We start from the raw sequence: 71,467 nt of genomic DNA on the forward strand, positions 1-71,467 counted from the left end.
AACTTCTTAAACTTAGTAAAACACAAAAATATAGTAAAATTTCTCCTGAATACAATAAAATTGCAGTACAGATTCTGTTTTTGTCCATGTGCAGTTCATGAGTCCCAAGTCAGTTTCAGTTTTGGGGGTCTTTCTGTTAAGATCACCACAAAGTTGGAGGAATATATTTGGTCTGTGTAATGAATTCATGAGTCCAGTCATTTCACTTCCATGGCTCTGTGTGTGGTTAGCAGTACCTGAAAAGGTCCTTTCCACTTCTCAGCTAGTGGATATCTTTCCAGGTTTTCAGGTAGACTTGATCTCCATGCTTGAAAGATATATTGGTGACTTGATTGGGACTGGTGTTCTAAAGAGCAAGTACCTGTGTAATAATCTCAGGTTTTTCTTTTTTTCTTTAAAGACAAGAGATAATCTGTTAAAGCTTTTTCTCTTACCACATCATCTGGTCAATTTTTCCTGTCAGTTTCACATTATGTGGTGTACCATACAGAATTTAAAATTTTTCTCAAATTTTTTTTACAACCTGGCAGACTCCTTCCAATGTATCAAATCAGTGGTTGAAAAGGGAACTTTTACATATACAGGGTTTTGGTGTGCCCAAATTCTACCTGCAATTGCACTAAATGCATCCCTTAATTCAGTCTTACCATCAGTACTTTCCTGGTCCCAATTATCACTATCCTGATTCTTTCTCAGAGAAACCAACAATTGTACACCTTCTTCTTCACTATCCACTTTCAGAGACCTTTTCTCTATACTAGAAGCAGAACAGCAACAAGATAATTTCTTTTTCTCTTCCATCATCATTAACACATTTGAATTGGACACCAATTACCTGCATTTCTTTCTTGTTTTATGACCATTTCTCAATGAGAAAAATAAATCCACACACAGGATTTCATCCCACTTATCTAATCTTCTGCAAAATAACAGTTGTAGCATGTTATTATAATTTAATGTTCCCATTTCTGGCCACTTTTAATCACCATCCAATTTATATTTTGGCCACCATTGAGTACAGTATTCTTTTAACTACCACTTTATAAGAAGTTCTCCACCAAACTTTTCCCAGTGATTCCAAATACATCCCAATGGAGAACAAGGAGAATGTTTAACTGATTGCCCCATTCCACATTATTACCCAAAAAGAGAAAGATTTTTAACCATGACTTCCTACACTCCACTTGTCACTCTCAAGCACGTATGAGTTTTCCAAAATTCTACTACACAATACCAATTCCACAATATTATATCAACCCCTCTATTTACTTTATACAGTCTCTTTTCATATATTGCATCTTTGTGTCTCTTATCCACTCCTGGATGAGGAGATAGTCCCTGACCAAAAGGCCAATGGGTGCTGGAGTTACAGTGCTACAAGTTACATAGTTCTTCTATTAATTAGTGTTCTACCTTCTGTTGGTCAATAATTCTCTTTCTTCTCATGTTAATCAGTCCATGTGCTCAGTATTTCTTTTTGCTTTTGGTTTGGTGGATTTCTTGGGTCCGATGGTTGCAATCTGCCCTGCCAGAATTACCCATTACCCAGTCTGAGCTGATTGCTGCACGACACTGAGTTGACTTTATTAGTTTCTTTCTTATCTTGGGAGTTCTGCCAAATGCGGGCCTTGCGGCCCATAAATTCTGCATTCTTTGTGTCCATTATCAGTGTGACATCCTTCTTCCCAAGCTTTATTAACCTCCCCCTAGGTCTGAGATCATCAAAACTTGTCCAGCTGTAAATTTTAACATGGCAGTATTAGTGACAAGTAATTTATTTTTCTAATACCTCAGCATCACTGAGAACTTGTTAGTGTGAAATACAAAGCTGTGTTTTATGTCAGGTACATACAGACAATGTGTGTATTTGTGATTGTGATATGTGTGGAAACCAACCATAGGACAATTATAAAGACAAATTCTAATAATAACTGAGGAAAGTAAAGCATGGAAGAAGGCCTTTGAACCTATCTTTTGTTCGCAATTAACCTTAGTTGATTTAGGAGCATTTGAATTAAAGTGTTAAGGATGTTGCTCTTTGCTTGTAGTTAAGCCTTAAAGAGTTTTGTAATAATAAACTTTTGAAGTATAATTTTAGAATATTGCTTGTACCCCTGAAACTATAGCTTTGGAATATATATAAAGGAAACATGCTTATCTTATGCCTTAACAAAACAGACAAAAGCAGCTTGAGAAAGGAAGATGAACATCACCTCAAGGATTTATGGTTTCAACTAAGTAAGCTGGACATCACTGTTATGAGATTTATAGTCCTTGCAATTAAAAGGTGGACCCACATCTGGGGAGCTGGGTTCTACCAGATGGGATTCTTCTTCCTTCTTTCGGAAACTGGACCATCACCATCTGGGGATACTCCTTTCTGGGATACATCCTGAGAAAAACTAAATCACAATAGTGTATAGAATTGTGATGTAAAAATTGGGAATAGAAACTGCTGAGAAAGCTTATGAGTACCCCTATCAATACCTATAAGCCTCAACTATCGGTGTGCAGTTGGAGGGAAAACTTCCCCCACTGTACCCAGCGCTGTACTGCTCATACTTTACCATATTAATTAATAAATTGATTGTTGCTTGAATATTGGCTTAGTCAAGCTTCTTATTTAAAACATTAGTTGTTCTTTGTTTCAATTATTAAGTCTCCTTCCTTTTTGATTAGGAATGCCTTTAAGCTGAAAAAGGGCAGGTTTAGGTAATATATTAGGAAGAAATTCGTTACTGTGGGGGTGGTGAGGCTCTGGCACAGAGAAGCTGTGGATGCTCCATCCCTGGAAGTGTTCAAGGCCAGGCTGGATGGGGCTCGGAGCAGCCTGGTCTAGTGGAAGGTGTCCTTGCTCATGGCAGGACATGGCAGGGATGTAGATGGCCTTTGGAGTCCCTTCCAACCCAAACCATTCTATGATTCTATGTTGATGTAAGTTACACTACAAACACCGTGTGCAGACAACCTGCGGTTCACAGACTTTGGGATTTTTCTTCGTGTAAAAGCATCGTGACCTTTATTAACGAACTAGCAGTGCTTTCTAACCGAGCCGAGCACTCCCAAACCGCCTGGGCCGGGCGATGCCCTCAGGGCCCAGCGCGGGAATCCGAGCCCGCCGCCGGAGCGGGCACACCGTTAATGGCGCCGGCCGCTCCCCCGGAAGCGGCGCCATTTCCGCGGGCGGTTGCCAGGGGGACGCGGCGCCGGCTTGGCCGCGCTGCCGTGAGGGCCGGCCCGGGCGGCTCCCGCGCTCCGCCGCGATGTTCATCTACCTGTGCAAGAAGGTGCTGCTGGGGAGGCGCGGGCGGCGGAGGGCAGGCTGCTCTCGGGCAGGGGGAGCTGCCCTGGGGAGTCCCGGGGATCGGGAGCGCGGAGCCCGCGGGGGCTGAGGGGACCCTCGGGGCTCTCCCGCCGCCCGCGGCCGCTGCGAGGCGGCCGGACACGGTGCGGCACTCCGGGACACGGTGCGGCACTCCCGGAGCGCTGCCCCGCTCTGCCCCGCCGGTTCCCTCGGCCTGGCTTGGGGCTTTTTCCGTGTCCCGCTGCTCCGGCAGCTCCGCAGTGTTTCCCCCGAGAGGCTTTGGACGCGGCTTTTCCGCTGGAGACCGAAGCCCTGTGCACTGTGTGACCCCTGGCACCTGTTTTTGTTGCTCAGCACACCTTTGCAGGTGTCCTGTTATTATTTTTTACTGCATAAGTTCAATTGCTTGAGGGTGGCACAGTTTCTCTAGTGCTTACAGTTCTGTCTTCTCTCTTTTTTTGCATGTACGGGTCTGTTAATAGAAATAAATTTATCTCTTGTGCTATTGTAGATGTCTCTGAGGTGTTCAGGTAGACCATATAAAATAAAACGTGGTTATTGCAACTGTGTAGAGATACAAAATACTTCTTTTTCAGATTGCAATTCCCGGTAATATTCGATTAAAATGTATTTCCTGGAATAAGACCCAAGGTTTCATTGCCTGTGGTGGAGAGGATGGATTACTGAAAGTTATAAAATTAGAAACACAAACAGGTAAATGGGAGGGGTGTGTTAGTTTGTTAGTTTTTGTTTCTTTCTTTTTTTTTATTATTTTTTAAATTTGTATCTTAAGAACAAAACCCACCACACTTAAGCATAACTTCTTCCCCAAGTTACTTGACAATATTGCATACGTTTTAAATCTGTACATAGCTATTATGTATTTCTTCTAACATCAAATTTTTTCATCACTGTCTTACGTATACAGTTTTTCTCTAGCTGGTCTTATTTGGCACACAAATAATTTGTCTACCCATTTTATCTGCTGGAGTTTTCTTCAGTGCTGCTTCCTTTTTTTTTTTTTCAGGGCATATAATTAATTATTTTTGTGTAGGCTCCCTCTTTATTTTGGAACTTACTTTGTTATTTCTTAATTTTATTTGAATGTTTTCTACCATCTTAATTATTTTTCAGAGAAAGCTGTGTATTTTCTTTTAAATAAATATGTTCCAGAGAAAGTAAAATCCATTTTCAAAAATTTGAAACTTTTTTTTCTGAATGTAACGAAATGTGATAACCATATATATTGTTGTGGGGTTTGGGGTTTGTTTTTCTTTGGTTGTTGTTGTTGTTGTTTTGTTTATTTTGTTGCTTTTTTCCCTGAAAAACTGCTAGACCATAAGGCCTGTATCAATTTGGATGACAGATGTGAATGGGAAACAAATGGAACTGAGGGGTGGAAATTTCATCCTGCAGTTACTATGTACTTCTTTTTAAGTGGTTTAGTTTATCTATGTAAATTGTGATTACAGCTTGAGTATTCATAGAAACATGGTAACAGGTATGCTTTGTTAGATTTATTTTCATAGTGAATTTTGTTATTTTTTTAGATGAGGCAAAGATAAAGGGACTAGCAGCTCCTAACAACATTTCTGTGACTCAAACTCTGGAAGGTCATAGTGGTAAGTGTATTTGGGCATTTGGTCTACTTTTAGTTAGAATAGAAATACAAGATTTTGTGAAGCTGATAGAGTAATTTTGGTATAACATTTTATTGCAAATCCAAAATAAAGGCTGTGAGTATTCAGCATGACATGTAACAGCTTGGCTGTATATTTTTACCATGACATCTTGGATAAGGCTGTTTGGGTTTTCTTTTTAATCATGTCTGTGAGATTACATGTTACAGTAGCTTTCCATTTTCTTCTGAAGAAATGAAAATTGGTTCAATAAACTTGATTTCTGTGTTAAATATATGGTAATTTTCCCCTTTATTGACAAATTACAGAATGTGTACATGCATAGACTGCAGTGTACAAAGTTTAGAGAGGTTAGAAAGCAAGCTGGAGAAGTATAATGGGTGAAAGTAAAAACTGAATGCAGCAAAATTAGGGAGGACTTAACTTCTCACATGAGAAATGCTGGATGGTCATCAGCCATGGACAATGGGATATGAAGAGGATGCTAAAATCCTTGCATTATTTGAGGAAGTGGACTTCTTTATGAGGACTTGCAGTTGAAATCTGCCAAGAGTCAGGTTATTTTAAGGGCTTAATTAAATAGGATTGGAACAAATTAATTGGGAGGAATTGATTTAGTGGATACTTTGAATGGATGTCTTCAATTCTGAAATAGATTACTATTACCTTAAAAATCTCTGACAATCAGAATATCTTTGATTGCATCTGTTGATAATGTTCTTGACTGAAACACTAAAAATGGAAAGGATACAGAGAAAATGGGTACCCAGCAGTGAGGGGAGGAAAAAGTGTGATACAATTTGATCTGCAGTATGGAACTGATAAAAGTTCAAATGTGTTTCAAATATTTGTGAGTGGGATCCCATATGAAGCTTGAGGATCTGAAGGATTTGTGTGTAGAGTGCTCTTTTGGGTAATTGTCAGGGAGATTATGTTTTAAAAGTACAGCAATAGTGAGGATCAGACTACTAAGAGGAAGAAAAACCCCAAACTGCCTACAGCTGTAAAATTTTGTCAGTGACACAGAGTGTCAGAGGTGGTCAGAAACTGCAAAACCATGATTTGGGTTTTGGGTGTGGAATCAACAATGAGCAGGATTTGGAGAGGATGTTACTCCAGTGGGTGAATACAGAAGCAAAAAGAGCTCTTGAGCAGAATTTTGAAAGAGGAAATAAGTGACACAGAAAGAAGCCTACAATTAAATCCAAGTCAACAATGTAAATTTCTAAAAAGCTCCAGGTTGATTAAGTTGGATGTTGTATTTTTTATTAACTACTTAAATAATGCCAGTAAAAAGTTTTTTATCACTTTCTAGGTTTTGTGCAGGTTGTGACATGGAATGAACAGTATCAAAAATTGACTACCAGCGATCAAAATGGCCTCATCATTGTGTGGATGATGTACAGAGGTATTCTGCAGGATAAACTAGAGATGGCATAATATTCTGTGTCATGAGAAATATTTTTTTCCCCCTCACTCGTAGTTTTTACTGTTGTTTTTCAGAGTGTTTATTTTGCAGATTGTATAGCTGAAAATAGTTTTAAAATTACTTTCAAGTTTTATTGTAATATTTGTCTGTATTTTTTATAGTGTAGTCACATGACACAAGGCATTTGTCCTGCAGAGCTACCACAGATGAAGATATCGGTACTTAGACATGTGCTTGATAAACTGCTCTAATTTTTTTATCTCTGTTGCTTGGAATACAGCATGAAAAATATATTGTGCAGTGAGCACAAACATGTTAATAGACTACAAGAACTTATCAACACTGCATAAAGCATCAATTAAATACTCTCATAAAACCTATCTTTAGAAATGTTTAAGGTAGTGAACCAATATGACTAACCAGTGTATGACTATAATTATCTTTTATTGCTCTTGACCCTTTCACACACACATATACTGTGGTTCACTGGAATTCATTTAAAAGCCAGCAAACCTCACAGTCAAGGTAACCACTTTCCAACACATGTGGGAAAGAAAAAGAAAATAAAGGGTTTTCCTGTTCTCTTGGGAATTTTAGTTTAATGAAAAATGGAAACAAATAAAATCTTAGCTGTTCTTCTAATTTCAGGAATAAAGAATAAAAGTCTTTCTGGCTGATACATGGTGGCTACTGTCACATAAATAATCTGTTAGTTTTGGAAAATAATCAGTAAATTACTTATTACCTATTCCTAGCAAAGCCAGTTGTTCCTTCTGTTTATGTTTCCTATTTTATTGTCAGTTCTGAAATTCTTGAAGCACAGAGCTCTTTCTGTAGGCCCCTTTTGGACTTTGGCTCCCATTTCTGAGTCCTCATTCATCACGGTCAGCTTTGGGAATGAGCAGCTCCCATGGGAGCACTGGGTTTCACAGTAACTGTGTCTGTGCCTTCTGGGGACACTGTGCTGTAGTCTTGCTAGGCTTTTACTGCAAGGGCAGCTCAGTGATTAGCATGTACCTTGAGTTCTCTACAGGTAACTCAGTTTTTCTTTCACTTCTGATAGGGTCTTGGTATGAAGAGATGATTAACAACAGAAATAAATCAGTGGTTCGAAGTATGAGCTGGAATGCTGATGGCCAGAAGATTTGTATTGTATATGAAGATGGAGCTGTGATTGTTGGATCGGTGGATGGTAAGATTTTAAGCCCTACTAATTGTTGTGCTATCATACAAATTTGTTTAAAGTGTTATATACACAGTGGCTCTGTTTCTCTAGGTAAATATAATTAATAGTTACTTATTAATTGTGGCTTTGACTTCAGCTGTTTTAGTTTTTGCATTGGTAGCTTGCATCCTGTTTTTAATTTTGTGATATATTTATTAAGTGCAGTCATTGTTTTGTTCCAGGCAATCGCATTTGGGGAAAAGACTTGAAAGGCACCCACCTGTGCCACGTGGCCTGGTCCTCCAATAGCAAAATTTTGCTCTTTGGAATGTCAAATGGAGAGATTCACATTTATGACAATCAGGGAAATTTTATTGTAAGTTCATTGTGGTATAATTAAGGATTATAATTATAATATCAAGGTATAATAATAGTTATATATAAGGATTATAATTTACTTCAATAGCCATAAAAGCTCACTTCCTTTTAATTTATTAATGTTTATTTAATTGGTGGATATCAGTACTGAGAACTGGACAACCTTCTGCACAGAGCTTTTATTCAAGAGTTCTGCAGCTTTTTATTATAATTACTTCTTTTTTGGTAGCTAAATGATTATCACATCAACTAATGCCTTTCAGACTTGCAATAGTTACTGAAAATGTAAAAGTAGGACTGGTCAGACTGGTGAAATGAAGTTAAACTCTTTGGGACATCTGAAAATCTTTACTTTCAAAGATGTTTGTGATGATAGGTCAGATTTAATATTTTTTAGCTGTTGTTTTTTTCCTTCTTTCATTATTTGGAGGAACTAATGCTGGCTTAAAGGATATTGACTTCTTACAGTTTCTGCTTCCTAAAGTATTAGCATGCTTTTAGAAAAAGCTATAGTTTATTTTCCTATTGCTCCTATCATTCTTTAGAGAGATCCTGGTAGTGAGTAGAAAAATAAAAGGAAATAGCTGTAGTATATTGCTGAATTCCTGCAACCTAGCTTTATTTATTTAATTATTTATATCTACCTAAAGTATTGGAGTATGACTATAGCAAAATGCTAAGTAAAACAGTGACTTTAAAATCCGTGTATTTGAGACCGTGTTTTTAACTTTCAGATGCTTAATATGGTGAATTTTCTTCTCCTTTCCATTACCTTCCTAAGAAAGTATCTGCTACCCTTCCCATTTTCTTTTCTTTATCCTCCCACTGTATCTTTCTTTCTTTCCGCTGTGTGAGTCATGGTATTTCCAACTGCTACAAATTACTGAAATTCTTTAAATAATTTGCTGTCATTTCCCCCACCATATCAACAATATGCATGGTTGTGCTCTCTCTCCCTCTCCCCCTCTCTCCCATAACTTACCTGGCATTCCTCTTGGAACTGATTCAGGAATTCCCTTATCTTTCAGACAAACCCTTACTTGTGTTACCAGGTGTTCTGGGCTAGTTATTGCAAAACTTCTCTTAATTGGTGTTCTAATTTGGACACTAGTTTTTTCCAATTAATTAATTAATGTTATTCAGTAAACTTTAGTCAAGAAAAAGCAAACAAAAGTTTTTTTGTTTTGTTATTTTTGTTGATGTTGCTGTTGTTGGGTTTTCTTTTGTTGTTTTTTAAATATTGTGCCTATGAATGGTTTGAAATAGTAATTGTTTTTTGCTGTGTTCCAGGGGGTTTCTTGTGTCTAGGTATATGTGTCAGTGGTGGCCTTTTTATGTTGTTGGTTTTCTTTGTTTTTAAGTTACTTTTCAAAGAGAGGAAATGCCAACATTAGGGTACTTCTTTGTAGTTAAAAATATATGTTTTTGTATGTCTGATCTGGCTTTGATTATATAAGGAAGTTTTTCAAACCCATAAAATTCTGAGAACTTCAAATTTTTTTTTGAGACAGGAAAACAATTTTGCTTAGACATCTTGTCTTTTGCAAGTATCAGTAGAGATTTAAATTATTCTTTAAATAACATGTTTTATATGACTTGAATTAACCATTCCTGTGCAGGTGAAAATGAAGCTGAGCTGTTTGGTGAATTTAACTGGAGCCTTCAGCATTGCTGGCATACACTGGTACCATGGTACCCAAGGCTACATTGAACCCAACTGCCCTTGCCTTGCTGTCTGTTATGACAATGGGAGATGCCAGATAATGAGAGATGAGAATGACTACAGTAAGTACAAAATGTAGGGTGCAAGTTACTGAGCTTCCCTTGACCCCAAATGTCTACTTGTGTTAATATTCTTAATGTTTATTCCTTAAAAACTAGATCCTGTTTTGATTGATGCTGGTATCAATGTAGTGTGTATTCAGTGGAACTCCAATGGAAGCATTCTGGCACTGGCAGGCTCCCTCAAAGCAGCTTCTCAAGATAAAGATATCAATGTTGTGCAATTCTACACTCCCTTTGGTGAGGTAAAAATATTTGATGCATAGTGTAAATGTTTGGGTTTTTTTTTCTCTCTAAATTTTTATTATGTTTTGCTACAGGGTCATTACTGGTGGAATTTGGATGCCAAAATGTAGGTGTTTAGTGCTCTTAGGTACCCATCTGGGATATCCACATGGATCTGGAAACAGGACCATGTACCCTTTTAGAACAGCAGCATAGGGGCCGGTGTGAAAATCCCAAGTGCCTCTCAAAACACTAGTGATAGGATAAGTGTGCTGTCTGACTTTGAACACCAGATCCCTGAGATAAGACTATGGAAGATAAGCAGTTTGGAGCTCAGGTGGCAGTCCAGATGTCAACACCTGTGTATCAAATCCAGAAATACTTGTCTTTCTATACTGGCTGTCTAAGAGACCTAGGCATCTCTAGATTAGAAGCTGAAAATACAGCAGTGAATGAGTATTGGTCTTAAATACTTGATATTTGCTCTTTTATATGGAATCAGTAAAACTGGCAAAAAGGCATCTTATACCAGTAAAAGCAATGGCTCAGAAACCTCAAAAAAGCTAATTTTTTTTCTAAACTTCTTCATTTGACTGTTGGGGCCGTTGTTTTGTAAATGGTTTTTGTTCATCCTGGTTTTTTATAGTAGATTAAATGTTTGATAGTTGAGAGACAACTGGTCAATATATTTTTTTTGTGTTTTTGTGCTATTTTTACCTTACCAGGTAATATCCTGTTCCCTCTTGTTGATACACCTGAAAATCAGTGAGTTAGTGTTGTGTATCAGAGTGTAATGAAGTTTGTCCCTTGTTCAGAGGAAGTACTGGCCAGCTCTGAGCTGTGCTGTGACGGGGGGTTAAGATCCAACATCATCTATAGGGGTTGCCTTAATTGAAAGGATTTAATGGAACCAAAGGTTTTGGCAATAATGTTGCATCTCTGGTTGCTGATGTCCTTTGGATTAACTGAAACTGGTGTTCCAGATTTTGTATTTAGTGTTTAAAGTAAATTCTTCAGGTTTTAGAATTGTTTTGTACTTGTTCTGATACTCATAAGATATGGACTTAACTTTTTGGAAGATGGTATTTTCCATGAATAATGTGTGAGCAGTATTTGGACTTGGTATTTGCATCTGATCAAAGGCATGAAATAGGAAAAGGAAAGGAAAGTTAGAACTGAGCATCAATGTTCAAATATTTTTTAAAGCCTAAGATTATTCAAAAACGTACAATAAATAGTAGATAACTGTATCTTTTACTACATACATCTATATTATTTGCAACTAAAATGGTGCCCTTTTAGAAGGATACCCAAAGAAGTGCTCTGTGTGACTAAGGTTATAGCTTTTGAAAACATTATTTTTTTTCTAATTGTTTCCTTCATTCAATTTAAAATTCTTCAGCAAAATAAAAATATTTGAAAAAAGATGGAAAGTGTACCAATTGCCTTTCTTAGATTCTTTTGGAAAGGGGATAGAGAAGAGGAAAGTGTCCATTGCCTCACTGAAAATTGTGTTCCTTTGCAGCTAATTAATTGTGTGCTCTTGACATTGAGTAGAGATATGTTTTTATTTGTTTAAGCTATCAGCTGTAGTTTAGAGTGTTGTATGTGAACTGACTGATACACTGCCAGTGTCAGTGAAACTCCTGAGGCATGTTAGGATCAGTGCTACTGCTGTGTTTTAATTGTGACTGAAATCATAAAGTTGATTCAAATTACCAACCAAAGGGAATAATGTTTATACTGTTATTCTCTATCTACTGTTTATTTCTTCAAGCTTGAACTATCACTGAGTCCTGTTGTTTCTTTCTCTCTGGAGAAATAAAGAACAAATGAAAAAACAAACCAAACCTGAGGTGAAAGATCACATTATGGTGTACACCTTAAATATCTCTCTTTCTTTGCATATGTATTGCAGTTTGAGAATTGTTATGTAAAGAATATGTATAGGGCTTTTTTCAACAACAATCAAAACAGTAATTTATGTATTTTAGAGTGGCTTTCCTGTGATAAATTCAAATCTTTTTCTTTCCTTGTTCTAACCAAGCACTTACGTACACTGAAAGTTCCTGGCAAACAGATCTCTTCCTTGTCCTGGGAGGGAGGTGGACTGAAAATTGCACTGGCTGTTGATCATTACATATATTTTGCAAACATTCGTCCACATTACAAGGTACGTAGTAATGTGAAACTTAATTGTATTAATTAGTTTCCTGTTACTTACTGTCTTTATGATCAGGTTGAAAAAGTAGCTTGCTCTAATATACATACATATATGTTGTGTATATGTATATATATGAAACTAGTGCTTAACTTAAGATTGCAGCTTGATCAACACTACTGACTTGCAGTTTTTGTGGAATGTCAGGGTCTGTCTTGGTGATGCAGTGACTTAGCCATTGCCTTTGCAATCCATTTGGAGTTTCATTGTCACAATAAGAAAACAACTGGGCATGATTCTAAATTTGGTAGGACTTGAGGATGTCATTAGGTAAGGCTGCTGTGTTTTCACTGCTGTTTGGTTAACTAGGTTGGGCTGAGTCATGCGATGGGAATTGTTTGAGCCTTACTTTACTGCCATTTTTTTTAGTGATGAATTATTCATTTGAGCCTGGAAAGTTGAGTAGACACCTGAACAATAGGAGTGAATGCAACCTGATAGATGTACTTCCTGCTTACATTTCAGTTCCCAATATACTTCTTACAAGTGTGTCTCATCTAATTCTAAATAATGTTTTATCTTGTTTACCACCTGAGTTTTTTCATTTGTTGTCTTTTTTTTAGGAGTTAGAATTATTTAATTTAAATTTACAGCTTAACAAAAAATAGCAATTACTGTCCAGTATAGAGTATTGTATACTTTTCACAGCATAGGATATGTTCTTTAATCATCAGTGTGTAGCCACTGTAATTGGAGAGAGTGCAATGTGAGGAACATCCTGCAGCTATATTGAAATGTATTTTGGTCAGGGAGTTGTAAACACAAATCTGCTAGGAAGCATTTTCAAATAGTTTGTTGTAAATATTCTGGAAAAGACTTTGGAAATCTGAGCTGGAAATTAGTCTTGCAGGAAATGCTACCTAATGTTTATTCTGGGAGATGTGCAACAGCTGGTACACAGGCCTGTTGCTTTTTCTTAAACTCATCAGTATCTAGGAGACCATGTGTGTTTCAAGATCTAGCACAGTTTGCAAATTAATAATGCTTTGAAACTTTAGTTTTAGGAACTGCATGTGTAAGCTCATTTTTTTCCATTTTGCACAATTGAAAAGGAAAGAGATATGTTCAAATTAATTTATTTCTGCAGCAAATAAACTTAATATGGTGGTAGTGTACTCTATTTCAATGTTAAATATTTTTATGGTGAATGAGAAATGTTTTCCTTCAATAAATACTTCTGCTGTGTTTTGGTAATATAAGTAACTCCCTTTTAGAGGCTACGTATTCTAAAAGGTGACAGTCATTAAATAGGAGTGATTCAAAGCTGTAATTATCTTAGGCTGGATTGGAATTAATGACCTGGAGATGAAGAGTTAATATCACATTACCAATCTACTGAATAATCTGTTTTCTTCTATTTTTCAATAAGCCATAATAAGAGAAAGGGGGCTTTAAATTAACATGACAGTAAAAACTATGGATTAAGCGGATCTTTTTTTAAACTATTCATAGTTTGCATGGAGTTGTAATACTAGTTTAGAGTCTGTGGGTCTATTCTAGAAGTTCTTCTGTTGTTGCTGTACTTTATCACTTTGGTTTCATTTCCTGAGGTGTGTGAGAGCCTCTCTTGCCAACACTAATAAGCTTTCTCTTCTCCCTCTCTAGTAGATGCTGATGCAGAGAATTCTATTAGGTTTTCTACAATTGCATCATCATCTTTAAGTGTTTTGCTTTATGTCTCATTTGTTTGACAGATTCACCTCCTTCCTAATTTCTGATTCTGTTGTACTAGAAAGGATTTTCATCATTATATTTTGTACTTTAAATCAGTTGAATGCAATGAAATGCATCCTCATGTATGTTCTGTTTCTTTTGCCTTTTTGCCCTTTCTCCTACTTGTTACAGGAATAATTACATTCTTCTGGGAGGAAGGGAGGGGTTTTCTCATGGTACTAATATGGAAGAGGTGATGTGAGTTATTACAGTGCTCCTGTGTAATTGCTTATTTTTGCCTGCTTCTGGAATTGCATTGTTTAAGGTATTTATTGTATTTCTTTGGGAAATGAACTTTAGGTTTCTGAATCAGTAGTCATAAAGCAAGCATTTCCATGGCAAAAAACCATCATCACACTGGGTCCTTCTGAATACCTGCTGAACTATAAAAATATACCTATATACCTGCTGAACAAGGAGGAAACAGGGCAGAGTGAGATCTTGTCACATTTTAAGGTTGATCTTTCAGTTCTGAAGGTGATAGAAAAAGCTTGGTGATGGAAAAGCTTCTATTGCCAGTTTAATATTATTCTAATATCTTACTATGTGAGCTGTGTTCTCATAATTAATCAGGTTGTCACTTGACAGGTAAGAAATATTGAATACTAATTGTGTATATGAAATAAACTCTTTCATGGCTGAAACCCTTCATTATTGAATTCTTGTAGTTTCTGATTGGTTTTACCTACATTGTCTTTCTTGGCAGTGGGGTTACTGTTCCAACACCGTTGTTTACGCCTATACCCGAGCGGACCGCCCAGAGTGCTGTGTAGTCTTTTGGGACACAAAAAACAATGAGAAATATGTGAAATATGTCAAGAGCCTTATTTCCATAACAACTTATGGGGACTTCTGTGTTTTAGCAACTAAAGCAGATGAAAATCAGCCTCAGGTAAAATCTGTCTTAATTTTAATTTTAAATGCTCTGTTCCATATGTCAGTTCTTTACAACTGGAATAAGATGAAATGTAAAAGTCTGAATCTGCCTTAGAGTTGTGTCAGTTGTCATTTGACAGAATCGTGTGAATGGGTTCAGCGAGTCCCAACAAACAGCAAAGTAGCTGATTCAAAGTAACTGCATCTACAGATAACTCCTAGTAGCCATTAGTAACCTAATAAAAACTGTAGCCTTCCAGATGAATGTTTCTTCAGAAATATTTGGAACAGTTCTCCAGAGACAAGGTAAAAGCATGAGAATGGTAATGAATATTTTGTCAGTCAGAAATGGAAAAAATGGGGCAATTTTTTAGGTGATGTGTTACATTTTACTGCAAACTTCTTTGTTTATTAATTTATTTTATGTGTAATCACAATTGATAAATGTATTCTTTGGTTAATGAATGTTCTGTTAGTGTGTTACTGTTACATGATTTTTCCTGTGTAATCATTTCAGAATTATTTTCTGTATCACTTATATATTGCTTACAAAGGAGGAGCAGGAGACAGAGTCGTTTGGTGCCATGGTAAAAATCCCCAAAAGTGCTGTAGTGCTGCTTTGCTTCATTGTGCTATAAATGGTATACTCTCATATGGATTGAAAACATGGGATTGTGGCCATTTGGTGAAGTTGAAGTGCAATAAAATAATTTTTTCTGAATTGTAATTTTAAAGGAGGAAACAAACAGTTGAGAGACAGTGTAACTCTATTGAACATAAATAAGAGATTTAATTTTCTCACCTGAAAATTACAGATAGTAAGGACCTATCATTTGTTTTGAAATGGCTCCATTGTCATTATTAACACTGTGAGTTGCCAGGTTTTAGGAAATGAAGTGCATAGGTTTGTGGGTAGCAGTTATTAGAGTTGTTGTCTGAAAAACTGATTGGGTTTACAAGAGATTTTGGTCATTAGAATTGTGGTTTCACAATGGCAGAATTTAAGCAATAGCTAATGGGAAAAAATGACTATAATTTCAGCAGGACCTATTTAAAGATATTGCAAGTAGATGTGTCAGTAAATTAAGGACTTCATGTTGATATCCATAACAAGGGTGGATAAATCAACCAATGGAAACTTCCTTCCCTGGCACCACTGTGTGTGGGTCATACAGCCTGTCTTGGATACTTTTACTCCACTACTCCTTGACAGGCTCTGATTTGCTGACTTGGAGTCTCAGAAATGACTAGAAAGGACATAAAAAAAAAATTATTGTAGACTGAATGTGGGGATAATTTACCAGAGAAGAGTTAATGTAAACATGATATAAATAAAAAACAGAGTTAAAAAAGCCATGTGTGTTTTCCTACACAGGCAGAGGCAGAACATTTTTTTTTTAAATAGAAATCTGAGAATGCTGGTGAAAAGTTTAACTTATGAACAAAGAAAGAAAAATACTATTTTTGTGAGGTACTTCTTGGTGGCCAAACCAGAAAAAAAAAATTAATTAAAAGAAATCCATGTTCAGCTCTTTTTCTTTGGAAGAATGAAGTTCATACAGTAGATGAAAAGCTAAATTGAGCTGCTCTCATGTGATGAATAAGATGTCAATCTATCAGTTTAAAAGGTTAGCTGTACAGTTACTGTAGTCTGCTACCACAATTACATGGATTGTTCAGGAGGTGAAAGAGCCATGAAAAACTAATTATCTTTCATTTCCAGGAGAGTCAGGGTAACAGCTCATGGGTAATTCACATTTTGGTAGCCCTGTATATTTTACTTATTTTAAGTTTAAAAACTTTACAATAAAAGTTGCTCCTTAACTTCCATACTTCTCATTCAAGGCATTTCCCTATGCAATAACCATTCAGATATTTAATCCTTGATTTAGACCTGAAGAAATAAATACATAAACTACAACAATAAAGCATTATTGTCAAGTGAATTTTTATGTATTTGCATCTTCCTGAATTTAACAGCCCAGTCTCTGAGGTAACTGTGCAATTAAAGCCTTCCTGAGTGAGATTACAAGAAGGGAAAAACTGAAAAAAACCCCTCATCATTTCTGTAGTACCTGTGATACTGCAAGGCAGAGGGAGAGCCTCATTGACAATTCTCCCCAGACTTCCTCTTAGAAGTTCAAGGAGATGGAGATCTGCAAAGCCTAGAACAAAGATCCTAATTTCTGGGAGTTTATTAGATTGTCTTTTGCATGAGCAGCTGATGAGAGCTAAATCCCTGAGTCAGGGCTGTATCATGGCTGTAAATGCTCTCAGTGCAGCCTGTGCCTCGCACAGCAGCAGGGGAGATGCTCCCTGTCTTGCCCATGTGTTGTCTTTGGATTTTGCCTGGTAGATTTGCTCCCATGCATAAAACAGCTGGTTACTTGCCTGTTTTGTGCTTGTTCTTAATTTTAGTGCTAATTGGCAAATAGGTCTCATTTACTCTCCATTGCTCTCATGCTTATGCTGCTGTATATTTGCTGCAGTCATGGTCTCTGTGTTTTCGATGTTTCTGATGACCGTTAAAATGTGTGCTGTGGGTTATGAGATGCACCTCCACAGAAAACTGTGTGCAGCTTCCCGATCTACAAAAAGTGTGGTACTAATGACACTTGCTTTTATTTCCATACAGTATGTGCTGGTTCTCTGCAATTCTATTGGCACACCCTTGGACCCAAAATACATTGATATTGGTAAGCAACTTGCAATAGTCTTATTCTGTAATCTGTGTTGGAATTGACCTGTTAGTTTTCTTTTAATAAAGATAATGGCTTATCAAACAGTAACATTCCGTGTCAAATTGGCTCAACTTAAACTGATTCTTCCTGTTAATGCAAACTATGAATGACATAATTTAAAAAAATTGCTACTTTTCTTTATTTTTTTTTTTTAATGGATATCTTTTGGTACTTCAGATTTTCCTTCATGAACAGTGGTAATTCAACTTCTTTTTAAGTACTTTGAAAAGGGTCCAGTTTTACCAGAGGAAGTGAAATAATTAGATTTGGACTTTCATTTAAAAATAACTTTCTGCTGCTTTCCATATAACTTAAGCATCAATTTCTTGTGTTTCAGTGTTGAAAATATATTTTCCTTATCTTCATCACAATTGTTTTATCTAAGTAGTTTCAGATTGTAAATTAAAAGTCAATATAAAAAATCAGTGGATTATAAGACAAATATGAAAACACTCCCAAATCCTTCCTAGAGCTGAATTCCAGCTTTTCCCTACTGCTTGTTTGCTGCAGATGTGGTAGAGAACATTGCCAAGTAATTGCATGCCACTGTTTTCTGTGATTTTTCCTTGAGAATAAATATCATTGATTATTTTCCCTTTAAACAGATGAGGGAATTGTAGTCAAACTGACTAATTAATCTTTTTTTTTTGACTAATGAATCCACTTTTATTTGTTCTAGTTTTTGTTTTATTTTTGGTTTGTTACCCAAATAGATCTGAATTTGGATTCAGAGTAGACACTGTTTGCAGTTTTCTTTTTGAACCTTGATTCTTTGATTAACTCTCCTGTTTTGATGTAAGGCTAAATAACTTAATTAAATTTATAAAATTATTTATTTGCTTTTGAATGAGAGGGAAGACTCTATTATGACAAGAAACCTCGTGAATTTTTTTTAATGCAAATTGCCTTCCAGAGCTGTTGTTTTATCCTCTCTGCAAAAAGAAACTTCTGGCTAAATTAGTCTCAGTAGAGAAGTTAGTTTTAAGTCATAGTGCTAATACTTGGTGTTAATATTAAAAAACAAACAGCCATTCTCTCTGATAAAATTGATAGGTAAAGTGTCTAGCAAAGTTTTGGTAAGATAGAAATGATGAGGAAAGTAAGGTGAAGTACTATTGAACAAGGAAGTTACAGCAATTCACAGAAGAATATAGGTAGGAAAAAAATCTACCAAGGACTAGAAATAATCAAGATCATAAATGATTGTTTTCCTTTGGTCTAAACAGCTTTATTCTTTATTATATATAAATTAAATTGTAAGTATAATTTTTTAATGTTCAGTTTTTCAGTGATAGCAGGAGGAAATCAGCTTTGAGTCATACATATATTTTGAAATTTGTGCCCTATATTGTAGATTGTAATTAAAATTCAGAGTATGCTCTGATGAATGAGTTTGACTACTTTGTCATATGGAACATTTATGAAATCTTGTTGTAGTTTTAGTCTTGTGATTTCTGTTTCTGTCTCTTTGATGTCCTCTTGCCACCTTTGCAATAGGGGGAGCCATATCAGAATCTGAAAGACTAACATGTCCAGGAGCTTCAATACCAAAAAGTTTATCAAGACTGGAGGAAAAAACATCAATAAGACATCCAAACAATGCTCTCCCCTGCCAAAAAAACCCAAACAACCCAAACCAGAAAACCTAAACCCAAAATAGAATCCCATGAAGTAAGATGATGTGATGGGTGATAGGGGTGTGAGTTGGGTGCCTGTTTTGTCCCTGTCCTATCTCTGCTCCTGATCAGATGTCTACACTGTATGTGCCCATTGGTTTCCTGGATTTACTTGGCAGGCAGGATTGGGGTGGTGGGAGAGGGTTCAGGGACTTAGAGGGAGTAGTTCTTCTCATTTCTGCAGCTGACATCTAAAATAAGTTGGGTGAATCATTGATGAAGGGGGTCTTTTTGCTCTCCACTGGGTATGAAGAAACCCAGGGCAGCCAGCTCATCTCTGTCAGAGATGTCTAAAATTAGGTGAGATGAATCCCACTCACTGTTAAAATTAAATTAGCTTTGCATGTACATGTCTAACTCTGCATTTAAACTCTTTGCTTTGCATTTTTCTAGTGTTCAGTTTATGTGAACTTTCTGAGTCTGTGAGAGTTTAATAATTTTTTTTATTATTATAAACAAAGGTTTCTTTATGATTCTGCCAGTAGGACCCATCTCCTACAGCTGCCTGTACACAAGAAAATAATCTTTTTCAGTAACTGGGAACACTTAAAAAGAAAGTCTATTTAATTGAAAAATGCTGTTGTTTTTCCAACTGTACTTGAATTGTGCTGATTAAATAATTTTTTCCTTTAGCATAACGAAGCTTTCTGCAGTCTGCTGCTGTTCCCTCCAGTACTGGAGGACCAGTTTAGTGCATAAATTTGCTCTTTCCTAGAAGTGAGTTCATTTGTGAAAGTGCTGGCATTATAACGTTCAGCTTCATGGATGGACAAATACCTGAGGTTAGGAATATTTACATTTTTGAGTCCTGAAAAATTTCTGTAGCCTCAATTATAAGCGAGTCTTTCATTACTGTATTACACAGCCAAAGATTCAACCTTTTTTTTTTTTTTAAATATATGCATCCTGTAAGACTCCTTTAAATTTTGCTCTCCAAACTTGCAGAAGGATTGAAGGTAAAAGTGAAAAGCAAATGCCTATGAATGCAACTCTTTTGGAACACATTGTGCTGGCTTCATCATAGTTACTTTCCTCTTTTTGTAATATTTGAAAATGCAACTTTATAGAACAACTAGAAATATTTACAACATAAGGTCAGTTGGTGTGAGAGGTTGACAGCTGTACATAGTCAAGGTTCTATTGTACAGTAAATCATGCTGTTTATCACAGTTGGAGCTTTTTGGCAGTAGGAAGTGTAATTGTTCCAGTTTGACAGCCTGCTGAACTTAAGCAGCTGTCTGGCCTTGCAGAAGTCAATAGAGAGAGAAGACCTTGTAAAACTTTAAGGGCAGAAGACCTTTCTGAAAGTTCTCTAAGATTCTGGTTGATACACGATTTCTAACAAAATCATTGTCCTTTTGTTCTGTTTATAAATGAGGAAAATCAGCATTAATTAAATCAATTATCTGATGAGAGTCATTATTAATAGATTAAGAAATAAGAGTTAAACGTTAAAATGAACTTCTCTCTTACTCAAGATACTTGGATGAGTGTTACTGACTTATGAAAAATGCTATTATCTGTTTCTAAAATTCTTTTTTTCCCTTCTTCTTTCTACTAATACAAATTTTCAGCTAATTTCCTTTTAGTAAACTAATAAATTGTTGCATAAAGTTCTGTCCATAAAAAGTTAGGTAATTTTTGTTTTGAACTCTTGTACTTGTTTCAGACTTCTAAGTGCCATCTTTCAGAGTGGCTTAAATACACTTAGGTTGTTACTTTATTTGATTTTCATAAATGCTGGTGAAAAATGATTTGTAACATTGTAGAATGTCCTCAGCAGAGCAGTTGCTATCTGTGTGCTCCTGCCTTGAGTGTGCGCTCTTCACTACCATGAGTCTAAACTATATTTTTTGACTGGCTGTAATTACTGCAGATTGAACAGGCACTATCTGTGGTTTTTAGCAGACTGCCCCTTGTTGGAGCTCTACTGAACATAAAGTGTTTACTCCTCCTTGAGACTTAGGTGCCTTGCAGGCCTCTTGGGCAAAGCCTCTTGGATTTTGTCCTGGTAGGAGATGGATAGTGGAGAAAAAAGGCTGCTCATGTAGGGATGCTAAGTAGCTGACAGAGCATTTAAATAATACATCTGAGAACGTGTGTTAAGACACAATTTGTCTGAATTGTCAATTTATAATATTTTATAATACTGTTTCAACAAAGCACTATTAATCTCCTAATGACAAAGACATTATGCGATGTTTGATTCACCCTCAGGAGATGTAAATCTTGTGTTGTTGGGCTCTAAGCCAGTAGCTCAAGTAAGGCTCAAAAAAAGAAGAGCTTATTTCCTTTATTCTGTTGATTTTTTAATTATGTCATTAGCTTTCTAATGTTTGTCTCTGTTAATGATGGCAATAAAGTATTAATTAGTCATTATCTGATGAAGGGCCATCACTTTAGCTTTCTTTAGACATTGATGGGTGGTTACACTTTCAGCTGTTCCTCATACTGCTTTTTATTTTGTCCAAAGGCATTTTGCTTCCCCTGCTTCCTGTGCCTTGTGTTTGAGGTCCTTCACAATAGCTCGTGTTTGCTAGCCCATAAATTACTCTTTTCTTCATTGTCTAACATTACTGCATTCCATCCTACTCTGGGACAAAAATTAACCAGCACAGTGTCTTGTGTGCTTGTTTTACAGGCTCACAGGCTTTCTGTCAAAGTCCTTTGATGAATAACTAAATATAAACTACAGAAGGTTAAATATCTTGTTATATAATATCTTTTTAATGGAAACACAACAGATGGTATCTGCTAAGAAAAGGTCACTCAGGCTGGATTATATCATCTTCTTACATGTGCTTAGGAGCACTGACATAGTGATGTGTTGAGTTATCTTTCAAGTGTGTGTTAGCACCCACTGAAATTAATACAACAGCTTGACCAACATACAGGTGGATTAAAGGCAGAGCTGGAGTCCTGCCCAGGTGTCTTGCCTCCCTCCTGGATGCCATAACAGGGATGACTGAACTACATGTGAAAAGCACTTGAATTGCTGTTACTTACTTGATCCTTTTAATGTAAATTGTAACGGATTTTGAATATTTATGTTCTGTAAACTGTGGTTGTTCATGAGTTGTCCCACATGTCCCAACATGTTCAGTTGTCCCTGCTGTTGCCTGACATTTTTTTCCATTTGTGAGCCAACACTTGTAGAGATATTTGAATCAGGCTCTAAAATAAGGTAGATTTATTGATTAGACTAAGTTCATTCCAGTTTCTCAGGAACAGCCTGTAACAGACTTGTATGAAAACAACAGTTTAATATTGTGTCTGTCAGACTGCTTCCTTTCCATCAGATTTAGGTGGGATCACTTGTCTTTCTTGTTTGGGTATGCTAGCTCATAGACTAGAAAGCGTCTCAGCCTTTTCATGTGGTGAAGTAATATAGTCATGCATTAAGTTTGATTTCTGTCTATATTTTTACAAGAAGTTTAGACACTGAAGCAGGTGTTTTCTAGCAGCTTTGAAGTGAGATGGAGTGTGTGTGGATGAAATGCAAACATTGTAGAAGGTTATTCGAGATTCCTGGGTATATACAAAAGAAAGTTTCTTTCCTTCAGGGAGGAGGCTTTATGAAGGAATAGTGAAGAGAAATGAGGTGAGAAGAGAAAGGAGGGCCAGAAAGAATTTAAAGGGCAGTTGTTTCACATGTTGGAGTTGTTTTGATGGGGGTGGTGTGTTTACCCTTTTCAGTATTTGGTCAGCATCTGAAAAGTGAAGCACCTGTTTAAATGTTTTTCTCACATATTTTCAATGTCTGAAAATTAAGTATTAAGACATTAATACTGAAGTTGAGTATTGGCAAAATCAGCAGGAAGAACTCAACAGTGTAAGAAGTTTACATATTGAGCATGGAAAGCTGCTGTGTAGTGGAAGTGCTGAGAAGTGTCCAAATTTCTTGCCTTCTTCAGACTTGAGGTGCTTGCATTTCTGTCTGCTTAATAGTCAGAGCACAGGTTCTGTGAAGGGCACTGATGCTCAGCTGAGCAGCACTTGCTGGCAAATCAGTGCTGCCGTATAAGATGGTATTTCCCTATACACAAGGAAACTTAAGTAGTTAAACCAGCTGCCTGGAAAGGCCTGGAAAGGGATTCTAGGTCTTCCTCAGCCTGAAGGGATTGAAATGAGCATATTGTCTTTCCTTCTCTGCCCAGCAACAGCCCAAACTTGAAGAGGCTGGGACATTCTTCCCTCATGTTGAATTTATGCTGTCATGCAGTCAAGAAGGAAAACATTTTAGGAACAGAGCATAGCCCAGTGTGGAAGGCTCTGAGGCAAGAATGAGGAATGGAATACTTTCAGTTGGAGGGGACTGACAAGGATCATCCAGTCCAGGATCACTCCAGGGCTGACCAAAATCATGTTGCTAAGGGCATTGTCCAGATGCCTCTTAAACACTGACAGGCTTGGGGCACTGACCACCTCTCCAGGAGGTTGTTCCTATGAGTGTCTACCCCCTTGTAAAGAAATGTTTCATAGTGTCCAGACTTGCATTTGAGTTTCTTTTTCCACAGATTTTTCTGTTTTTGATTTTTTTTTTGTTCAATGACTGACCAATATAAAAAGCTAAAACAGTCCTACAAAAAATGCCATGTGTCCTACTTTTATGTAATTGTTGAAGTTATACAGGCAATTCTGTAAAAGCATCAGTTCCCATGTAGAAATGCTGCTCTCTCAGATGTGGCTCTGCATGGATCTGATCCTGATGATTGTGTCTCTCTGCTGTGCCCTGCAATTTCACATTTGGCTTAACTCCAGTCATTGCTGAGCCTGTTGTTGCAAAGAAGGGAAGGCCCTGCCCTCCATGCTGGCTGCTCATTCCTGCCTGCTCCAGCATTTGTGATTTTCTCTTTAATCCAACTTAATGTAATCTTTTATTTATTTAATTTTGAGGTCAGTTAGATGAATGAACTGATCAAATTTACTCTGTTGTCCAGCTGCTGCTAGAGCTGATATGAAAGAAGTGGCAGGAAAATGTGTCAGAGGTTGGTGCGTATGTGCTTTTTGGCAGCAACTGTCAGTTTAGTCTGAGGCATGTTCATAAAACACCTAATTGATTGTATTCTCATGGATAAAGCATGGATACTTTGCCATCTTCTTTCTGGTTCACAACAGACCATATGTGAACAACTTTTTTTCCCAGATTCAGGTATTTCAAGGTGTGCACAAATAAGTTTAGGCTCCATGGAAGCTGTAAATCAAAGGGGGGAGTCACCTCTTGAGTGTGAGGAATGCCCATGGCTTCAGAGGTTGGCATGGCAATGGGGTTTAACATTGTCTTGGACCACAAGTACTCAAATGCTGACGAAGTTAAGTTCAAATATGAGGCTTAACACAAGTGTTGTGATTTGAGCAAACCTTATTCCCTCACAGGTCAGGAGATTTTCATGTTTAATTTTTAAAGGATAAAAGCATTGGTTGTTATGGCACATACAGCTGGAAGTTAATAAAAATCCAGAGCAAACACATAGAATTTGTTAATGTTTTTGATGAAACAGGAGACTGTATCCTTCAGTGACTAATTATTGAAATGAATGTGTTATAAGTACATGAAATCCATGAGTTGCATATAATGAGTGAACAACTGTGCTGTTCACGTTAAGCATCATCACTAAGCCTTCTTGCCCAGTATTGACATTTTTACTAAAAAGTATTCTGCAGCCATTGGGTAGCTTATATAATCCTCTTGGTTTCAAAGAAATGAAATCTGTTTAATCAATCTTCCCCCATCTGTCTCTTGTAGCACTGCTCTTCTATGTGGCAGGCTTATAGCTCCCTCCAGAGTTCTGTTCTGTGCTAAAATTAAGAGGAGAAAAAATAAGAGATTCACTGTAAAAGAATTGTATTTTCTACTCACATCGTGTTATCTGCATGACTCAGTGTTCCACTACCAGGCTGGTTTGCACAATTCTTTGGAATTTATCTAGCTTTTTTTTGGTATCATAATGATTTACTTATAGAACTTAAAAAGACATTGGCTGATTTGCCTACTAGGTTTCTTTATTTTTCTAAGCCTTCACTGTTTTTCTTTTTCTTTTTTTTTTTTTTTTTTTTTTTTTTCCACTGAGCATGGACAGCAGGAATGAGATACTCAATTTGTGCACATATTCTAAGTGGGCTTAGAGCTGAAGTAAAGAAAATGTCCTGCATTCCTACACTGTGATTTTTTGGTATATTAAAATAAGACTAAGTATACAGTCTGCTAAATATTTAATTTGTTGCCAGTCAGATAAAGATTTTATATTTGGCCCAACTATTAACTAAGGTACAAACAGCGTTTCTAGGTCTTGTCTAACTTAAAATTTATGAATTGTTTTTAAGAAAAAGAATCTCTTCTAGATTGTCAACTTTTGAATAGCCTTAAATAAGTATTTAATAGATCTTGTTAAGGAGATTCAAGATGCTCCTGAGCTGGTCATTAACCTGAAAGTTTGTCTATATGTATTTGCTGTTTTCTGCATCAGTGCATGAAGATTTGCTGAAATAGCAGGGAGAAGAAAGTGTTAATGGTAAAGTCAGAACTTGTAAAGAAGTTCTCTGCTCTTCTGGACAAGTCCACAAGGCCCCTGTGAAATTTGCTACCAACTAATGAAAACTGCTGTTAGGTTGTGTGTGGGCAGATTTTTTGGTCATTGTTTTTTGCATTTAATGTATGGGTGTATGTACAAATCAGCATCTACTCCAATGCTTGCTGCTCTAATTTTGCAACTCTTTGGGTTTTGTAACAGAGCCATTGTTTGTCACAATGACCAGAACTCATGTGATCGCGGCTTCCAAAGTAGCGTTTTACGTCTGGCAGTACCGGGTGGCCAAGAAGCTCACAGCCATGGAAATCAATCAGCTGGCACGGACCAGGAAAGAAGGCAGGGAAAGGTTTGTCTTCAGGCTTTGTCATTTTTCTTCCTCTGCTCTAGTGTCATTGATAAGGTGGATTCTGCCATGTCTAAAATGCAAACCCTTGTCTTCTCATTTTTCTGATCAGGTTTGTTGAATTTCAGGCCTGTAAGATGATATACTAGTTTTGTATAACAACTATGTGTTTGTTATCCACATCCCTCAGACATTTTTGGATTAGTTTCTGTTCAGTGTCTCCATTTGGTTGCTGCATGTTTTCCCTTATGGAGCTGTGTGTCTTGATGCCTTTTTACCCCTCTCCTGTTTCCCCTCCATGCTCTTAGTTCAGGCAACTCCATTCCCTCTGATAACTTTAACTGCTTCTCGTCTGTCATTGCCTGTAAGAACTTAGTCTGTCCAGCTGGCTCTTCTCTAATACACTTGTGTCTGGTTGTGGCTTTGACAACTAATCCTGCATGGACTTTTATCCTCTCAAACTAAACAAGCCAAAGTCAACATCGTTTTGCTTCCAAAATATTTCTTTCCCAGGTGCTCATTTGTGGCATTAACTTTTCTGTCACCTCCACAAAGCTTGCAACTTTGTTACGGTTTTCTTTTTAGTTATTTTGTGTGTTCTTCCATATAATCTCTACACTATATCATCTTTCTATAAACCTACCATCTCCTGTCACCATATATCCCTAATAATGAGTAATTATTTGTGCATGATATAATAACTTAGATTGTTGTAGGACTTGGATGTCCTAGCCTTGGACAAGATTATAAATTGATAAAAATATCAAAAAATGTAGATACTTGTAATTCAGCATTAATGAGGATTTTAGCATTCTAAAATCTTTCCTAATGCTACTTTTTAAGGCAAAAGAGAAGTTAAAAGTGTTGAGGAGTACAGTAATACATAAGTTTTTGTGGATGTTAAGGTGAAGTGCTTCATAGTTATGGAGAAGACCCTGGAGAGATATGGAAGTGCATGTTTGAAAAGGACAACTGAGTGGTTGATGGTTTTCAGCAGGACACTTAACTGTAACAGCAGAAACTTAATGTTACAGGATGAAAGTTTACAGTTCACAGGGAATAGACCCTCAGGGGCTGTGAAAGTGAAAGCAACTGCCATATCTGTATATCAATATAAAGCAGGTTTATCAAAGGGGATGCTTTTGAACATAAGAACAGGCATAACTTTTACTCTCTTCTCCAATTCCAATGGTTTCTTCTCCAAGGATGGAACATACTGATGCTACCAAAGTTGATCCTTTCTTTGGACTCACTTTTTCTTCTCACTCTCCTCCTTTACAGGATATATCATATTGATGACACCTTTTCAGGGTCTGGAGAAGGTCACCTTGATTACAGCAAAGCTTTTGAAGTGAGTGATGTTATGACCTAGTTTATTGTGGTGTCACTGGTAGCTTGAAAGGGCAGTAATTAGTGTTGATTTATTTATTTTCATAGATTTTCATTAGTAGAAGTGGTTGTACTTAAAATTTCTTTTACTTCTACCTTTTTTTACGTGTTATGTTTCTTTCCTCTGGTTGGTGCTGTTACTGTGTCATTGTATTACTGGAAATATATAGCAAACTATAGTGAACATGGAAAAAGTATATTCTGAGTGTGTACAGTATATTGACATCTGCTGTCTTCCTGGTCAGAAGCAGCTCCCCCCACTTCAACAAAACATAACTTTGTTGAAACTCAATAACCTTTATTATCTTTTCTAGTATTTTTGGCCATTTTCACTTCATGTGTGTGTGCAAGTGCTGTCTGTCCCTACTAATGTACCTGAAATTAATTACTTAACAGCCCTCACAAGCCAGGGATTGTTGCTTTCTTCTGTTTTCTGTTAAACACCTGTTACATTTTGGATTTCTTATTTTTCTGGAGGGAGGGGCAGGAAAAGAAAGGAAGCTGTTAATGTTATTGTTATGATTGCCATAGCAAAGGCCACTGATACCATCTACAAACTATCCACAGACTGTATGCTTACAAGGTTTGATAGCCTCTTTTCATGTGGATACTTAGCAACACTCTTGTTTATTTAAATAACCTTCTTTCTTTAGCAGGGCATGCTTACCTTTGCAGTAAAACTGATACTGATATCACTTGTTTACTTTCAGGGAACAAGAGATCCAATTTGTGCAATAACAGCATCTGATAAGATACTACTTGTGGTAAGCTACATGATTAACAGAACTCCTAATTGCCTCTTGTGCTTGTAGGTATAAGATTCTTCTCTCTATGTTCATAAGCAGTCATAATTTCAAAGCATTTCTGAATTTAGAATTTACACAGACAAAACCTCTTTCCTCTTCTTCAAAGACAACTTTAATGGTTTCTTCTGTTAACTTGGATTCTTTCTTCAGGAAGGCTAATTCACTAAGTACTTGCAATTTAATTACAGAGTAGTTGCCTGAGTTAATACTTACACATAGGATTTTATAAAGTCTAGATCAGGACTTAATTCTGTAATCTGAGTCCTGAGAAGTCTCTTTGAGACAGTATTTGAGACAGACAAAGATTTACAAAGTTTGTCTGTTTACATATGAATGGTGTAATGCATGGTACTGTACTATATACAGATGAATACTTATGGATTATACAGTTGTGTGAGGTATTGAATCATGCCAAAGAGCTGGTGCATTTTTTTATTCTAAGCTGGAAAGTGATCTCATTAGATGATCAAACTTACATGTGGGCTTTAAAGCAAGCTAACTGAACAGAACAAAGAGAGAGAAAGAACAGTGTTTCTTCCTGTTATTCACCTTCCAGAAAAGATCTTGTTTTGTCATGTTCTGATTCTAGTGTGGATTTTTGTTTGTTTTTTTTATTTTATCCTTTGACTGCATTTTACAAAATCAGAAGGTCATGGGAGGAAGCATGAACAAAAGAAGTGTGATGGTTAATAGGTGACTATGGGATCGTTGCTGCTTGAAGAATATGTAAATGAACTTCTGAAAATAATTACTCTTTGACTTTTTTAAAAAAGGGAAGGAATGAGAGGAAATGCCTCTGAGACCAGATCTGGATAAATGTGCTGAAGCTGAATCCAAATGATAGTGGTTCAATTTTCTAACACTTCTGAACTAATCTGCTTTTTAGTCTATAGGGTATACATATGTGAAAAAGTCAAAAATGGTAATTTATGCTGAGGATGTTAGGGACAGCTTTGGGGAAAGAAGGAAAACAAGGAATAAAGTTTTCACTCCTTTGAAATTTAATGTTGACTCATTTTCAACATAAGAATTGAACAGTAGGCAAACCAAGCTGGATATGTTATTCATTTTACAGAAAGACCATGAGAAAATAGTGGCAGTGATCATTTCATTTCAGGGATGTCACTCCTTTCACCCTGATGGCCTGTGGTGGTATCTTGACACGGGGAACTGGTGTTTCATTCAGCAAAATAAAGATAAACCACACTGATACTTAGATTTCTTTCCTGTTACTCAAGGCTGTGAATAATCAGTATATTTTATAGAATTTCCTTTTAAATCTAGCTCTGGTCTTGCAGTAACTGGTGAGACTTGTTGGTATGGAGACAGCCCCACATGAGCAGAGTTGTCCTGCTTTCAGACCTGGGCTGCTATATGGAACTCTTTGAAGGGATTTACCAGTGTGGGACAAGAATCTTTTCACACTTCTCCTGTTTTATTATGTAGACCCTGTCTGGAGGGTCATGGCTCCTGAAATTCTGTGTGCTGGATGTGGACTGTAACTGTTTGTTTTAACATTCCTGATTTAAGTAGATTTGTCAATTGTAGCATCTTAGAGTATCTTGTTTAAATACCAGAATTCAGAACTTTTAGAGTGATGATTCTCCCTTTTCACTCCTGCTCTGTCACTTATCCCAAGGCTCCTTTGTCTAAACCAGCATATAAATATGACCATTTTAAAGGTTTACTGATAGAGAAGTTCTCTCACTAAGGCAGCATGCTTTCCTCTAGGGAAGAGAATCTGGCACTATTCAGAGGTACAGCCTCCCTAGCATGGCTGTGGTGCAGAGCTACTCCCTGGACCGTCGTGCCTATCAGCTGTCTTTGAACTGCAACTCCAGGTAAGCACAGACCTGTTTCTAACACAGATATCCAAATTCAAAGTGAAGCACTAAAATTTGTGCAAATGCTAATTCTGTAAAATCTATAATTCTATATTCATTATGTACTAATTTTAATTTGGTATAAACCATTTATTAATTTTAGTTGTCCTTAAGGGTTGTTTAACCATTTATTTATTACTAATTATTTCCATCTGGACAGTCATTATTCTGAGAGACTGTTAGTAAAGGTCTCCTATGTTTTACACCCTGTGTACATGAAAATACCTTTGTTTTATTAGATGAACCAAACATAACCTTTCTTCGATCATGACACAAATAGATAAAATTATGTCATAACCTGAAATTTCATATCTATGACTTCTTTCTGTTTCTGTGTCCTTCTAAAGCCTGCAAACTTTGTTCATCCCATTTAATTTTCCATTGTAACAGTCTATAACTAGTGGTGATGTTTCTAGTAAGTCTGGTTCTCCTGAGCTTCATCTGTGCTAATACTGAAGTTGCTTTCTACTCAACAGCTTTTTTTTTGCAAGAGAATGCATGAGAGTGTTGGCAGAAAAGGCAAAAATACACAAGATTTTGCAAGGCAATTTTAATAACTTCAAAATAACTTCATCATTTCAAACAAAATTCATAATGCATGTGTAGAGATCTTTTGCCTCTTCAGCTATAGCCCAAAACCAGATCGCTTTGCTTAAAAGGCAGCGTGATCTAGTCAGAGCTATATTCATTTTGTTTTGAACCCAAGTTGTTTTCTTGCTAAATTATTTTGTTCTAGGGAAATAAGCTCAGATCCATAAGCATTTTGAGGTTAATTTTCTAAATTGTGTTTGAATTTTTAATAGGAATGAAGGCTGTCAACCTATCAATATTTAGAAATAGTTTTAAAACGGCCTTGTAGTAAATATAGGTTATTATGATTCACTGAAGACCTATGCAACTGTAAATTTTCAAATGTAGCCTTTTAGAAATTGTATTTTTCCCATATTTTGTCACTGATATTTTATGAAAAATCCCTTCACCAGGATTTTTCTCCTGAGAAGCTGAGGAGCCTCAGAAAAGAAATGTAAACAATAATTATCTGATTGCTTGGAATGTGGTTTGGAGGTTGCTTACCAACAGGTGCATCTTTGATTGGTTCCATGTGAATTGTTTATAATTAATGGCCAATCACAGCCAGGTGTGTCAGACTCTCTGAGTCTGTCACAGGTTTTTATTATTCATTCTTTGCTAGCCTTCTGATGTCTCCTTTCTCTTTCTTTAGTATAATTTTAGTATATAATTTTGTTTTAAAATAATATTATATAATATCATAAAATAATAAATCAGCCTTCTGAGAACTTGGAGTCAATGCTCATCTCTCACCTTGTCCTGGTGACCCTCAACAACACGCAACAATTACAACCACAATATTTAAATAAAGATTTCAAAGATGAGTTGGATTATACTTAACAATGTTTTTGAAAAAAAGTGAAGAATACTCTTTGTAGAAATGCAAGAAATCACATTTTAGGAATTAACAGTCTGCTTCACCACACTGACTTTTTAATTTAATAATCTGCTTCATTGCCTCCTAGTAAATAAGGAAAACCCATTCTATTCAGTTGTTAATTTGAGTCTTTGTCAAAAAAAGGTTGGTGAGCAACAGACCTGTAATTTATTCAACTTGGTATCTGATGTATCTTCAAAATGCTGGATGTAAAAATGGGCATATTTCAGAACCTTTGCAGGGCCAGATCCTGTGTGAGCAGATGAAGAACATCTTTCCATGTGTCTGGTCTCTGCTGTGCAGGTACATGAAAACCATATGGATCTGTGCTGGTTCTGGCACACGACAGCATCCCATGGAATCTATAGAATTATGCTGTGCCAGGTTAGAGAAGTGTTTCAGATTCACAGCCTTGAGCAGTGTCATTTAGCTGCCTTGTTTCTCCATTTGTTTTTCTGTAGTCGCCTTGCTATCATTGACCTGTCAGGGGTTCTGACTTTCGTGGAGCTGGAGGCGCGGGCCGCCGACAGCGCGGGGCAGCCGGAGGCAGGCGGGCAGCTCAGGCTGGAGCGCAAGGACGTCTGGGACATGAAATGGGCCAAGGACAACCCGGACCTGTTTGCAATGATGGAGAAAACAAGAATGTATGTCTTCAGAAACTTGGATCCAGAGGTAGATATCAACATACATAAACTACTCATTTTAAAAAATTCACTCTTAAGTTAATGGTTCTTTCTTGAATAGCATTATTCTTGTGTTTACCGCTCAGTTCTGCAAGTGTTTGTTTATATAAACTTGCTTCAGGTTATATAAAGCTCAAAATCTTTCACGTGGGAATGTTGTTTTGGACCATATAGGTAGAATGAATGGTCAGTCCTAGAAACATAAAAATGGTGTCATATTTTTCTTAAATGTATGAGATTTTCAGGGGTGTATTTTTTTGTATGCTTTGGAATACATAAATGCAGTTTTAGTAGAGATACTTGTAAAACGGTTCAGTTGAATCTAAATATTGGCAGGTGTTATTCTATCTCTTTGTCATAATTTAGTTGCAGAAAGCATGAGGATTTTTAATGATGTCTGTCTTTACAGAATTGTCAATAATGTTAATGATTATAGTATTTGTTTCTTGTTGGAAGCGCAATTATATCCTAGTTTGGAGAAGAATGTATCTAAATGTATACTTAGGAATTAGACAGAATACAAGTTCATTCCTTTATAATTTATTTAACTTTCAGGAACCTATACAAACATCTGGATATATTTGCAACTTTGAAGATTTAGAAATCAAGTCTGTTCTTCTGGATGAAATATTAAAGGTCAGTATAACTAGTTTTATTTTGTAGGAAAAGTTGGTGTCTTTCTTAATGATAGATATCTGTTTTGTTGGGTGAGAATAAAAGTCACCAGGAATAAAAATATGTTTCTTTGTCCATTATGTTAGAATCCTGAACATCCTAACAAAGATTACATCATCAATTTCGAGATTCGGTCATTACGAGACAGTCGAGCATTGATTGAAAAAGTTGGCATTGAGGAATCTTCCCAATTCATAGAAGACAATCCACATCCCAGACTTTGGTAAAATCTCCTATAAGCCAAATTTGTTTAAATTTGTCTACTTTTCTATTCTTTTCCTGTTCAGACAGATCCAGTATGAAAATAAAAAACCTCAAATTAAAACCAGCCAAAGCAGTATACATTTTACACACAATCATTTAAGATTTAATGAATGTTGGAGTTCCTAGAATGTCAGGCATGTGCTGTATCATGATAGTAGGTATAGAGTGTAGGCTCAGGACACCTTTTTGCTCTGTGCTATCATAGGCCCCAAAACACAGGGTTCCTTGTGTCTCTGAGGGAATTTAAAGGAAATTAAAAGCTAACAGCAAGTTAACCAAGTTGGTTAAATTAAAAATAAAATTTATATATTGAACATTAAAGAGCTTAAAACCTGGTAAAGGGAACACATCAGACTGATAGTAGGGTTAGAGTAGTTTGAACAACCTTGTAGCATTTAGACAGGCCTTGAAGGACAGAAAGAAGGGCTGGGTGTGCTGTGTTCCCATGGAGCATCTCAGAAGTAATCTGAGAAATGGAGATAGTGGCATGCTTAAACTAAACATGGCTCAGCTATTAAACTAAAGTTGAAATGCCTGCAGACTAAACATGTGAGAGTAAACCTGTGAAAACAGGAGTGCTGGAAATCTGTTTAATATCCCAGCTTGTAAGGGCTGGAAGAATAAAGGCTTCTACTGATAATTTAATGAGGAGGCAGTGCAGAACCTAAAACTTCATTGACAAGTTCCTTGATGAAGGAGACCAATTCTCCTTAACTCTCTGGAGACTGTTTACTTACCTGTGCCTTTCTTCAGTAATTTTGGCTCTGTTTTGAAGCTAATGGTCTCTTGCAGCATTGGATGCTTAGCTTGCATCAAGGGGGTTGGAGAGTTCACTATTAGTTGTGATGGTTCAGAGATGAATTTAGAGTTGCTGAAAGACTGGACAAGACACCTTGCTTTAAAAGTTTGTCCCAAAAACCATTCTTTTCTATCTAGTTGTTCCTTTGTCTCCAGAATGTTAATTTTGAAAAACAGGATTTGCTAGTTATATATTGAAAGTTTCTGTAATACTATAATTTTATTAGCTTGAGTGCATAGGGTGAAATGTTAGTGTTTTGAGTCTTCATTTTTACAAATGTCTTGAAGTAGCTGAAGATTTTTGGAGCTTTCAAACTGTTCATGTGGTTTTTTGCTAGTCCTGTCTGTTCACTTAATAAAAAATTACTATTAGTTTTGCAAGTCTGTGTCTCAGTAAAAGTTCTATATCATAAAATCACAAAATATAGGTCAAATTCTGTTCACTTTGCTCTGGAATTGCCATGAATTTTATTTTATTATGAGAGAAAACACGTCACATATTTATGAAGAGATTCATTAGAAGTGCTGGATATAAAGCCAATATATTCCAGATCAGAACAAAACAGCGACCTTGCTTCTAGAATGCAACAAACAGGGTGATGTGTAGATCAATTGGTTTCTTTGATGTCTGTGATGAGCACTTGAGTTTAAGTGATACCAACCTTCTCAAATTGATTGAGAGATACACATGTGATACTGCCTGAGCATGGCTTGGATCACTGATTACAGCAATAATATTAGTGGTTTTGTCAGTGCCTCACTGCACTGAATTTGTTTGACAATGTCAATCAGCCAGTCTAAATTTTAAATAGCCTTTTGCAGAAAATTCTAGAGCTCATTCAAGCACCTGATGCACACAGGTTGGCCTGAATTCCCTATTTGCAGAACTAACCAATAGGGCAGTACCAATCATAAAGCTCCCCAAAGGTTTTCCCTGCTGTCCCAAGCTGCCGTCCTAACAGGACCAGGAACATCTAGATGGATCAGAAGGATAATTTATTTGTCGTGGCCAGTGGAGCTGGAGGCACTTAGATTGAGGCTGCCATCAAGGCTTAAAGTTTCCACAAATGCACAGGCAGAAATAAATAAATGGAACTGCTCTGAGACCAGCAACACATTTCACGTAAGTGTAACGGTCAAATCTTGCCCATTCCTCCCAAGCCAGTGTCCCTCTGAACAGCTGAACTAAAGAATATTAGCAATTATTTGAACATTTTCTCCTTGACCAAGTACCAGGCAGATCACAGAATGTTCTAGGAATAAACAAAGGACTGTATTAAGATTAGCTAGTAAACAATAAATTGCAACAACTTGTATGTCTTCTTTAAATAATTACTAGTTAAATATACCCTCATTTAATTTACTCTGTGGCTGCTCTTCCCTCTGCTATGTTTGTTTTTCACACAGGCGACTCCTGGCTGAAGCTGCTCTTCAGAAGCTGGATCTGCAGACGGCTGAGCAAGCTTTTGTGCGTTGCAAAGATTATCAAGGCATTAAGTTTGTGAAGCGCCTGGGCAATCTGCAGAGCGAGTCCATGAAGCAAGCAGAAGTGGCAGCCTATTTTAGCAGATTTGAAGAAGCTGAAAGAATGTATCTGGATATGGACAGAAGGTAATTGCATGTAAACATCTCAGCAGTAGAAAAGTCTGGGGGAAAAAAAAAAAGCATTCCTTAATCAGGAATGACTGTTTTTTCTGCAGAGTCTTTACCAGTTTCTGCAAAAACATAAAAGGATCAAATGGAGAGAATTTTGGTTTATCCATAGATAACCAGTTCTGTATGTAAACCAGTGCATTCCAAACTGTTTACAAAACCTTGGCTGCTCTAGGTAGTGCTGTGTTTTATAGATGTTTTTTTCACAAGTATTTTGTCGGTATTTCAACTGGGATTCCAAAAATACAAACAATCTTAAATAATGTTTAATTTATGTGGTGTTGCTCTGTGCTAGTAGCCAAGTACACATTCTTCTCAATTACTTATACAAACAACAGAGTTTTTAATGAACTGTAATCTTTGGAGAGACAGAAAGACTCTGGATGAAACTGTGAAACATTGAAACCAATCAGTGTAATTTTTTCTCAGGAATGAAAACAAACAAAGCAAAATTTTAGTATTGCTGGGAATATAAATTAACATTAAATAATTAGCCAGAGCATTGTCTCTGCTGAAAAAGGATAATGAGAAATCATCAGCAGCAGTTGTGCAGTGTAGCCTGTAGATGGTGGTCAAACATGGAGAAACATGAATCACTTATGCACATGAGAAATTTTTAAGCTTTGATTAATGGAGCCATGAAAAATAGTAGGGAATGATGGAGAAAAGAAATAGTTATTATTTCATGGTGTAAGAATGAAAGTAAGGGGGACAGAGTGGCAGGGCAGAGAGAAGGCAGGAGCTGGGGAGAGATGCCCAATAGTGCCTGGTAATGAAAACTTCTTTGCATGTCATTAACTAGTTGCTGGCAGTTGGGTGGTTTGGGGATGTGGGCTGCCTCTTCAGCACTTCAGTCACACTGCAACACCCAGTTTTAGATATGGCATATTCATTTTCACATGGCTGAAGAGAAGTTTGGACATAGAATTGCAGAAGTCAAAAACTTACTTTTTTGTTTACTGGTTTCAACTTTCACAACTAGAAAAATCCTCATAAGGATCTACCATAAATCACAATGAAATAAATCTATTTTTCAAATAAAATTCTAATGTTTTTAGATAGATGCTCTTACTTAGCTGACTGCATTGAGTTTCTCGTGCCTTCCTTAATTTACTTGTAAGTTGAGGGCATTTTTAAAAGAAGGGCATAGGTCTCTCCCATTTATTTTCTACGCACCTGCAGAATTACTTTTATATGAGGTAATATAGACTTATTCTATTTGGTGGAAAAAACATGCCAGACAGACACACAGTGAGTCATATGTATGCATGAATAATAAAAAGGAAAAACTACTGCTGAGTCCTTTCTCCTTTATCCAAAATCACCCTGAATCTGGAAAATAAGTCTCTGAAATCCATTTTATTACATCTCAGCTTTAGCCTCCATTATTCTTATTTGTTGCTTCTTGGTCTTTCCCCTCACCTTCCTTCTGCTTTTAGCCTTTTGCAGCTGCTGCCATCTCTTGTAGTGGGTCAGCAGTGAAAGATACAGAACAGAGTAAGAGGGAACCTGAAGTAACATCAGCCCAACTGTTTCACTCATTTAACTCCTCACACAGGAGTGCGGCTGATAAGGAAACACATTCTGTTGTATTTGCAGGGATGCCCCAACGGAAGGCAGGAATGATGCATCTGACTCCATGTTCTCAGAAGGCTAATTTATTACTTTATTATACTATATTATATTAAAGAATACTATACTGTACAATATAGAAAAGATACTTACTGACTGCTCAAAAGATAATAATGAAAACTCATGACTCTTTCCAGAGTCCTGACACAGCTTGGCCATAATTGGCCAATGAGTCAAAACAACTCACACCAGAATCCAATCAGGCAATCACCTTTGGATAAACAATCTCCAAACACATTCCACATGAGCAAAACACAAGAGAAACAAATGAGATAAGAATTGTTTTCCTTTTCTCTGAGGCTTCTCAGCTTCCCACCAGAAAAATCCTGAGCGAAGGGATTTATTCAGAGAATGTGAATGCCACATGCATATGCGTGATATAACCTGGGAGCTCTCCTGAGTATTTGTTTTAACTTGTTCACAATTTCAACACTATTCCATTATCTGGGATCACTCTGATACCTGCATTGGATGCTTTTGGATACACTTTTGGATGCTTTTCTTGAGATGTTTGTTACCTCTTTTGTTGTGCTTGACTTTTCCCTGCTATTTCCTGTTTAGAGACCTTGCCATCGGGCTGCGGATCAAGCTGGGCGATTGGTTCCGCGTGCTACAGCTGCTGAAGTCGGGCTCGGGGAACTCGGATGACGCCCTCCTGGAGCAGGCACACAACGCCATCGGAGACTACTTTGCAGACCGACAGAAATGGTATGGCCTGTATAGACACCAGTAGCAAGGAACTTACAGAGGAAATTATGAAACTGATGACAAGACTTAATTTATGAGGAGGGACAGATATAAGGAAAGTCAGGATGCAATACATTGGATAATTTTGGAATAATGAGATTTTGCTCATATCTTTTGGTTCCATGATATGATAAACAGAGAGCTGTTGATCAGCTACCTAAAGGGTGAAGGTCATAGAAATCTCTGCTTTGGCAGAAGTCTGTCTGCTTCAAAGGAAGGGAAGGAAAGAGAAATACCTATGAAGTTATATTAGGCTGGATATAGAACATATTAAAAAAATACCCAAAAGGGATTAAAAGTAGTACATAATTACTAACTACCAGTGAATTTTCTAAAATGCTTCAAACCGCAAATATTTGAGAAGGTCCAGAGTTCTCTGACCTGGATCTGTCTCCAGCTGTTGCCCAAACTGGGCACCCAAGGAAGATTTTAAGGGCAGTGCACACCTGTCATGGTATTTATCCAGAACACATTTTGCAGCCAGGTGCTTACTGAGCCAGAGGTCATGTCTTCATAGCTAATAACTTGCAGGGAATGTTTTTTTCATGAACGTTTATTGCCTTCTAAGCCCGTATCTTAGAGTTGCACAGCTCCACTATATATTGCCATTACCCAAACTGTATTGTTACAGTGCAGCTGAAAACTTGTGATTAGATTAGATTTTGAAAGTTGACTTTTAGATGCTTTAGGTAACTTTGGGGAGTGGTCTTGGAGGTCTCGGTGTTTGCATTTTAAAATACAGAAACACAACAGTAAAGCCCTTTTCTGGAAGTTTAGCTGTAAGTTGTCCATTGTCTGCCCTCATCTCTGCAGACGTGGGAGTACAGCTTTAAGAATTCTTTGACTTCCTAATCTTATGCTAGTCAGAGAATCAATATTGCTACACTTTTAATATAATGATCTGTGAAAATTAAATTTTTAATGTATTTTGGAAAAACTGAAATTCTAGCTATGAAAGTTTTTCAAGCAAAGTTACCTATTTAGAATAATGTGATTTTAAATTTACAACTGCAAAAGACTTACAGAATTAAAAACTTCTCTTGTGTTTATACCTCAGAAGCCACCAGATTTTTTTTGTCTTATTAGGTTAAATGCTGTACAGTACTATGTCCAAGGACAAAACCAGGAACGTTTAGCTGAATGTTACTACATGCTAGAAGACTACCAAGGCCTGGAGAATTTGGCCAACTCACTTCCGGAGAATCATAAATTGCTTCCTGTAAGCAAAAAGCACCTTTATTGTTCATTGTCTTATACCCAACTATTTATTTAAAATTTCCTATCCTGGGAGGGTTAAGAACGAGAGAATGAATGCAGTGTATGACCTACTCACTTAAGTGCAGTGGTGTTACTGTGGTATTGATCTCTAGTATTACTGTTATTTTCACAATCCATCACTTTTCCTTTCTCTTATTGTCCCATTCCCCAGAAAGACCTGACTGACAATACACTAAAAGGAGGGAAAGTAGATGGGATAGGGTGTATAGGATATATAGGTGTACAGGGTATAGGTCTGTATATGTAGCAGGAAATGACCTACTAAACAATAGCTAATTTAAAACTATGCTGTGGTTGACTTAATCCAAAATGCTTGAAAAATGCAAAACGTGGTCCTTTAATGCTTTTTCCAGTAAATCAAAACATAGCATTTTATTTTAACCTCATTGTAATAGCTTTATTGAATTTAGAAGCAGTGTGTGAGCCTAGCACACTGTTCTAAAGATTTACAACAATGCCTGGTGCTTTCACAGGGTCCATGAAGCAAACAACCCATTCCCCACCCTCTTGGACTTAAATTAACCAAACAGGGGCACTGCTGTTGCTGCACAATGTACTAAAAATGCAGATGTGAATTTAACACAGTTCTGATGCTTTTTGCAGGATATAGCTTATATGTTTGTGAGAGTGGGGATGTGTGAACAAGCTGTGTCAGCCTTTCTGAAATGTAATCGACCAAAGGATGCTGTGGATACCTGTGTGCATCTCAACCAGGTAAAACAGCAGGAGATAAACTGTAATAATACCAGGTTAACAGTGAGACTTCTATCCTAATGCCCAGTGGAATGCAAATACTTGTTAAGTGTCAGATGATTTGTCATAATTTCTGGAAAATTCATACTTCAGTGCTTAAACCATTTCTCTGAGATTAAGATTAAACCACTGGAGGGGCTACATGCAAAGCTACATGTACATGCAGGGTATGTGGGCAGCATGCTCAGCATACAGAGATTTGCAGCCTCTGTGGAGCTAGGCTGTGCTGCCTCCTGATGGAATGGGACAAGACTGGAGAAGAGATAGGTGTCCATTCTGGATATTTTCCACATCCCCCTACTTTGTATAGATGCAAATGGATTTGTGACTGCATGAGAATGTAGCTGGAAAAAGCAGAGCTGGAAACTCATCTTCATGTTTATAACTAGAGCTGTTTCCTGGTATCACTTAACCTGTGCATATGTCTATGTCAATACAAAGAAGGGAGAAACTGAGGATGGCTATGAGGAACTCGGCGGATGGGAATGGCAGGACTGCCTAGGGCTGGCTTTTTGTGAACAATTCCTTAGTTTATGGCTCTGAAGAGCTATAAGGTGTGAGATTCAGTTAAGATCTCAGTCCTGCCAAACTTTTCATCTGGGACAAACACAGTAGCCAAACCACTGAAGATTGATGAAATTCACAGACAAAATGAGGTGTACAGAAGAATAAGAGTTACTGTGTGCTTTAAGCTTCTGGGCTGAGGTCCTCTTTTAGACATGCTTTTGCAAGTCTGGTTAAGACTTTTCTTGGTTGAAATCCCCATGTCCAGCTACGAGCTACAATGAAAGGATTTTGCATAGCTTTCATAAAAGTAGAGGCAACTGTTTTATATGTGGTTTTGGACAGAGGTATATAGCGGTGAAAAGAGATGGGGAAGACTTTGAGATGGTCAAAGAATCCGATTTTATTGTGGACTACAAATGTTTATATACTGTTTTAGGAAGGCTAGTAATGTTTTACTACAATGATTGGGTTAAAGATCACATAAACAAACTTATACTTTAAACAGCTCTTGCTTGCAGAAGTCTGATGTAATTTTCTTTTTTCTGGTAAATCCATCTGATTTGATCTTCTTGCAATCTTGATTTAATTCTCAAAGTTCTGTTTGCTCTCGCCAAGGCATCCTGTTATCAAATCTCTTATGCTAATAAAGTCCAAAGTACACTCTGTTCTGGGTACCCCAACATTGGCCCAGCATTTTTTCAGTACTGCTGCATCACATGATTGGTAATGATGTAAGCATTTGTATTCTCTTGCTTTTTATGTTAATTTATAGTAGTCTGGTTCAAAATGGTGATGAAATATTGCACACAGATGCTGCAGTCTGTTCATGGATAACTGGTTTGTTCTGAGAGTGTATTTGAAAAAATGAGATTAATAATTGTCTCCTTTAATTTCTAGTGGAATAAAGCTGTGGAGCTGGCCAAAAATCACAATATGAAAGAGATCGGATCCTTGTTAGCCAGATATGCAAGTCATTTACTGGAAAAGAACAAAATCCTTGATGCTATAGAGCTCTATCGTAAAGCCAATTATTTCTTTGAAGCTGCTAAGCTCATGTTCAAGGTATGGCAGGTTTTATTTTTATGTTGAATGACTGGGGTTTTTGGACTAGCTCTTACTATTTCTTACTCTTACTATTTCTGTGCTACTTTTATTCCCTTGGGGTTATTTTAGTTTTAACAATGTCTAGGCAATAAGCAGATGTCATCATACAGGATACTGCAAAGATGAACCCAACTCCCAGAGCTACCTCTGTGTGTAATAGTTACCTTGGGTGTCCTCTGTAGCTAGTGGAGAGGAGACTTTGGGGACACAAGCCATCTATTTATTTATGTTGAGACTTTCACTTCAGTAGGAGATGAACTGCACCTCAGGAAAGGTCCTGATGCCCTGCATTGCCTAGTAAAAGAGTATAGTAGACTGGCCTGGGGTGCAATGTCCACATTATTTTAGATGTCATGGGAGTTATTTTTATCTCCTTTAAAAAAAACCAAAACCAGCAATGTCAATAACTAGAAGTTAAATTTTGCTATTTCTTCAATTAGAAATGGCTTTGGTGTGCTTTTAAGATAAAAATGTTGCTTAGATTTGGTTTGGCTGCAGAAATTTCTCTACATAGCTTAAAGTCTTGTAGGACAGATATGTAATTTTTACAGCAAGTATTTATAGCAGTATATATATATATAAAATATATGTTACTTTCAAAAGCCATTCTTCTTTTCTGGGAAAACCATCAGACCTTATTGAAAGCTATGTATGTGTTTGAAAATTGCTATTTTTTTAGTTTCTTTTTATACTAGATCACTAGACTTATACATGGTTACACTGATTTATCCTTCCTGAGAATCTGGCTTTATATACATGTTAGCTAAATAAATATAAAATAATGTGCATACTTCACTTTGACATTTTCATTTATAGTTCTGTTTGCAGTCTAAATTATTACATTTAAAGGCAGAATCACTTTTTGGCATGATTTCCTAGGTTTGTACAAGCATGCAATTGTCCAAGAGAATTAAATCCCTTTGTTTTTTTTTTTAGATTGCAGATGAAGAGTCAAAGAAAAGGACGAAGCCTTTGCGAGTTAAAAAGCTTTATGTGCTATCAGCCTTACTTATGGAACAGTGCCATGAACAAATGCAAAATGCACAAAGGGGAAAAGTTAAAGAGAAAAGTTCAGAGGTAATGTCTTTTTTTTTTCCCCTTTCTGAATTCTGGTATCTGCTAGCTAGTCAGAATAAAGCAAGCCATCTTCATGGGAGCCTATAATGTTTTTTTATACCCCTTTTCCCTTGCTAAGAACAAAGCTTTCCTTCAAGCAAGTCCCCCATGAAAACATACTGTTTTAGGTATTCTTTTAAAACATTTAAATCGTATGTATTAATAGATATTTTACTTCCTAAGTTTAACATGCTTTTCTTAATATTTTCACTATAACAATGAAAACCATACTAAGAAACTTCCTTCAAGACACTTGTGTCATTTAGGAATAAGAATTGATCCCAAAGGGTGATCTGTGATTAGATTAAGCTATGTTGACTGTAATTCAGCAGGGAGATGGCTCCAGATACAGGGGAAGCAAATGGAAGAATTTTTTTTTCTCTGCTTACATGTTCATGTGCACAAATGAAATAGTTTAAACAAATTTTTAAGAGCTCTGGTGTTGAAATGCAGTATTAATCCAAACTATGAACCAGTCTGCAGATGTGCACAAAATATATTTGTATACACACGTATATGATATTTATCTTTGAAAATCTGCACCAGATGTTGTGTCTGTGCTCTGTACAGAATGCCTGACAATGCTCACTGTAGGTCCATTTGTATTTTGCCTACTTAACATGGACAGTGGTGTAATCACCAAGTATAGAAAAGCTCTTTTCATAGATCCCATTTCCTGCTGTATCTGTTTCATATAAAAATTACTTGTGATACTGGTTTGTTTTCAGAGTGCTTCAGCTTTGGCTGGTTTGCTGGAAGAAGATGTTCTTTCTTCAACGAATCGCTTTGCAGACAATGCTTGGCGAGGAGCTGAGGCTTACCACTTCTTCATACTTGCACAAAAACAGCTCTATAAAGGTTCTGTAGATGCAGCACTTAAAACAGGTAAGAATTAATTTTCAACCCTGTAAAAACAGCACATATCTTCATTTATAGCTGCCACATTTTTCAGTTCTTAATAAATCCATGGAATTTAAACCAAAACCATATAATGAATTGAATATGGCTGTAGTCACTATAGCTGGAAAGGACTTTGCTGAAGAAAATGCAAATCTTTCCAAATATTACCTGGTAAATTGGTTAATCTCTGTAGATGTTCTGCTGACTGTTTTGTTTCTCTCCCTAAATTATAAGGCATACATGAATTTACATCAGACCTCCTTGCAGGGCTTCACAAAAAATCTGTGGGAATTAGAGAAACAAAGAGTGCCTTGTACTTTGTCCAAGTAATGAAGATATCAAATCCTTCTAATATTTTTACGACCAACCAACCAAAATAAAATGTTTCAAGAAGACACCAATTTCCAAGTGAAATCTGCTAATTTGTTTTTTAGAGCAATGCTTCACTCATGTCAATAAAAAGACTGTGGTTCATTTTGTCCTATTTTTAGAATGAATACTGTCATCTAGTAGTAACTATTTCATACAGATGCTTGCACTTTTCAGAAAATGTATAATAATTTCCTTGGATTTCTTTTTTTCATTTTTTGTAGCTCTTCATTTGCGAGATTATGAAGACATTATACCTGCAGTTGAAATCTATTCCCTTTTGGCACTCTGTGCGTGTGCAAACAGAGCATTTGATACTTGTTCAAAAGCCTTTGCTAAATTAGAATCCTTGGAAACTCTTAAGCCAGAGCAGAGGCAACAGTATGAAGAGCTTGCTCTAGAGATATTCACAAGATATAGACCAACGTATAACAAAACACCTGATCTGGATGATGTTCTTGAGAGGTGGGTTTATTTTTATATGATAATATAATAATACTGTCACTTTTTTCTGCTGTTTGCTGTGTTTTGGGTTTTAGCAGGTTTTGTGTGTGACCAAATTAATTAGGTGCTTTGCTGCTTAAACCAACTATTGGGCAAGAATCAGGCAGGAGTTAGCCAGTTTGGAGGAAGATAATACAGCACTGTGTTTTTTGGGAAAATAGACACTGACTGCATTTGAGAATTTGGGCACAAAGATGTAACTTTATCTTAATTTGAAATGCAGGTAGACAAAGCACAGGAGTTTTAGAACCTTTGAGACTGTATCATGTGACATTAAAGAATGTTACTGTTTGCATCTCCATGGTGGACTGCTGAAAGTAACAACAAGGGACTGTTTAAACATTATTAGTGAACAGGTCTCCAGTGTTTTGTGAATTACCCAAATCTACTTGGTGTGAAAAGAGCAATATGTGAAGTTAAAATTAGTGTGAAGGGCACATTTAAGGGGTAAGTCCTTGGAGTGGCTGTACCCACAACAGTGTGTTTGACGTTTCCTGCTGAGAGCATGTAAATTGTAAATATGGAAACTTGTAAATATGGAAATCAATTGTAAATCAATTTTCTTTTAGCAAACAAGATTTTAACCTGTCTTGATTGATCCTACAGTGCAGCTGTACAGAATCTCAGTAGCAGCTGTGATTCTGTTGACCCTTCAGACATGAGAGGACAGAGTATAATAGCAGTGCAGGTGTCTAATCAGACCTTACTTTTATATGGCCTTCACTGCTTCTTTTCACCCCATCTTTTGGATCTGCTGGTCCTGATTTGTTGACTATATGGTTCTGGGGGTGGGCATTCTCTGGTGTGAAGATTTATATACTTGGTTACTTGAACAGTGAAGTGTTGCATGAGCTAATAACTTCTAATCAACAACTGGCACACCGCATTTTTATTCTTTCAGCTTTACTCTTTTCTTTTTTTTTTTATAGTGGAGATGGTAAACTTCCTGTATGTGTTGCAACAGGAGCCCCTATCCTGGAGTATCAGTTCTGGATGTGCAGTGTGTGTAAGCATTGCATGAAAGCCAAAGAAGCAGGCCATTATAACGCCTGTCCTCTGTGCCACAGCACAGTAAGCTGAGGATAAAGACTCTGTATCTGCATTTATGACTGCTAAGAACAGCCTCTAAAATGTTACTATCTTTTGAAATACAACTCAGGTACTGTATTGTTGCAGTTAGTGCTGCTATTAGAGAAAGATTAAAAAAAAAAAAAACCCCAAAACCAAAACAGAAAACCCACAAGAGAAACCTTCGCTGCTTCCATTTAGCTGAAGAAATTACCATGTAAATAGATTCCATTTTTTTCTACACTTTTGAAAAAAGATTTAAGGTAAAAGCATTATTTTTGAATTCTAGATTGAGCCTAGTTTCAAAACCATGTGAGTTGAATGTAGGCTCATATCAATATGTTCTACTCTGAGCAGGCTCAATTTTTTTGTCTAATTCCATAAGAAATTACTGAGTTTTCTCAGAATTCACAGTTTTTTGAGGGAAGTGATTCCCGAGTTGAAATAACATCACAATAATTTTGATAATATTACCATATATGTTTTTGTACTACTGTTTAGAGTTACTAGAGTGATGATACCAGTATAAGCACCCATTAGTGCTGGTTTCTTTTACTAAGTGTATTTAAACCCACCGTAAAATAAAGGGCTTGAAAACACGCAGCAGTCAGCGTGTCACTTGGGCTCCTGAGCCTGGGTGATGTCATCTTCAACAGCTTAAGGAAACCTCCATGAACTTGCAACCTGGAACCTGGCACTTTCCATGTAGCTTGGGAGAGCAGTCTGCATCTGTTGAACAGGTTTCAGGAGCTGAATTGTCACCCTCGTCACACACAAAGGTCCAAGGAACAATGTCTCGCTGTCCCACCTTCATGCTGGTTTGTGCTCTGGCAGTGCTGCAGGGCCTTGAGCACGGGGTGAACTGTGCCCAGGGCCAGCACCTGGCTGCCTGACAAGAGCTGTGGCGTTCACATTGTGCCTTGGCACGTTTGAGAGGAGATCAGAGGAGCTCTTCTGTCTCTCACCTAAGCTTAAGCCAGGTAAGGATAAACCCCATCTCCACAGAATCACAGAGTAGTAGAACTGCCTGGGTTGGAAGGGACCTTAAAGACCATCTTGCTTTAAGCCCGTTGACAAGGGCTGCAGCACCTTCCACTAGACCAGGTAGCACAAAGCCCATCCAACCTCTTCTTGAGTATTTCCAGGGATGGGGCATCCACAGCTTCTCTGGGCAACCTGTTCCAGGGTCTCACCACCCTCACAGTAAAGAATTCCTTCATTCCTGCATTTTAAAGCCATTCTCCCTTCTCCTATCCCTTTATGCCCTTGTAAACTGACCCTCTCCAGCTCTCTTAGAGCCCCTTTAGGTACTGCAAGGAGCTCTGAGGTCTCCACCACGCCCTCTCCAGGCCGGGCACCCCCAGCTCTCCCAGCCTGTCTCCCCAGGAGAGGTGCTGCAGCTCTCTGATCGTCATGGTCTCCTCTGGCCTCGCTCCAGCGGCTCCACGTCGTGCCTGTGCGGCGGCCCCGAGCTGGGCGCTGTGCTGCCGCTGGGGGCTCGGGAGAGCGGAGCGGAGGAGCAGAGGGCTCCGTGGCCCGGTGGTGTTACTGACACTATTGCCGTATTTCTGTGCTCTGTCGGCAGCTCTCTCCGGCACCTTGTAAACTGGTAAAAAGGGTCAGTTTACAAGGGCATAAAGGGATAGGAGAAGGGAGAATGGCTTTAGGATGAAGGAGAGCAGGTTTAGGTTAAACACCGTCTCTCCGCGGCCCCGCTGTTGTTACAGACGCTATTGCAGTATTGCCGTGCTCTGCGGGCAGCTCTCCCAGCCCAGCGCCCTCTCTCACGTGGACGCGCGCGCCGGCGTGCCCGTGACGTCATCGCGATGGCGGGGGAGGCGGCGGCGCTGCTGGCGGCGGCGCGGGCGGAGCTGCGGGCGCGGCGGCTCTCGGAGGCCGAGGAGCTCTTCAGCCGCTTCATCGCCCGCAGCCCCGCGGGGTAACGCCGGGGCCGGGAGCGGGGCGGGCGCGCCGGGCCGGGCCCCGCTAACGCCGATCCCTCTGTCCCCGCAGTGCCCGCAGCGACCTCGCCACGGCGCTCAACGACCGCGGGCAGGTGCGGTACCTGCGCGTGGAGTTCGCCGCCGCCGTGCAGGACTTCACGGCCGCCATCGAGTGCCAGCCCGGCTTCGAGGTGCCCTACTACAACCGCGGGCTGGTGCGCTACCGGCTGGGTACGAGCCGGGCACGGCAGGGCCGGGCAGCCCCGCGTCACGGGCGGGACGAGGGCGGGCATCGCTGAAGGGCCGGCGCCACACGCGGTGACAGCAGTGACAGCGCCTGCCTGCCCCCCCTGTGCGCTTACACCCCTCTTGCAGGCTGTGCTGCTGTCATTCGAAACGATGCTGCTTCGTGGAGAATGGGAGGAAAGGTGTAGTTGACGTGTGGAGAAATTTGCACTGGGGTGAAACAAGCCAGTTCTAAAAACTGCCATTAAATCTGAGCTAAAGCATCTCCCAAGCACCTGTAGCACAGCTTTCTCGATTTCCAGTGGGCTGCTGGCCACCTCTGGGGAATTTCCTGCCCCATTTTTGGTGATGCCATCCCAAAATGACAGCCCCGTGCCTTCTATTAAAGCTTGGCCATTGCAGAGGTCGAGGCACTGGAGAATGGAGCTGGGCCATGGGCACCAGCTGGAAGCTCTGTGCCTGTGTGCTAGCTTTAAGGCAGCCTCATTATTGGTGTGGGCCTTTTGTCTCCTCCTCTTGGGAATAAACTGGCTGAACTGAGCCCTAAGTGCATTTGAGTCCATTCTTGATGTGAAACTCTTTGACTCCCAGTTAGGCCTGTGGAGAATCCAATGCCATGGAGCCAGGAAGTAGCTGCTTCTTTGTGGGTGAAAGTATTGGAGGTGTTCTTGAGTTGTCAGAGGTTTGTCAGTGTGAGCAGTTACAGAAAGATAATTTTACTTTTTTTTTTTTTTTTCTTTTTTGGGACAGGAGACTTTGATGAGGCCATGAAAGATTTCAGGAAAGTATTAGAGTTAAACCCCCAATTTGAAGATGCTGCATTGAGTCTAAAACAGGCTATGCTTGATAAAGAAGAAAAAGAGAAGCGGGGTTATTGAAAATTCAGGTTGTGATGTGATGTGAAAATACTCCGCTAAACATGTGATTTTTGTCATTGATGGATGAAACACAAGATCATTTACATCTGTTATGACCTGCTGAAGAACTTCATTCTAAGTTAAAAAATGATTATGATTGCAAAATAACCTGGATTTGGGATTTTTATTCTTGAGGGAAGGTGTAATGTTGATCTCTGTGAGACACATGTACAGATTTTGTACAGAAATACTTTGTAATGCTATTAAAAATGTACTGGCCAGATTAATTGGAAATAAAAATGAACATGTACTTTTTATCTTATCATTGTCTGCAGAGTTTACCATAGAAAATATTCACAGGAGGAATTGTGGCTTTCTCTTCCTTATTAAAGAGATCAATTCCCTGAAAAATGCAGTGTGAAATCCATCTGATGGAGCTGGCTGTGAACACCCAGGCAGCTTCATTTCTCACATGGTAGGAGGGACCATTACTGAAATCTGTAAATCATCAGCAAGGAACACCCTTGCAAGTTCATAGCAACACAATTTCTAGTAAAATAAATACTCTCTGATTGCTGACATGAGCATTAGGATTTTGTTTTTTAAATTATGCCAGTGACATTTCTGCTTCTTATGCCAAGTTCCCCCATACATGAGCCGGGAGCTTGCAGAAGCACAGGGCTCACTGAACATGGTGGGACCACTGGGGCGAGTGATGAGAGCAGACTGGAGCCTCTGGACATCCTTCCCAGCAGCCTCACCAAGATCACTTTCAGTGTGGGGATGAAATTGCAACAGCCACAATGAGTAAATTTGAAACAGCGCTGAGAGAATGCTGCATTTACCTCTCATGCTCTTGACATTTGACTGCAGCCATTTGAAGTTACAGAAATAAGATATGTAGTACCAGGATGTGACCATTCACAGTTTGAGAAATAGGCAATGCCCATTTTTCCCCCTCAGAAGTCTTAATTTTGGACTTGATATATTAAGCACATGCTTTGCTACCATTTATCTGGGTGTTCTGTCTCTAAAACAACACAGATAATTCAATGACTTGATACACTTCATGCCACTTTAGTCTTAAAAAACTGAGCAATCCTACCAACTCTTGACTGATGGTGAGAAGGTGAGCTAGAGCTAGATATGTTCCTGAGTGACCTTGCCAAGACAATTAAAAAAGCAGTAATGAACAATTGGATGTGACTTAGGAAGTTTTACTGTGAGAAGAGAGATCACAGATGTGATTCTGCACAGAACACTTGAAATGACAGGATGTAGATCAAAATATTAACAGTGAACAAGTATTTTAGAAAACAAAGATGCTAGAGATAATATTCCAGCTTGTGTTGTTTTGTGAATGTTGCTTAATTACTTCTCATGCAATTGCTGGCACAGAAATACTGCACAGGGCTGGGAAGCAATTGCCAATTCTCCACAGTATTTCCTTGTTTCTCCTGTGAAAGGATGAACTGTCATCATGCATTTCAGCTTAATCTGGAATTCTTTCAAGGTAATTTTGGCCAGTAGGGTTTTCACATTTTCCTCTTTCACATGCACACAAGTCACTTAGCTCTCTGGCTTTCAGTTTTTCAGCCTGAAATTATTAAATAGCCCTGCTGGTTTCAGCTGGGGTAGAGTTAGTTTTCTTCACAGTGGCTGGAACGGGGCTGTGTTTTGGATTTGTGCTGAACACAGGCTGATAATACGGAAATGTTTTTGTTATTGCTGAGCAGGGCTCACACAGAGTGAGGCCTTTTCTGATTTTTGTACTGCCATGGTGGGGAGGAAGTTGGGGGTGCCTGGGAGCATGGGAGGAGACACAGCCAGGACAGGTGATCCAAACTGACCAAAGGGATACTCCACAGGGCATAATGTTCAGTATATAAAATGTATAAAAAACCCCCAAAAGTTGAAGAGGAGGATGTATTTAGTAACTCCCCTTGTCCTGCAAAGTTTCCTGTTGTAAAAGTTTTAAGAATTAAAAGCCTAATGGAGGGTAATAAAATTCTTTTATGTAATGTTTTGTGAAATTCAGGCAACCTTTCAGCCTGTAAAAGGAGCAGGGTTGTGTGCTTTGGATGCTTTGCAATGTGAGGTGCTGTAGCTTTATATCTTCACTGGGCTTTAGGGGGTGTCTCTGCATGAGAATTCCACACCTCTGTGGAGCTCCTGGGTCAGTTCTGCCCGTTCCACTGCCCTTGTCAAAGTCATGGGGTTGCACCAGTAAGTCACACAGATGGTTGCTGCTAATGCACTGTGACTCTCTTTAGTCTGGCCAGAAATATTTCAGACGTGAATAATTCTCAGCTGCTTTCCCAAGGTTTCCTACCTATAAACCTGCTCTCCCAAACCCTTGACTTTCCTTCCACAGCTGTCACTGGCAGCCCCTCTGCTTGGCTTGTTCCCTGTAGGCAGGGTTAATTTGGCAATGAGTAACTGTTCTCACCTGATGATTTACCTCTAAACTTAGGAAAAACCCTGTGAATTCCATTACACGTTAAAGAATCTCAAAGAGTAACATCACTGCCTTACAGAACAAGGCAAAGAGTAACACCATCATCCTTTGCTTTTCCTAGGACTCCATTTGTCCTACTGAAACATGGGAGGAGGAGTTGTCACACAGCTATCAGTGTTGCAAGGCCTTTCCCTTGCTTTTGCAGAAAGGTGGGGAAAGCTGACAGAATGCCAAGGTTAGCAGGGCACTGAGCAATGTGAGAAGGGTTTCATGCATATTTAGTGTGAGTGCAGCATGGGGAACAGAGAGAGCCTTTCCAATTGGAAAGGTGTGGCATGTTGAGGCCAAAGGGTTTGGTTGTCAAGTAGCCAGAATAAGTCCCTCTTCCAGATGCCTTCTGAGTGAGCAAGGGAGGTTTGGTCAGCATGGAAAGCCTGAAACTCCTGGGCTGTTGCAAGTGAGTGCTGCACTGAGCACTTCTTATCTAGTAGGTAACCTTGTTAAAAGGGACTGAGGAGAGAGAGGTGCACTATTCCACTTTTGTGGGGATTGAACACCTCTGTCTCAGTCAAGCTCAGCTATGCAGGTGATGCTCTCTGTTGCCTGTCAGGATTCAGAAAAGGATTCAGAAAAGCAAAACCAGTGTTCAAAACTGAAGACTGCTAGTGGGAGGGTAATATCCAAAATTCTTTTATGTCAGCAGATGTTCACCTGCCTCATCCTTTTAACAGATATGGGCTGGATCAGTGAAACAGATTTGACCAGTGGCAGTGACCCCAGCCTGTGGCTTTCATGCAGAATGGAAGGTCTGGTTGCTTTGTATGAAAACAGTTTCTGAGAGATCTGGTCAAGTTGGAGGCCCCAATTCCAGCATGTTGTGAGCATTTGAGCTAACACTGGTCTGTTTCCTAAGATTATTTCCAAGATTCTCCTTGTAGGATCCCTTTAGTGCGTGAGCAGGGAGGGATTGGGTGCAGTCCAGAGCATTGCTTCCTACAGCTCATGGCGATCAGTACTTTTATCACTTGTGTTTGTGCTGTACAAGGAGCATGTGAAATGGGCCTGAAGGATATCCTTGTCTCCCAGCAAGGAACAGCTGGTCCAGCTGTGTCCCAGTTCACAAGAGTAGGTTTCAGCCTAACTCTGTTGTTAGGGAAAAGGCTGATCAGTGCTTTCCAGGCTGGGGACTCCCCAGCATGGGGACTCTGGTGTGCCTCTGTCTGTGCATTGAAAATAACTTCTCTCCCAATTCCTTTTCTCCACTTTCACTGAATAATGAAGGCTTGTTCAATTACAGTGGTATGACCAGAGTGGTTCCTGAAAGCTAATCCAAGGAACCATTTAAACCCACAGGCCTGAAAACTGCAGTCTAGGTAGGACAGGACTTAGGTGCTGAAGTTCCCTGTGCAACACCTGAGAGGTAGGAATAATCCCAGGAGAATGGAGTTGCAGAGCAGTACACCCATGCAATAGCATGGCTGAATCATACCTTGGGAAAGACACCCTCAAAGGTAAACAGGGAATGCCTAACACTAACACACCATGAGATTTGAAAATCATCATCTACACCATGAACAGCAACCGAGGTAGGAGAAAGAGACTAAGGATTGGAATTGTTCTGGCTTGTCTTTGGGAAGGGGGAAACCTAAAATCCCTGTTGAAATGGGAATGCAAGTCTGTCTCTTCCATCTCCCTTCCAATGTAGGTGGAAGAGAAAAGTCTGCTCATCTGTCAGGTGGTGGGGGAAGGGTATGGAATGCTGCTGGGCCTCTTCCTGGTTTTCCAGGGCAAAAGGGGAGGATCTGGGATAGCCGATTACTGCAGACAAGTTTATGTAAATATACTCAGCAAAGCTGCAAGACAAAGTGAACCTTGGTTACACCAGAGCAGACCTGATGCTCACCTGTGTGGCCTGAGAGTGCTGAGAGGAGCTAGCATTTGGTCATTATTATTTTCCCTTCATCCCAGTCTACAAATTTCTAGAGGACTGCTTTTTAGATTAACAGAAAGTTAACCTAAACTTACAAATTTGCTGCTGCTGTTAAAAGCAGGGAGTGTGCTCTCCTGGCAGATGCAGTAACTTGCTGGGCTCTGCAGTGTGGGCTGTGGACAGCAGAGTGCACTGCTCATGCAGCAGAGGAAGGCAGCACCCAGGCAGCTGCTGGGGGGTCCTGGGGTCACAGCACCCTCCCGTTCCTTTTCACAGATCTTACTGCTTCAGCAGGTACAGCTTTAAGAGGGCATTTATTCAGCAATTATCTCAGGCAGGACTGCAGCTTTTGGGAAGTGGGCCAGGTGTGTGCACTGACCAGCCAGGCTGGGCAGGCAGGGGCTGCAGGAGCTGGGAAACCCTCTGGAGAGTACACACAGTGTGCTGTCAGCATGAGTGTGCCATCTGCCCCCTCTGCACTGCTGTCGAACCTCTACATGTGCCGCAGCCACACCTGCAGGTACACTGTAGGCACATCATGAGGGTGATTAGAGGTGGTCATGTGGCAGGTTTGTACTTATCTCTAAAAATAATAAGAATTTAAAAAAAAAAAAAAAAAAGCAAGCTTTCTGTGTGCATAGAAACAAAAAATATCAGGTGTCATTTTTGCTCGTACTACGTATCCATCTGCTCACATTTAGTTAGCTTTTTCCATACAGGGGCAGGTGAGAGAAAATGAGGAACTAACAGGTTTCCAGGAAGGTCAGGTTGATGTCATGATACAGATGAAGCACTGCATTAGTGGGAAGAAGTGTGTGCCCTGGTGTTGCCTGCTGGAGGGGCTCTGGCAGTGACTGCTTTCCTCTTTGTTGGTACAGCAGATGGTTGCTGTTGCACATTAGCAAGGACATGTTCTGTGCTTACATTGCTCTGGTGTATTTTTATTTGACTTTTCAGATTTGCACTTTACATTCAGATGGAAGGATTGGCAGCCACTTTATGAAGTATTACAAGAAGCAGCCATAATTAGGACTGGAATAATTTTAGTGATCTGCAAGTCCATATTTGAGCATCTGGAAGAAACACAAAGTGTTATTTTGCAGCCTTGGGTAGTTTTCTGCTAAGTTTTCTTCTGTAGCCACTTCAGAGAGGCAACAGGTTGCAAGATTTACTGATCCTGTTAGCAGACTCAAGAACTTTCCAGTGCTGTCCCACCATCTGGTCTTTAAACTTCATGCAAATAGTTCTGGTGGTTCCTGGAAGCAGTAGCTCCTGTGTCCAGTGGCACCATTTGGAAAGCAGCCAGCACAGCAGAGCTTTCAGGTGCTGTTGGAGACACACAGAGGCTGAAGTGAGGAGTGATGCTGGGGAGCAGACAGCTCAGCAGCTCTGGTTGTCCAAGGGTGGATGAAGCTATAGAAGAAACCCTACTCTTTGGAGGATTTGAACCATTCAAAAGCATTTGGAATATGGCAGCGTGCCTTAGTGCCTTAGTGTTTGTTTCTAAAATTTTGGATCTGTTTTCTCTCAGACTGGGGGCAGTCCTGTTGAAAACCTGTTGAAATAATACCTGGCTCCAAAACTGCCTGCTATGACCCAAGTCCAGCATGCCCTGCTATGTTGCTGGCATCTGCTCCAGAGCCACACCAGCTGTGTTTGGCTTGGCAGGGAGCTCTCCTTCTTCCCTCTCTCATGGGCTCAAGCTGAGACCATGGGACTGCAAACCATGTCCATTCCCTGTTCTTGTCCCAGAACTTTTATTTTTGAGGTCCTTGAGGACAGGCTCTGCATTGCTTGTGTCACAAAGCATGGTGACCTCTCGGGGTGAGTACACAGGGCCTGGTGTTCTTACCAAATTCAGTTTATGTGTGTCATCTTCGATCTGGAGCAACAATCCATACTGGTCCAGCAAGTACATAGCCCTGGAGACTGTCAGAAGGGTGACCTGGAAAGCCTGAGAACGTTATGCAGTGTGTTTGTGTAGTTTTTAAAGAATACATACATGCTTAAAGGTGACATCAATGTTTACAGTCTATGCTCGAGACATTTCAGATGCCAAAGTCAGAGCTCCTAAATCTCTGAGAAACATCAGGTCAGGGGTGCACTGCAATGGTTTTTTTCCTCCTTTACAACCTACCCTTCCTCGCCCTGCTTGAGCTGCACTGTCCTCTGCAGGTGCTGCCAGGTTGTGTGTTGGTAGGAGAGCACGCTGCCACCAAACAGTGCACATATACCTGAGAAGAAGAAAAAGTTCCACTTGATTCATATAAAATCCCACTTTGCACAGCATTATTTTGTCTTTGCCTTTTGTAGAAACTACAGCTGATTAGACTTATGCTTCTCTGGACACCTCCTTGTGGCACCTTCTAGCTGAACCTGCCTTGAATTTAAAGTTGGTGTCAAGGAAGCCCTCAGGCAGTTTGGTAACTCAGAGGCTGAGACAGGAGAAGTTAAAACCTCACGTGCTGCAGAGTATCAAAACTAGACAGAAACTCAATCTGGTGCCTGCTGCAGCTGCACACTTAGGAAGCAGCACAAGCCCAGAATTGCATCATGTTCATTTCTAGCAAGTTCAAGAGTTGAGGTGCCTATGAAAGGCTGAGTAAATAACAGTGAGTTGCTTGAGCTGCCCAGGCAGGGTGAACACACCATGGCTGGTATCAGTACATGTCAGGACAGGCAGTTCACTCAGCTGGATGCACAAGGAGCAAAGTACCCTCAGGGGACTGTCCTGGGTTTTTCTCTGCTCTCTTTAGTCCTTAGAGGGGAATAGGTTCTCAAACTTTAAGACCAAACCCACATGCCTCTGCTTCTCTGACACCCGAGGAGATGGATGACTGGCTAGGACAGATGGGAGACAACAGAGCTGAATTTCATCTGGATATTGGGACACATAAGTTGATTTTTCTGCTCTAGACATTTTGAGCTGAAGTGATACGAATCTGAACCTATTCAAAGCCAGAATCACCATATAAAAATCATATTTACATACAGCATTCTTTTGTTTACTCCAGCCTGTCCAATCTCAAGTTAGCTAGGTGGCAGAGGAGATTTAAGAAGAGAGCAGAGTTAAAGTTGCACACAGGGTATTTGAGTTGAATGTGAGGTGACTAATTAAGTCTGTGAGGTGCCTAAATCTATTTCTTGAAGCATAGTGTCACAGAATATCTCAGGTTAGAAGGGACCCATATGGATCATCAAGTCCAACTTCCTGCTCCTTGCTACTTCCAACTAAACCACATGACTAAGAGCATCATCCAGACTTTGAGGATAGGGTCCATGAGTTGGAGGTGAGCCTTTCACTCAGTCCTACCTGTTCCAGTTGCTGTGCCAGGGTCCTTACTGCCAGCCTTTTAAAGTGAGGAGGGTGTCTCACCCGGGGGCTAACAGTCACCGGGCGGAACTCTGCAGCAAACTCACTGCCATTAATCTTACACCTATTTGAGAGAAAGAACAGATATAAGTAGAAATTAGGGATTTGCTGATGAGTTCATTGGACATTTAATACAACTTGCCCATCCACAGTGATGTTCCATCTTGGGGTGCTGTTGAAGTCTGGAGATGTGGCAACCCAGCAGTTTTCCAGGTATAACTCAACACTGGGGCTCTCGTCCTTCAGCTCCACCTCAAGGAACACAGGCTCCATGGGTTGTTTGAGTATTGCCATGCTGGGCCCATAGAACTCCATGAAGGATTCATCTTGAGAAAATGTCAGGGGGTTTTGTTGTTGTTTAATATTATTTAAACTAAAACATACTTGGAAATTTTCTGATTTCCATAGGAGGAGATTTACCTTTGGACACTCTTGAAACTACATTCAGAGCTTGTCTTACCCTCCTGTAAGCTGCAGAGAAGGAAATTTTAATGAGGTTCTTTAGGCAAAAGTAAGGCATGTCTTAACAAGGGAACTTAGGACTGAAAGAGTAAGAGAGGTTTAAAAATGAAGGAAGAGAATTGCACACCTGCAGTATTTGAATGTGGAAACATCGTCCCAGAGCCAAAGGGAGGGGATGTGGCCAGGTCCCTGGAGAAGGCACCAAGCACTAGGGTCTCCTTGGCTTGGTAGTAGCACAAGACTGTTAGTCTAGAATAGAAGAAACAGCAATTGTTGTGTTCACATCTATTTCCCAGTGGCTGTACAGAAATGAGCAGCGTCAGCCAGCAGCAGCTCCTACCTGTAGTCTGGATCTCTTGTGATTGTTGGTATGCTCTGTCTTGGAAGAGTCTCTTTCTCATAAGAGATTTCATTCTCATAAATAATGTGGTCACCTTCAAACTGTGCATATGGGAAGCTCATTTTAAATTGACTCTTCTCAGGAGCTGGGGCAGGGGACCAAAGGAGAAAATGCAGGAGAGGCAGAGAGTTCCAGTAGGTCTATCTGCTCTGGCCATGGACTTACCCTTACTGAGGTGCCACAGGTAGTGACATGGAACTTGAAGAAGGCATGGGCTTCATTATACTCCTTAGGCTTGCAGGAGCTGTCCCTTAGCTTGGTTTTACTCATGTCAATGGCAGGAACTGTCTTCATTTGGGCAGATACCATTATGGTACCATCTGGGTGGCATACTGAGAAAGGCAGAGAGTTGGTTTGAGGTCAAGAAAGAATCACACATCTTTTTATTGATTGATCAGTTACATAACTTACTTATAAATGCTGAAGAATTAAAACTGCAGCTAATGGAGAACATCTGTAAGGTCTCCATAGTTCTCACTTTCCTTAGGGCAACATCAAACCTTGCTTTAATTTTCTGAAAGGACACTTCCTGCGAAGGAGGAGATGGAAGAGATCTCTTACCTCCTGGACATCATCCACGTGTACCAAGCTTTGCTCCACAGCTTGTGCCACTTGAATACTAACTAGTCACAAGAGGTAAGTCAGTATGAAGGCTTGAGCCTGAAGCAACATGAGGTCAGAACTACAAGTTTTCTTGTATGGATTTATCAGTCACTGTCACAGAGACAAATTTGGGCTGATTATTGTAGAATAGTTCAAATTATTGCAGCATCAATTTCCCCCTGCCATGTCCTAAAATTTCTGCAAAATTTCCTTTAAAAGAGCTTCTTTCATACAAGCTATATTGAAATACTATTTCTTGCTCAGTGCAGATGGGACGTTTTGCCTCATCTTACTAAAAACACTGAGGAGTTTGTTTTTGAAGACTTGGTGCATATCTTTTAGAGACAAATGGGGACTGCAGATTGCACAATACATGGCATCACCATAAGTATCCATGCCTAATGCCTCTTATCCCACTTGCTCAGTCTCAGAGTCCTTCCCTCTGGAGGTTTTCCAATATGTGCAATACCAGAGCACTACAGGCTGTGACTGCAGGACTCTGTGGGAGCAAACAGTCCTATGTGCTTTAGAAAAAGCATTGCTGAACAGCTCCTGTACCTCATAGATGAGTCCCCCAGCAAACAGAGGTATTTGCAGGATCAGGTGTGTGGAGTTGGTGGCTGCCAGGTACCCATTGGTGAGGGCAAGGTGCCGGTTCAAGAGCTTGTTACCAAGGTACAGGTCCCAGTACTGGTGCAAGCCAAAAGTGGGCAGGGTCAGATACAGGTTCTCTTCATCACAGGAACCAACTGCTTCTGGAACTTCTGTGGGAAGAAGGTGGGATGAAGAGTTAGCAATGAAGGAAGGTTTGATGGTGAGGTTTGGCCCAGGCAGGGATTTCTGTCACGGGTAGGAAACCCCAGCAGCCTTTTAAGTGCATGCTGGCACTGTCTGCAGGGCTTGGCTGTGTTGTAGGGGGTGTAGCAGCTGACATCTGGTGGGATGGGGAGTCCTGCTTCAGCAGTGGCCTGCCAGATTGCTTCCAGCACTGTTCCCTGCTTCAGTAAGGCAAGCTGAGCTATGTATGTAAATACATTTTTTGACCAGCCTTCTTTGAGCTGAACCAAGAGCTATTTCAGAGATAAAATAGGACAGTGAGGAGACTGTCATCTTTGTGGCATGCAAAAATCTAATAAATTTGAGAAAATATCAAACAGACCTCCTGACTATTTCAGTAACCTGCTAAATACGGCTCTTAGTGGATGATTTCTCCTTATAGAAATGCTGTCTTTGGAGATTAGAGCAATGTTTTTGAGTCAATTAAATTCTGCCCTGGATGCAGAATTTAATTGTGTTTGAGGACAAACTGAAACTTGTAGCAATGTCTGAAAGTTTTGCCAGTAGATGTATGTTCATGTTCTGAGGCATCTTGTTCTCTGAGTTTGCAAGCCAACTTCTTCTACACACTTGTTTTATTGCTCTCAGTGTCTCGAGGGCAGACTGTCTTGCCAGTATGCAGAAGAGCTGCCATCAGTGGAGCAGCAACTTGGCTGTTACCAACAATGAGCTGTGGAGGGGTGGGGTTTTGCCCAAAGCTCTCACCCTCACTCTGATGCTCTCACTGAATTCAGTGACAGCCATGCTGTTGATGCAAACCAGTTAATGTCAGAGGAAAGCTTACCAATATCAGCAACCACACACTCCACCTCTGCTGAATGATAGTAGAGTGTCATCTCTGGACCCACGCTAAGGGTGTAGTTGACCAGGAGGGTGTATTTTGTTTCATTTCTATTCACATACTGAAAGAGAGAGAAGAGTAAGGCTGCAACAGCTTTCAGAATAGCCAGGCATGTATATTCTGAACAACACTAAATAATTATTCCAACACCCTTCTCTCCCCTGCAAATAGCTCAGGCTCCAAAAGCATCGCTTCAGCTGGCCTAAAGCTATTCAGAAATTTGGCCTGGATTCAACTGCTCTTTCAGCCAAATATAAATGTTGTGCCTTTTCAGAAAATGAAGACATTGAAAATGAACACAGTGGTGGTTCCTCTGAACCCCAATGGTGAAAGAACTCAGAGGGAGATCCAGGTCCAAATCCTTATTCTTCTTTACTCAGAGTGTGGGCTGAAACCAGGAGAGTAAGTAATGGGTTGAATAGAAGGTGTGAGGAGATGCTGTGAGAGATCCCTCTCAACATCCTCTTTTCCTTCACTGAAAATGCTCCCAAAGCAAAACCTAGTGTTCAACCTGAAAGAAGTACTTCTGGATTTTTCTTTTCTTGCTTTGATCCTTAATGTAATTTGACTGTGGTTTGACTGCAGCCTGAAAACTATTTGCACAAATCCTGTGCGTTCACAATGTTGTTCCTTGTAACAGCATCGCAGCCTTGTGTGGTTTGGTTGAAAGAGTGGTAGAGGACTTGCAGTTATACATCCTCCCATGAAATGAGAGGTTGAAATCCCTCTGTGAGTATATACCTTTTACAAATATTTAGATTACAAATGGTCTGAAGCTTAGCAAAATTACATTTAGAGTACCCTGAGCCTGCCCGTAGCATGCTCACATGGGGCATGGCCTGTGCTAGCAGTCACACAGAGGGCTCAGGAGTTACTGGATTTTTGAAACTGGTGTTTGCCAGCATTGCAATAATTGATTTTTTCCCCCCAAGACACTCCTGTTTCAAAGGGCAGCATCTAGTACAGACTTGACAAACCTCTTCCTGTTGAGTGTGCACCCAGACATTAGCTATGCTGACAGGCACTACAGGAAGTAACATTTCATCCCATCTAATTACCCTTGATACTGATCTCCTGGAGATCTGTGGAGAACCAGGTGGGGACATAAAAGCCTCTGATCTTAACTCAGATGGTCTCAGACTCATTGACACCTTTATGATCCAGGAACTGTTATTGGTTAATAAAAGCTGGACCATGCTCTGCAAAGGGACTGCCCCACCTCCTCCACTCTGCTGCTGAAGTAACCTGCTGTATCCTACCTCTCTCAGAACATAGGGATCATCAAAAGAGACTTCCAGGATAAATGCTTTTGTTCCATTAGAAAAGGGAGTTTCATAAATCTTGAAGCCGTGGTGCTGTGCTTCCCTCAGGGAAAATGGCACATTTCCTACTGTGATTGCCACCAGAGAGACATCGGGAAGAAAGTGTCCAAGTGCAACATTAAATAGCCTTTCCTCTGGCACAGTGTCTGCAGGGAGAGAGCATCAAATTACTGCTGATGTGGATCAAATAAGGAGGATGGTTGGGGTGGCCTCCCATTCAAATTCCAGGAAACTTAGCCAGCAGCCATCTCTTTAATGGCTCTGATTAATGAGTGTTTGTATTCTAGTCAGATCTGAAATACTCTGAGTTCATGAGAATTGCTTCAAGCTGCCGGGGATTAACAACAAATACATAGAACTTTATAGAAAGTGGGTTCAGTGACTTTCTAGAGGTGCACTCTATATACAATACCTTTAAAGAAATCTAGAATCTAGTTCAGTCACATAACATTTGAAAAATTATCATAATGTATGTAAGAGGCTCCTTTTTCTTTTTATATCACTTATCCAGACAATTCCAAGTATGATTAGTGCCTTAATGCATCAGAAAATAAAATTTAAAAACCATGACTGCAGCACTGGGTGGCACAATGATTTCAGTATGCTCCCAAGGTATCAAATGCAGCAGTTTGGGGAAGAAAATACCATCAATGAATGCTGTCCTCAGACAGTTCTTCCCAGTGTGATAACTGCACATCACAACATTTTTATTCCAGTGCTCACTGGAAAAATCCAGGCATTAGCATGAAAGGAATGTTTACGTTTTTATCAGCAAGTAATAAGTTAAGGCTAAAGGGTTTTTGCTGGTTTTTTTGTTTGTTTGTTTGTTTGCTTTACTATAATACTTGAATCTTGACTTTGTCTAGAAAATTGTAAGTGGGAGTTGAGAACATTTTGGTGAATGTAGATGTGTGGCACAGGTTGAGTGGTGCAATGTATAGCACAGCAGAAGATTGGTAAGGGTCAATGAGAGGAATGACTTACTGTTGATAACAGTTGGTATTTGAGGCATGAAAGGGGTGGTGATGGATTTGATGACTGTATACTTCGTGGTTTGCCAATCTGCATCTGTCCATGTGTGCTCCAGAAAGAGGTCAATGCAGTAAGTGACTCCATATACACCACCAGATACGGAGCTCTAGGAGGTAAAATGTGTGATTAACTCTTAATTCTTAGTAGCTTAATGAAGAGATGACTGAATATGGTTAAAATTCTCACACTAGGAAGAGAAAATGGTATTCTAGTACAGTTTGGGATGGATTTTGCTAGGAGATTTTGTTTTTTGTTTGGTAGCTTGGTCCATTAGTCTGGTCCATGTGTGGCTAGATACTGCTGAGATCCTTAATAAGGAAGTAGCAGGGGTGTCCTCATTAAGTCATTAAGTTTAGCACATCACCATGTTTGGTTTTTTTTTTTGTTGGTTTTTTTTTTGTTTTGTTTTTTGTGTTTTTTTTTTTTTTTTTTTTACCATTCCTGGATTACCAGTCATGTCTCTTGTTCTGCCTGTTACACAAATGGAGAACTCCTGAAGGGGATAAGTAAAAATCACACCAATGCCATCTTGTAGGAATATTGCCAACTCCCTTCTAGGTGTTCAAGTTGGATGGAGTTTTGAGCAACCTGATCTAGTGAAAGATGTTTCTGCCCATGGCAGTGGAGTCTGGAGTAAATTGTCTTTAAAAGTGCCTTCCAGCCCAAACTATTCTCTTCTGTTCTACTGAACATTCCTTTTGACATTGTCTCTGTATCTGTAAATTATATATTGATGAGGAATAAACTGTGTTCAAAGCAGGTGACTGCACCCCAACAACATGCAGAGAACCCGTCCCTTGCTAAATCATGCTGTCTTGGAAATTGGCAGGGAAATTACTCATTGAGTCAGGCCAGAAGTTTATCAGGACTAGTGTCATTATTGAACAACATAGACAATTAAATTCCAATGTCCAGAAATCCCTTCACTCTTAATGTATTAGTATGTCTTATAGATGATTAACAAAAGGCAGACTCTTGCTTCGACCATGTTTTGTCATTATAAATCCCTAGTTTCTGAGTAAGTGTTTTCAAAACACAGAGAAGTATCTAGCTCTTCAAATATTTATTGTATCTACACATTTTAAGCAGCAGTGAATCAGTATTTGTATTTCTCATGATTTGACACATCTGTAGTACAGGCCCTTAAATGTATTTCTGTGTGACAGGTTTGTACTAACCTCTAGCTTGCCCCCTTCTGCTCCAGTAGGGATGGTTATTCTGATGTGTGTCTCGTTGTACTCCAGTAAGTAGTTCATCTCCTCTGGATTCACTATGACTTGATTATCCACTCCCATGACAATGCTTTTAGACAGAAAGGTGGATTCCTGGGCCACTAGTGTGGGGATAACTCTTGGCACAGTCCATGTTAGTGTGGTATCGGTGAAGCTGATGCCATCTGTGGAGTTAGATAGACAGTGCCAGAGAGGGGGCAATTGGAGTTACCACTCAGTCCTGTCTCTGCCTTTCCCTGATTCCATTTCACCAGGATATCTCTACAGCTGTCACTGATGCAACACCTTGTAGGATATGAGCCAAATGATGGCTATTTTGTCACAGAGACCCTGGCACTCAAAGCAGACCTGAATCACCAGTTTCAGGTGAATCATTAATTTATTCAGAAGAACTGGCAGCTGTGCTCTCAGCTACCTATTCTGTTGTCCCAGGGCTTACTGGCAGAAGTAAGACCCCACAGAGCAACCTGTCTGCACCTTCTTGAAATATTGGCTTCAAGGTCTCATCAACTTATAACCTTATGCTTCCTCACCACTTGTTCACATTAATAATCTTTGTGAGATTATAAATGCCTGTGAGAGCCAGGTGCAGCCACCACTTCTCTGCAAAAAGCCAGGCCAGTCCTGCCTCTCCAGAGAAAAGGATTATGTGAGTTTCAAGGATGCAGAGCTGCATGCCTTGCATGGAATGGTATGAAAAAGAAGAGCCAAGGCTGTGGGATTAGTCCAGGGGAGGCTCCCTGGCTCTTCTATAGTTTTGCTTGTTTCCAGTTCTCTGCATCGAATGTGGGGATTTGAGAAACCAGAGACATGACACTGCACTGAGAACACAAGTAATGTAGTGTCACAGCAGGGACTGTGTTTGTCCAGGACCAAAGCCACAGACTCTTAGCTCATGTTGTTCTGAGAGAAGCTTGTAAACCTCTTCTCTTAGTGAGAACGGGAAGGCTGTGTATTCTACTACCTCCTTCAGTGGTTATTTTTAGTGAAGAAGGAAGAGATCCTTACCAACAGGACAGGAGACAGTTGTGTCAATCAGCAAAAGCAGCCACCGCTGCCTGTACATGGAAGTGGAAGTGATCATGTTCATATTTACACCACTGACCTGTTTGAGCCCAGGCAGAAAAAGAGAGCTGACACTCTGGAGAGGCAATGGGAACAGCAGAGCTTTGTGTCTGGCTGGGATCAGCAACTCACCACGCTGACATCAGACTCGTTGCTGTGGTAGGGCGCTCGCAGGTACACCCGGGACAGGCTGTTATTGAAGCTGTAGCCCAGTTTTACTGCATCACTTACTGTTATTCTCTTTCTCCCTGATGGAGAAACAAACATCAGTTGCCATTGCTGGTATGCAACATTTTGAGTCTGCAAGAGAGAGATGAGCTATATCAGTTCTGTGTCTCTTAAAAAGCTGAGTAGTGATACTGTGGTGGCAGTTTCCCTGTTAGAAGTGAGAGTAACTGGAATGATACTGAGAGCTCATCTCAGGCAAGAAATACCCTTGAGATATATATATATATATATATATATATTCTAGCACCCCTGGAAGAAACATAGATAGGTGGCCTTGAACAAATCCACTGTGGACAAAATATCTGTGCTGTTAAGAAACTGATTGTCCCCATGTCTGCTGATTGCTGGAGCAGTCCAGAGGCCAAATGTCAGACTACCATTTATAGTGTGTAGACATACTGTGTCAAAGATAAGAGAGCAATGCCTGTACTGGCCTAGAACAGAGTCCTGGGCCATATGGGAGCGCAATCAAAAGGAAAATGGACATCAGGAGCAAGTAAGACATGAGAAACATGGGACAAGCATTTATATTTGACAGAATCACAGAATGGTTAGAGTTGGAAGGAGCCACTGGAGGCCATCTAGTCCAACCTCCTGGCTTAAGCAGGTTCCCCATGAGCATGGTACTCAGGATTGTGTCCAGGCAGCTTTTGAATTTCTTCAGATGAGACTCCACACCTTCCCTGGGCAATCTGTTTCATTCTTCCTCACATTCAGGTAGAACTTCCAGTGGATCAGTTTCTGTCTGATCTCTTGTCCTACTGCTGGGCACCACTGGGGAGAACCTGTCTCCATCCTCTTGATGCCCTTCCTTCAGATACTTGTGTGCTAAGATTGTCTCCTACTCTTTCCCAGTCTAAACAGGCCCAACTCCCTCAGCTTTTCCTCATAAGATAGATGCTCCTGTCATCATTTCCCACTCATTCTTTCCAGCCTCAAATATTTTTCATCTCAGTGACTCCTGAGCTATCTGTACCCTCTTTGTATTTAGTATGTCTTATTGGATTTCTCTTCAGTCAACTTTTCCAGACTTTCCTTGGGATCAAGTAAGGTTTTAGCAGCCACAACATCTTTTGGTGATGAGTTTGACAGTTTCATTACCCATTGTGTGAAGAACCACCTACCTTTGTTTGTCTTGAGCTCAGTTTCCACTAATGGAACAAGTGTATGACTGTTCTCCCACCTAAATGTCTTTTTGCAGTCTAGAGGTCTAAAAATACTTGAGAGGTTTTCAGTACTTGACGGCAAATTTTTCATCTCCCTTTTTTTGTCAGAGATGGAGCTATGCCCCAAGAATGACTCACAGGAGCAGAGAGAAGAGGCAGGCTAGAACTGTTAGGAAAGACTCCCCTTCATACCTCTGGCAGTGCTGACATCCATGCTACAGTGTAGTCATTTGAAACTGCTGGGACATCAGTCTTCACTGACACCTGGGGACACAGGAGAATCTTTGGGAGCAATGGAGCAAACAGATCTTCAGTATTATTACAGGCATGGGGAACAATCTATCAGGATTTAGCAGTTTGCATTCATTGGAGGCAATGAAAGTGTTTACATGGAGGTTCTTGATGGCAGTAATTTTTGGCCTTAAAATGAAAGTTAGTTGGCCTGGGTCTCTCCACTGGAGGTGTAGGAAAGCAGGTTATTGGCATTAACAGGACTGGTTCTCTCTTCCCATGCAGGCTGAACACCTGAAAATGCAGCATCCCCAGTACCTAAGGTAGGTGCTGTGGTGTAAATCCTTCCCACATGTGCTGCAGAGTGAGGCAAGGAAACAGGACAGTCAGAAGACACCTGTACCATGGTTTCATTGTGTTGCAACCCAGACATGACTGCACAGCCTTGAGTTCTGACAGAAGAAGTATGTTTTCTTTCTCCTGCCTGTTGCAGACATGCGCAGAAAGCAATGAAATTTGGATTGTTTGCTGCCTCATTTCTACACTGGTGTGTAGGTGATGGCAGCAGGCTGAGCAACCCAATTGCACCACGGGGCAGGAGGCAGCTCCTGTTTCACAGTCATGTCCTGTGAGTTGTGTGATTCAGCAGAGATGCAGCTCTGCAAACTCTAGGTTTTATTATTTCAGATATGAGGATGACATTCTCACTGCTGCAGCATTTTAGTACCAAAAGGGACTCTCATGAGCTTAAGAGCTTGGCCTTAAGCCTCTCTGTTGATTTGCTTGCAGAGCCTTGACTTACTTCCTCTGTACAGTTTACTGAGTTTCACTGCATACAAAATATTTATGGCATGTAAATGTATTACTAATCAGATCTACAGTTACACACTATGCTAAATATCAGCAGGTTGCTATTTTGTCTGGTCCATGGGGTACAATCAACTTCTGACAGGAATTTGTGGAGGTGGCTGTGCCTGGCAGGGAGCTTGGATGTAGCTTTGCCTTCAGTGGGAAGGTTTTTACCTCCATGTAGTTTTCTTCACACACAATTTCTCTTGAAGCCCAGGATGCATAGGAGCAGTACATAGGGTAGGTGTAGGTGACAGCTGCCCTCATGCTTGAAAATGAGGAGACCTTGATGTTCACAGTCAGTGAAAACAGCTCATCTGCCTGGGAAGAAAAACTGGCAGTTCAGCAGCTGGTGTGGAAGGTTCCAGCAGTGGCTGTATGGGACCATGCAGCCCAGTGTTCTGGTTCTGAGAGTGTTTTATAGTGATGAGAACAGCTTGAGAACTGCAGTAACAGCTCCTACAACCAACATACCACCCTGTCTGAAATGGTTTGTATGCAGGGTCTTACTGAGCCAGGGACATTGCCTCAGCACTCACAGCCTTTGCTTCAGACCCCATCTCAGCTCTGTTCTTGCCACACTGTAAAGGAGCAGCTGGTCAAGGGCAGACCTGACCTACCTTACTGTGAGATTCATGTTTCTCCTCTTTGTGACTCTGTGTGTCTCCACACAGAGAAAGTACTGGAACTTTTCTTTTGATCTAAGTAGTTCAGACCTAATCTACAAAGGCTATTTAGTGTTTAACACCAGACTAAGTCCAGTAAAAAAATTCCTTTTGGTTCTTCAGCTTCTTCCCCAGAAGCCACACACAAAGCCATGGATTGTCCTATCTGACATAGGTGTGTATTTTTTACAGAAGGAGGCAAAACCTTTACAGAGAAATTTCCAGCCTGGAAATCCAGGTCATTGCACAGCACACTGTACACCCCCGTTCTTGTTAGCTAACTCTGCCTATAAAGTTTTACCATATTTTTTCTGTGGGGCTTCCAGGACTAACCAGACTAAACATGGACAAGCAATGAAGTTTCTACTCTGATTTGTTCTGGTTTTGGGTACATTTCATCTCAACTAACATTTAGAAATTAGAAATCCAGGCTACACTTTTACACATATTTTTGGAAGGGGTGAATCACCTTCTGGAGATGCCTGCTTCTCTCCATTGACTATTGTGGAAGAGCAAACAACTAGTTTAGACTAGACATTATCTTTTAGATGGCTAAAGTTACGTGAGGCAAATCTGGGTCTAATAGACGTGTGTGATCTACGTTCCTAGGCATGTGTTAACAGGCACATTACCACACAAATTAAGCCAGGAAATGATCTGCCAGAATCATACTGCAAACATTGCTTTTTCAAGCAGATGCCTACTTCTTTCCAGAGAGGCTTTCAAGAAACTCTCTGGCAGATCAGCAGCTACAAGGATATGCTTGAGAACTGGCAGCTACTCAGCAGCGTTAGGATAAGTGTCATTCCACGGAGAGAGGAAATCCCATGTCAGTCACACTGAACAAACCTCCCAGCAGAGAGCCATTGCCTATTCATTTCCACACTACACTCCCAACACTAGTCCCTTGAGTTCAGTATTCTCAAAACATGCCATTAGAATGCCATACACTATCTCAATGTTGTGTTTTTGGAGAAGATGTACCGCCTGAGCTGCTTCCCAGCCCGTGTCTGGGCCTTACCTCATTGGCCACGTGACAGCCGAGCACCGAGGCGCGGAAGACGGGATTGCCCCACACGTCCTCTGACAGCACATAGCCACAGCGAGAGGCTAACTGCTCATCCAGCAGAACTGGGCCAGAATAAGGATCTGCAGAAAAAGGGAGAGAGATGGGGGATGTAAAGCTCAAGGCAAGTCCTGGGGCAGAGTGGTGCTGAGGCCCTCTCACACAGCTCTTCTCCGTGCGGGTTGGGTGCTCTCCAGTGACATGGCTGCTAAGGAGCTGGTGACACTGGGCTGGCATGTGTAGGAGTGCATGAGACAGCTTGGCATGACTCAAGCTCACACACATAATGTGCACTTCAATGCCTGTTTCCTTGCGTCCAGAAGCTTGTGCCATTGCCACTTTGAAGTGCTATTAGGAGAGTTTCTCTGAAGCATCACCTTCATTTCTCCCTCCCTGATTTTGGTCTCTAGAAAAGAGTTATGGGCTATTAAACCCATCTGTTTCTAAAAATCATTAAGGTGGGATAATCTGCTGCTCACTCTGCTCAAAGGATGTGGTCACAGATCTGTTTTGGGTGGGCACTTTTACATATTGATCAGGTTTGCTGCTTCTCTCTATGTGCTGTGAGGCCTATGGGGGAGCCGAGAGACATGACAGGGACTGGCCGTGCTCAGCTCTTGATGATGGTAGAATTAATAACAGCATATTTTGTTAATCATCTGCCCTCTGATTAAGGAACTATTTTAGTCTTGGGTTAGACACAAGAATCTGTACAAATAGATAGGGTTTAACTAGCTGCCACTGCAATTTCTAAATTTGTCTGTCATGCCTATATGTTGGACAGTTCTAGAACTGCTGTTTCAGTAGATGGATGCCTTCAGGCAGGATAGGCTCAGGAGATATGTGGGAATAATTTTGGAAGAAGAAGGAATAGCTTTTATGAGACCAGCTGATAGAGCTGGAAGAAACAAACAGCATTTTGTGCCTGAAGGCTGGTCTGTTTTTTCCAGCAGTATCAGTTACTCTCATAAATGCTATCCCTTCTGCCCACACCCTTTCCGTACTTGATTTTTTCAGTTCTGCCTCCAAATCAAATGAAAAAAAAAACATAACCCAGAAAATAGTGTGCTGATCTCAAGAGAAATTAATTAGGTTTGGGGTGAAATCACATACTTTTTACAATCTGATGTGAACACTTTCTGGTTTTCATTTTGGTTCCAAAGGTTTTTGTTTTCTGCAGAAAATGGAACCCCTTTGTCCAATCTGAATCATGGTATTTAAATGCCCCTGTGGTGCTAAATAAAAAGGAACTAAAGATACCCTCCAAAGTGCTTTAATTGCTGCAGCACTCACTCAGCCCTCATTGAGAGTGTGTTTTCTGGGTATTACCCAGCCTGTACTGCTGTTGTCATGATGCTGTTCAGGGCATATCCAATCTGCAATGTTGCCTTTATTTTCCTTGCTGGACATGTGTAAGGGCTCAGCAGAGGGAAGAATGAAAGCCAAATGTCAGTCCTTCCTCCTCAGACCGTCCTTTCTCCTTTCCCAGCACTGCAGCAGCACGGGGCAGAGGGGGCTGTGGTTACCAGCGTTACTCCTCTGCAGGGTTAGTGCCCAAATTGAGGTGGGAGAGGCTGGCTCAGGACGACAAGGATCTGCTGCAGGTTCCTTGGGTGAGTTACCGATTATCAATAGATGGCAGCAGCATCCAGATCACAGACTCTGGGATCTCTTAGGTGATTCCCCAGCCTTCATGCTAATTCGGGGCTGCCACTTGTAACTCACCATAGATTTCCAGCTGGAAGAACTTTCCCTGGAGCAAGAGTTTATTCAGTTTCATCCAAAAAATTCTGGAGCGGCAACTGCTCTCTACAAAACCTAGTGGGAGCACATATAGAGCTGATGAGTCAGTGGGACTGGAGGGCAGAGAAGAGGCACATTGTGTTACAAGCAAAATAACTGAGTTCTCGTCCTTGCCTCTCTCCCCACTCTGCTTTTATCATGTTTCACCAACCTGGGGGAGCCATCCGCCTCCCTTGTCCCAGCCAGAACAGGAAGAAAAACAGCCAGATCCTGCAGTATAAGCATATGAGCTAATAATAGAGAGAACAGAGAGAAAAAAATAAAAGATCAAAATGGAAAATTAAGGAGGTGGAAACCAAAGTCTTGTTACCTGTGTAGCAAGTGACCCACAGCCTCCATCTGTCCCCAGGGACCTGTGCATGGGCAGCAAAGTCCTCCTCCCTGTGAAGTGAAGCAGACCCAGGTGTGCAGGTGGAACTTGGTCAGACCCAGGAGCAGGGGTACAGGTTACCTTTCACAGACTGTGCTGTCTTCTCCAAACTTTGTGTGTGGACCAGGAGAGGCCAGTGGCTTCTGTTGTGGAAGGACACCTGGGTGGAATCCTGCAGTGCCCTCCAATGTTATCAGAGCTCACTCCCAGCAGGGGAGGCAGCTCCCTCTCTCTGGGAGGGCACAGCACCCTCTTGCCAGATATCTGCAAGGTCAGAGGCTGCTGCTGAGCCTAATTGTAATGAGTACAGCAGACTTGGTGCTTTCCATCAACCCCTGGGAAGTATTCTCATTCCTTACAAGCCAGTTGGGTAGCTCTAGCTTCAGGTCTTTAGAACACATGAAACATTTCTCCAGAGGTGTTTTAATTGGGTCTACACAGGAAATACATTTTTGTTTCTGTGAAATGTCTCAGTGACCCAGCCATGCCAGAGATAACAGCAGTACTTTGGCAGCTGCACATTTTGCTTTTGTGGATCCAGTTAGGTTGCCCTTTGATTTGTTTGATTATCAGAGAGTGTTTTGGTGAAAACATCTTGTTTCAGAAGTGCTGCAATATCTCTGTATCAGTCAGACCATGTGCAAGTCTGTAAATGGTCAAGCATCTTGCTTGGGAAAGTCTTTGCTCATAATGGGAGTTTCTCTGGGACTGCAAGTGACCCAGGAAAGAAAGGCTGAGAGGCTTGGACAGCTAAAAATACAGCTTGTGTGGCATGGATGAGACAGGGCAGGGTGAGGAATACAAGAGATTTAGGTTGACATTTTAGCCATTTCAACCCAGAGCTCAATTTCCTTTTTGCCCCCATTTTGGGCCATTGACCAAACGTTCT

General features: G+C 39.9%; 2 protein-coding genes and 1 long non-coding RNA gene across 4 annotated transcripts; 2 read left to right on the forward strand and 1 right to left on the reverse strand.

The window, feature by feature from the left end:
* The first annotated feature begins 3,161 nt into the window (after positions 1-3,161).
* On the forward strand, positions 3,162-45,748 carry WDR35 (WD repeat domain 35). Of its 2 annotated transcripts, XM_071440251.1 has the most exons (28): positions 3,162-3,287; positions 3,901-4,018; positions 4,855-4,926; positions 6,260-6,352; positions 7,437-7,565; positions 7,781-7,914; positions 9,536-9,701; positions 9,798-9,943; positions 11,971-12,096; positions 14,564-14,749; positions 15,288-15,320; positions 17,369-17,429; positions 25,882-26,026; positions 27,305-27,374; positions 28,123-28,176; positions 29,950-30,059; positions 32,010-32,220; positions 32,787-32,867; positions 32,993-33,129; positions 35,376-35,579; positions 37,815-37,961; positions 39,087-39,219; positions 39,882-39,992; positions 41,436-41,600; positions 42,579-42,719; positions 43,487-43,643; positions 44,252-44,492; positions 45,461-45,748. In XM_071440251.1, the coding sequence occupies exons 1-28, from the start codon at positions 3,264-3,266 to the stop codon at positions 45,609-45,611; spliced, it is 3,546 nt and encodes a 1,181-aa protein (XP_071296352.1). In that variant the 5' UTR covers positions 3,162-3,263; the 3' UTR covers positions 45,612-45,748. The 2 variants fall into 2 exon arrangements, with proteins under 2 accessions (XP_071296352.1, XP_071296361.1); XM_071440260.1 differs by lacking the exon at positions 15,288-15,320.
* LOC139596218 (uncharacterized) lies at positions 42,562-46,311 on the reverse strand. Its single transcript, XR_011681275.1, has 2 exons — positions 46,175-46,311; positions 42,562-43,940 (listed from the first exon to the last, which is right to left on the reverse strand). It is a non-coding gene; the product is annotated as an uncharacterized lncRNA (long non-coding RNA).
* A 451-nt stretch (positions 46,312-46,762) lies between these two features.
* TTC32 (tetratricopeptide repeat domain 32) lies at positions 46,763-48,967 on the forward strand. Its single transcript, XM_071440266.1, has 3 exons — positions 46,763-47,538; positions 47,613-47,773; positions 48,539-48,967. Exons 1-3 carry the CDS (start codon positions 47,426-47,428, stop codon positions 48,664-48,666), a joined length of 402 nt encoding a protein of 133 aa, XP_071296367.1. The 5' UTR covers positions 46,763-47,425; the 3' UTR covers positions 48,667-48,967.
* Positions 48,968-71,467: the final 22,500 nt, after the last annotated feature.

This window comes from Agelaius tricolor, unplaced genomic scaffold, assembly GCF_023055355.1.
Source record: "Agelaius tricolor isolate 1412-34295 unplaced genomic scaffold, bAgeTri1.0.p SCAF_1, whole genome shotgun sequence".
NCBI classification, from domain to species: Eukaryota; Metazoa; Chordata; class Aves; order Passeriformes; family Icteridae; genus Agelaius; species Agelaius tricolor.

What these genes read in the sequence shown, in the direction of transcription:
- TTC32 (XM_071440266.1), top strand. Translation starts at nt 47,426, where the DNA reads ATGGCGGGGGAGGCGGCGGCGCTGCTGGCGGCGGCGCGGGCGGAGCTG. An exon ending in ATCGCCCGCAGCCCCGCGGG is followed by an intron (nt 47,539 to 47,612) that starts GTAACGCCGGGG and finishes CTGTCCCCGCAG; the next exon opens with TGCCCGCAGCGACCTCGCCA. An exon ending in GCTGGTGCGCTACCGGCTGG is followed by an intron (nt 47,774 to 48,538) that starts GTACGAGCCGGG and finishes TTTTTGGGACAG; the next exon opens with GAGACTTTGATGAGGCCATG.
- WDR35 (XM_071440251.1), top strand. Translation starts at nt 3,264, where the DNA reads ATGTTCATCTACCTGTGCAAGAAG. An exon ending in GAGAGATGAGAATGACTACA is followed by an intron (nt 9,702 to 9,797) that starts GTAAGTACAAAA and finishes CTTAAAAACTAG; the next exon opens with ATCCTGTTTTGATTGATGCT. An exon ending in TCAGAAACTTGGATCCAGAG is followed by an intron (nt 32,221 to 32,786) that starts GTAGATATCAAC and finishes TTTAACTTTCAG; the next exon opens with GAACCTATACAAACATCTGG.